This window comes from Hemicordylus capensis, chromosome 3, assembly GCF_027244095.1.
Source record: "Hemicordylus capensis ecotype Gifberg chromosome 3, rHemCap1.1.pri, whole genome shotgun sequence".
Lineage (NCBI taxonomy): Eukaryota > Metazoa > Chordata > Lepidosauria > Squamata > Cordylidae > Hemicordylus > Hemicordylus capensis.
The window spans coordinates 309,129,363-309,190,310 of NC_069659.1; the positions used below are offsets into that span (position 1 = coordinate 309,129,363).

A 60,948-nucleotide genomic window follows, 5' to 3' on the forward strand; every position below is an offset into this window, starting at 1 on the left:
TGTCCATTTATTTTTACAACTTGTGTAATAGTGATGCTACAAAGCATAGTAGAGAATTAGACAGGCACTTCTGTTTAGTTTTCCAAGTACACCTCCACATAGTATTTGGGTATTTCATGAGCCCCAGCATACTGAAATTTGTAGTTTTCCAGCATTTTTAGGTCTGGCTACGTCCACTGCTAAATAGTTTTTGAAATATTAACATATTAATGAGCTTGAGTTGTATTTTTCAGCTGATATTATGGTAAAGTTATCTGAAAGATGGGTGTCAGATGTTTGGAGAGTGGGCGCAATATCAGTGCTTGCCCTAGGCGCTATTTTCCCTAGATACGCCTCTGACCGCCGGTGCTCTTTTCCTGATGAAAATTACCCTGTCCCAGCTGCTATATGTCCTCTTTGGGAGCTTACAGGTAAAAATAAATTTTCCTGAATGTAGCAAAAAGTACCTAGGGGCATGGTCCCTCCACTTTTTTCCATCTCTGTACGGAATGAGTTTTGTTCTGGGTGGCAGTATCAAAGCAGTGTGTGTGCGCACCTGCATTCAGAATGGGGCCTTCCTGATTCTACTTGAGCAGGATCTAAAATGAACTGAGCAGACATCCAAAAACTTGTGAGTGTGCACATGTGTGCATGCCTTAGAGCAGGGATCCTCAACGTTAGGCCCCCAGATGTTATTGGACTTCAACTCCCATAATCCCCAACCAAAGGCCACTGGGGCTTGGGATTATGGAAGTTGAAGTCCACTAACATCTGGGGGCCCAACGTTGAGGAATCCTGCCTTAGAGGGAACAGTCCCTGGGGGAGTCTTATTATAATCAAGAAGATAACTTCAGGAATGTCCCTTTCTCCTAGGACTGAACATAACTTCAGGAAAGGCCACCTTCCCCAGCACTGAAGATAAGAACATAAGAACAGCTCTGCTGGATCAAGCCCAAGGCCCATCTAGTCCAGCATCCTGTTTCACACAATGGCCCACCAGATGCCTCTGGAAGCCACAGGCAGGAGTTGAGGGCATGCCCTCTCTCCTGCTGTTACTCCCCTGCAACTGGTACTTAGAGGCATCCTGCCCTTAAGGCTGGAGGTGGCCCACAGCCCTCCGATTAGTAGCCGTTGATAGTCCTCTCCTCCATGAAGTTATCCAAACCCTTCTTAAAGCCAGGTTGTTGGTTGTCACCACATCTTGTGGCAGAGAATTCCACAAGTGGATTATTCATTGTGTGAAAAAGTACTTATGTTTGTTGGTCCTAGATTTCCCGGCAATCAGTTTCATGGGATGACCCCTGGTTGGTTCTAGTGTTATGTGAGAGGGAGAAGAATTTCTCTCTATCCACTTTCTCCACAGAATGCATGATTTTATAGACCTCTATCATGTCTCCCCGGTCGTCTTTTTTCTAAACTAAATAGCCCCAGGTGTTGTAGCCTTGCCTCATAAGAAAGGTGCTCTAGGCCCCTGATAATCTTGGATGCCCTCTTCTGCACCTTTTCCAGTTCTACAATGTCCTTTTTTAGTTGCAGTGGCAAGAATTGTACACAGTACTCCAGGTGTGACCGCACCGTAGTTTTGTATAAGGGCATTATAATATTAGCAGATTTATTTTCAATCCCCTTCCTAATGATCCCTAGCATGGAACTGGCCTTTTTCACAGCTGCTGCACATTGAATTGGCACTTTCAACAAGCTGTCCACCACAATCCCAAGATCCCTCTCCTGGTCAGTCACAGACAGCTCAGATCCCATCAGCGTATACTTGAAGTTGAGGTTTTCCATCCCAGTGTGCATCATTTTAGACTTGCCAACATTGAAGCACATTTGCCATTTTGTCACCCACTCACCTAGCCTGAAAAGATCCTTTTGGAGCTCCTCACAATCCATTTTGGATTTCACTACCCAAAAGAGTTTGGTATCATCTACAAATTTGGCCACCTTGCTGCTTACCCCTACTTCTAGATCATTTATGAATAAATTTAAAAGCACTGGTCCCAGTACAGATCCCTGGGGGACCCCACTTCTTACTTCTCTCCATTGTGAAAACTCTCCATTTATCCCTACCCTCTGTTTCCTGTCTTTCAACCAGTTAGCAATCCACACATGTGCTTGTCCCCTTATCCCATGACTTCTAGGTTTTCTCAGGAGTCTTTGATGAGGAACTTTGTCGAAAGCTTTTTGGAAGTCCAGGTATACTATATCAACTGGATCACCTTGATCCACACACTTGTTGACACTCTCAAATAACTCCAAAAGGTTTGTGAGGCAAGATTTCCCTTTGCAGAAGCCATGCTGGTTCTCCCCCAGCAGGGCCTGTTCTTCTATGTGCTTTACAATTTTATCCTTGAGGATGCTTTCCATCAATTTGCCTGGAACAGACATTAAGCTAACTGGCCTGCAATTTCCCAGATCGCCCCGGATCCCTTTTTGAAAATGGGTGTTACATTGGCTACTTTCCAGTTCTCCAGTATAGAGCCTGATTGCAGGGATAAATTGTATATTTTAGCAAGGAAGTTGGCAATTTCACAATTGAGTTCTTTGAGGACTCTTGGATGGATGCCATCCAGTCCTGGCGATTTCTTTCTTTCTTTCTTTCTTTCTTTCTTTCTTTCTTTCTTTCTTTCTTTCTTTCTTTCTTTCTTTCAGTTTTTCCAGACAGTTTAGAACATCGATTTCTTTCTTTCTTTCTTTCTTTCTTTCAGTTTTTCCAGACAGTTTAGAACATCAATTTCTTTCTTTCTTTCTTTCTTTCTTTCTTTCTTTCTTTCTTTCTTTCTTTCTTTCTTTCTTTCAGTTTTTCAAGACAGTTTAGAACATAATCTCTTGTCACTTCTACCTGACTCCATTCTTTAGCCTCCATCCCCAAAAAGCCTAGTTCAGGAACAGGTATATGCTCAGTATCCTCTGCCGTGAAGATGGATGCACAGAACTCATTTTGCTTCTCTGCAACCTGCATATCCCCCTTAATCATCCCTTTCACTCCCTCATTGTCTAATGGTCCAACCGCCTCCCTGGCAGGTTTCCTGCTTCTGATCTATATAAAGAAGTTTTTGTTATTCCCCTAGATATGCTGGCATCTTCCTGGACTTAGTGGTACCTTTCCTCCTTTGGGGTATACAATCTAACTGGGCTTCTAGTATGGAGGTTGTGAGTAAACTCCATGCATTCTGGAGAGAAGTGACTCTCCTGATTTTCATTTTCAGCTTCTTTTCACCATACTCCTCATTTTGGAGAAGTTTCCTCTTCTGAAATTCAAAGTGTCTGTGTTAGACTTGCTTGCTTATTCTCTCCCCATATGTATGCTGCAATCTCACATCTGAATCCCTACTCCATGGTTGCCTTTTGCAAAGTGTAAAACAAACAAACAAGCATATAAGATGAGTGATCCAGTGACATGGCAATTTCCATTTTGTATTGGTCCTGCTAATGGAACAAAGACTTATCTTTTAAAGGGGTGAGCAGGGGGAGAGCAACTGTCCCTACCCACCCCAGCACAGCATCCCTCCAGTGGTTGTTCCTGATGTCTACCTTGTGGGGTTTTTTGGCGGGGAGGTAGGTTAATTGTGAGTCCTTTGGGGACAGGAAACCACCCATCTTATTTGTTTTCCATGTAAACATCTCTGAGAACGTTTTTGTTCAAAAGCAGTGAGTAAGTAAATAAGTAGCTAGCATCTCCACTGTCTTGTCTAGTTTGACCGTCCATCAGCACTTCTTTCTTTGGCAAAACAGGAAACTATTAAGAAGAAACTCTCTGTCACCCCAGTCCAACAAGAGCAATCTAGTCCTCCATGTGTGATTATGCCTGCTGGATTGGTATGCATTTGTATAATTTTTGGATCCACTCATTTAGTGGCTGCCCATAGTGATTTGTGTCCAGGACTGGGCCCTAACAGATGGTTAGCACAGCCATCTTTACCACCATAGATCTTCCTCTTTGAGGAAGCAGAGCTGAATTCAGGCTTCCCTTTTTCCTGCTAACTCAAACAGGTGATCAGTGCTGTCAGTACTGACTCCACCAACTATTTCTTCAATGGCCAGGTATACATACAGAAGAATGTATCTCCAGAGCACATGCACAGTGGAAGAAGAGAGCGGTAAGGGGCACTGTTTTTACCCCTCCTGTTGCACACACATTAAACTCACCACTTGCTCCCTTCTCACTGTTCATACTGAAGTGCAATCTTATTACAGCTTTGCAGCTGTTTCCATGGATTCTCTGGGTTCATAAGCATAGACACCATGATAAGACAAGATATCATGCAAGGAGAAAGAAGTGTTACCTGAGACGCCTATGCTGCATAATGGCAATGAGGAGCACTACTGCAGCAAAACTGGAAGCAAGTGCTATAGGAATCACCAGTACAACCCCTGCTTACTGAGCAAGGAGGCACCTTTTAAAGTGGTGATTCTCTTATATTTAGTAGGGAGAGAACAACTGTCCTGATCCAAGCCAAGCACAGCATCCCTCCAGTGGCCAGTATTTATTAATTTGTCTAAGCTGTGTTGAGCACTTTTGTTGAAAAGTGGTATATAACTATTTGTAGTAGTTTAGAGAGTAATATGAAAACCACAACATTGGTGGTTGAATCCTCTCATCCAACCCTCCAGGATCAGGCTGGAGTCTCCAGAAACTGGAAGAAATTTCCAGGGAGTCTCCAGAAACTGGAAGAAATCTCCAGGGAGCTATTCGCACATGGCTTCCTGCTGCAGGGTAAATATTGAGTGAAGCCACTTTGAATTACACTCATGGCATTGAGGGAAGCAGCCCCTCCCCTCTGCTCTTGGTTTTTGTTTTTGCAAGCTCACATCACATGCCTCCGTGTTTTACTTCTAGCCAATGGCGGGGGGGGGGAGTGTTTTCTAAAGAGCTATATCTGCATTTCTAAAGAGAGTAGTCTTTTGTCATTCTAATGATTTACGTCAGTGCCTCTCTCTATTTGCTCCGGTGTTTTCAGAAAAAGTAGCTTAAAACCAATATTTTAAAAACCCGGAAATACATCAAGATAAGCTAGAATTCTCAAGACAACACCCAATTTGTGTGTGGAGTGCTTCCAAGGATCCCAAAAGGACTTTGGGGTAATTTTGGCTGGTGTGTGAATGCACACACTCTCTTCTGAAGAAAATTCGGGGTAGAAGCCCTGTCTGTAAAGCCTCCAGGTGACTATTGAGGGCAATCTGAGAGAATGTAATAGTTTGATATTGTGAAAAAATATTGAGGAAAAAACATCCCCAGGTTTGGCCTTAGACAGAAATGGCAGCAATGTACTGCCTTGAGATACATTATGAAAGGCGGTATAAAAATTTAACAATAAATAAATAAATTTGTCCCCTTTTCAGCAGGAGAGGTCCAGTGAGCAACCACAATGAAACACATGAGCAGAGAAATAGGAGAGCACATCTTTCCCTGCTCCCTAATCCCTACCCAAAAGCTGTGCAGGTAGCTTGGCATGGAGCCCCTCAGAGAATGATAACGTGGCTGAGTTCATGTGATCCTGCATGCAGTCACTGACGTAAAGCTGAATAGTTTAAAGAATGATTTCAGCAAGATAATGTGCTCAGCAGGTTTATAAAGTCCTCCTGGGGATGTAAAGAAGAAAGTCAATACTGTAGCAAATGCATCTGATGCCTGGCCCACAGTTCTATGGATTTTGTCGGGATAAGCACTGAGACCACCACCACTGTTCCATTGAGAGCACAGTGTGTGGTCCACTGAATAGGAAGTCAAGGCAATATCTTTTTGCACGTGCAACTGGAGTACATTTTCTTTCAAAATGAATAAATCACATGGATCATGGCACACACCTCACAGCTTCTATACACATTTTTCAAAACAGAAGCTTATTCTTAATCTCTTCCAGGCAGGAATCATGTCTCACTACATATTTTGGTCACGACCAAACCCGTAGCCATGCTAGCAGTTTCTCGTATTTCTTTTCAGATCCAAATGCCACCATCTGCTTGGTTGCTGGTGTTAAAATACCACTTCATCCTACAACTGGCCTTTTAAGGCAAAGAAAGCCTTAGGTTTCAGAATTGATTCATTTGGCAATGTTTACAATTGCAGAACCAATCCTAGTGACCTATTAGAAAATTAGAAGGCTTAAACTGACCACAATTGTCTCACATTGATGAAGGAAATAATTGATGAAGGAGATTGTTCACAGCCTAAAAAGGTTTGTAGAGATCTCTCCTTATTGTCCTTAACAGCCATCAGTGTCTTTGAAGAATTCCTTATAGATGCCTTTCTTTCAGATTTCTTGGTACAGATTTCTCTTTAGTATTAATTCTAACGGTATCTTTATGGCTATCCTTTAAATGGTTAAAAGTTCAGGGTACAATCAGGTAGTTTAAAAACCCACTGAAGACAATCAGGTTTGGTGCATATCTAACTAAATCCCATTGATATTCATGGGGCAGAAATTCCCTTACAAATTGTTTTAATATTAACAGTCACAGTGCTAAAAATAAGTGAATTCTGACTATCCCATGAGTTTTAATGCACTGCCAAAAAAAAAAAAAAAAGCCCAACTGCAGCAACCTGTATAAATAATGCAAAATAACTTAAGCTGTCTAAAAGCACTTGTTTTGTATAATATTTTGTTCTTTTGGAATGTCATTGAAAAAGCTATGTGGAGGCTCTATCCTGATTTAGGGTGTGCAAATCCATTTGACTCAAATCTGGCTGATTTGAATTCAAATCAAATCACCCCTTAAAAGGGTAATTCGATTCAAGTTGACCAGATTCCAATTTGAATACATTCAATGATAGTTTAGGGACATTTTGGCACCTTTTGAAAACCATTCAGGTGCCCTGATTGGTCAAAAAAAGGCACCAAAATAGGTCAATTTGATTCAGATTTGAATCAAATTGGCCTATTTTGAGCCAATTCGATTTGGATTCGAATCTAATCAGCCAGTTTTGATTCAAATTCAACTCAAATCTGAACATTCCATTTGTGCACATCCCTACCCTGATCATTGGATATTCTATTAAGCTCCTCCTCCTCCTCCTCCTCCTCTTCCTCCCTCTTTCTCTCTCTCTCTCTCTCTCCTTTCACCAGGCATTGTCCATACATTCAAATTTGTTCTCTAGACTAGAACATTAGACCATAATCCAGCTACAGAAACACGCGATACTTATGCACAATAACTGGTGGTCCCAAATAGAAATGATGTTCATGTGTATCCACATTGGTGGTAGTCACTGAAGGCTGTTTCCACATGCAGACTGACTTTGCTGGATTGGGGTACAGCTTTTTTTTTTTTTTTTTAAAGAAAAAGAAAATCGGGGGAGGGGGGTTACTTATTTAAAAGCAAGAATGCCCAGTACTAATTCTTGTACTTGCCCTTTTTTGTCTCTGTGAGATAGTATAACGAAGGCAAACATGGAACTAACAAATGTTTTCTGGGTTTTGGTCCATATACACAAGTGGCACAAGTCACTAAGCATGTAATAAATTCTAAACATTTTGTACTGAGTTTGCAGCCATTAATACTGGCTGGCCACTTCTTTTTTTAAGATTTTAAGACGATTCCAACTTCATGTTTCTCAAGTGGTTTCCTGATGGTTCTCATCCTGATGGAGGAAGCCATGAAGCCATCACTACAACTGATACTAATATTGCTATTTATATCCATGGATTGACTGGAAATGTGACTGCAATGGAAGAGCATGTGTTTTGCATGCAGAGGTTTTCGACATGAGCCCCAACACCCATTGAGATCATCTGGAGAGGTCTGTCTGCATTTGCCACCAGCTCATCTGGAGGCTACACAGGGACTGTTGCTGCCCCGAGACTCTGAAATGTGCTTCCTTCTGAAATAAGAGCCCCCCCCCCCCCATCTCTGACAACTTTTTTAAAATCTCTAAAGTCTCTTTTCACCAAGCTTTTTAACTGGACTGTGATTTTAAATTGTTTTAAGGTCTTCATTTTTAATCTGTTTGATGTTGTTGTAAACTGCCAGAGATGGAAGTTTGGGGTGGTCTACAAATTTGAAAAATGAATAAAATAAAATAAGAAGATCCCAGACTCAGTTCCTGGTAGGGCTAGGAAAAGGTTCCCAACAAGAGGTATGGCGGTACTTTGAAGAATCCCAGGGGCTCAGGTATAGGCTGGATTGCGTTCCCTGCTCCTGACCACTGCCCCCGTACCTCCTCCAGAGTCCTCTACTGACCCCACATCTCCTCCTGAGTCCCCCTCCACCTCCACGTCTGTTTCTGAGTCTTCCTGACAAAGTTCAGCCCATTACAAGCTCTGTCAGCAGCACATGCAGCCAGATTGCTATCAGTTGCTTGGCAGGGGGTGAGCTGGCTGGCTGGCTGACTCAGAGGCAGAGCAGCCTGAAGTGTATGTGTATGTGTGTGTTTGCTGCCACCATTTTCTTCAAGGCTCCTTGCTCTTCCTTGTCCCTGTGTCATCCCCAGCCAGCCTCCTACCTCCTTGTCTCCTCTCCCGTATGTGCCTGCTTGCCGCCGCCACTCCTTTTGAAGGCACTTCATCTCTTTAAGACTTCCTCATTCCTGCATCCTCTGCCAGCTTCTTCCTTGTCTCCCTTCACTTCTGTTGAAAAGCAGTATGTAAATACTCATAAAATTAGTCATCTTTGGTTGTAATCTTGGTTAGGGGTGCCTTTAGTAACTCCCCTGTTACAAACAGATAATTATATTAACATAAGAACATAAGAACAGCCCTGATGGATCAGGCATAAGGCCCATCTAGTCCAGCATCTTGTTTCACACAGTGGCCAACCAGATGCCTCTGGGGAGCCCACAGGCAAGATGTACAGTATGTGCATGCCCACTCTCCTGATGTTGCTCCCCTGCAACTGGTATCGAGAGGCGTAGTGCCTCTGAAGCTGGAGATGGCCCATAACTACCAGACTAGTAGCCATTGATAGACCTGTCCAGGATGAATCTGTCTAAGCTATTTTCCATTCTCTCTTCAGTTGGGGCCAGGCAATCACAGGAGAAGGAGCTCTCCCCTCCCTCCCTCCCCGGTACAGAGCGGGTCTAGCGACTGGCCACCTGAAGGGGCCGAGTAGGAATTTTTTGCTCCCAACGCATTGGCCACTGTGGGGTTTTTTTTCGCCTACTCCGTTCTGTGTCCTGGGTGCGTAGTTAGAGTTAGGTCAGCCACAATGGCAGGAACAGTGCAGGCGGGGTGGTAATTTGAGGGTTAGAACATCGGTGAGCACCCTTGGATATGTAAAAGGGGTGATTGGTTAATCGCTCCTTTGTAGCCTGTGCGGCACGGGGAGAATGATTGCCATGAACCCTGCTTCAGGACTTCCCCAACCTTTGGGCTGTGCAGTCCGGGGTGGACGAATGCCTAGAAGTATCCAGATCCTCTCTTATAGAAGGGGGGGGGTCGGCTTTGAAGGAATTGGGTGGGGTGTACCTGCCCATTCCCGAGCCAGGGTGTGTCGCCCAGTAGGGTGCTGGGTAGGATTTCAGAGTTCTGACCTGCTTCTATTGGCCCGCACTGTTCTCTAAGGGTGATTAATCACCTGGTGTTCCAGTCTGCCATGCCTTGTGTAATAGTTAACAAAGTTGTGGCCCTTTTCTTCCATACTAAGTCTACGTGTCTTCTTGAGCTGGGATCTGGGGACAATGTTTAATTTTTGTTTTAAAATGTTTTTAAATTGTTAGTTGTTGTGTTATTGTTTTTAATTTGTTTTAGCTTTTCATTGTTTTATAAGTTTGTTTTAATTGTAAACCGCCCTGAGCCATTTTGGAAGGGTGGTATATAAATCAAATAAATAAATAAATAAATAAATAAATAAATAAGCCCCTTTTAAAGCCCTCCAAGCTGGGGGCCATCACCACGCCCCATGGCAAAGAATTCCATAGATTAATTATGTGTTGTGTGAAAAAGTACCTCCTCTTGCTGGTCCTAAATTTCCTGACCTTCAGTTTCATGGGGTGACCCCCGGTTCTAGTGTTATGAGAGAGGGAGAAAAAATTCTCTCTGTCCACCCTCTCCATCTATTGATCTTGGATGTGTTCTTTTCTTTGGGTGGAAGGTGAAGAGTGGTTGTCGCTCTAACTAACATTTAAATTTTTGTTTGTGAGCATGCACACACAAAATTTCCCTGGCGGTACCTGAGCTGAAGGTCCACAGCAAAAATGGTAAACTTGTTTTAAATGTTTGGAAACCCCAGGTGTACTGGGCTAGATGGATCAGTGTTTGGACTCACCTCTCATATGGCTATGTGGATTTGGACTAATGTTACCTTATGCTGAAAGCTGTCTTTGTTCGAACAAGCTTGTATCCAATGTATGAAATGAGGGGTTTTGATGAGACCAGCTTTTATAAAATCCAAGTTATGTAACTTGTTTTGCATAGATCTGCCATTTGTGTCCAGAAGCTATTTATAATGGTGCAAAGAGAGTTCTCTGAAAACTCCCTTTCCAGATTCAGCTTTGCACCTAAATCAAATGAGTCTTGTAATGAAAATAGAAATTTAATTACTTCTTGACACAAGTGTCTCCCTTGAGCCTTCTCCTAGCTTTTTGTGAATGACTAACAGAGCAGATGCTGCAAACAAAGCTGGCAGCAGCCTCTGCTTCCTGCCCTGTTAAGAGCAGTGACTCATCAGAACATGACGTCAAACTTCTGAAAAGAAAGTTTAGAATGTATAAAACAAAACATCACAACCTAAGAACCTCCACTTCCTCTAAAGCAACCATGAAACCTTGGCCAGTGCTGACTTCTCAGCTGGTTAGAAAATTGATTGGTGATGGAAACTTTCGTCACCAGAAGACTTTAATCATAACTGAGGAGGGCTTCAGCTGTTATAGGAAGTGACAGCAATCAGATACTTGAGTGACTCACACATCTGTTTTTCAGACTTTTACTGTAACATCTGAAGGGTGAATACAGGGGATATTAACTTACTTGGTACCATTTATGAAACCTTCCTGAAAAGAGGCCCATCTAGATCAGTATTGTCTACACTGACTGGCAGTGGCTTCGCATGATTGTATGCAGGAGTCTCTCCCAGCCCTACCTGGAGATGCCTGGGAGTGTACTTGAGACCTTCTGCATGCAAGGATGCAGATGCTGTTCCAATGAGTCATCCCCCAAGGGGCATCTCTTATTGCACTCACATGTCGTCTCCCATCCAAAAAACCGAGGCCCAATTTAAGCTGATCCTGGGTTGACTATAATTAATCTCCCATTCTACAAATCAGGTTTAACATCTAAATCTGAGCTGTGGCTATGTCATATGTTATGTTTAAATGTTTGCTTGGTGTTCACTGAGGCCACAAATCCATGGAGTCTAAAAGTTTCATGCACAGCGGTTGAGAAATGAAATGCACTAATGAGCAATGTTAGAATGGCTTTAAATCAACCAGGGGATGGATTCATGGCTCAGTGTTAGAGCATTTGCTTTGCATGCAGAAGGTCCTAGGTTCAATTCCTGGCAACTCCTGGAAAGACTCCTGCCTGAAACTTCACAAATTGCAAAGCAACCATGCTTTGCAAATTGTACAATCCATGCTTGGTTTGGCAAATGTCTGTAGGCCCATTGACACATTATGTTCAACACTTGTTCAACAAGTGTACAGTGTACACAGGTACAGCCATTCACATGTTATGCTGAATGCAGGTACTGAAGTGCACCTCCTACCTGAACATGCATTTGAAGGGCCTATATCAAAGTTCACTTTTAAAATAAACACAGGTGCAGTCATTCACACAGACACATGTACAAATATACAGACATCTATACACTCATACAGCATAATGTCTGAACTGGGCTTTTGTCAGCTGTGTGGTGATCAGGGGCATAGCAAGGTTGGAGTGAGCCCAGAGACAAGATTTTAAAATGGGCCCTCCCTCACTGAAGCTCAGCTCATGAAGTAAAGAAATCTTAAATGAGGCTGAATAGTGGTAACAAAAAGCATAGTAAAAATTAGATAGATAAATAAATAGATAGATAGATAGATAGATAGATAGATAGATAGATAGATAGATAGACAGATAGAACCTAGATGCCACAATAGAATATCATCCTAAATAATTTTTGTTCAAGGTTTTGTAAATTGTGGACGATGGAAGACATGCTGTTCTGGTAGCTCCAGGTCTTAACACTCACATCAATTTCGGAGGATAATTACAACTGAAGGAAGCCTGGGCGGGTGCGCAACTGGGGGAGTCAGTCATGTGATGCCTCTGCCCCCCCCCAAGGCAGTGGGGCCCCAGAAAACTGCCTCCCCTTGCCCTATTATAGTTACACCCCTGGTGGTGATAGCCAAATACCAGCAACAGATAGAGAAAGGGAGAAAGATTGAGATTATCAGGCACACCTTTGCTCAGATTAAAATCTGAATTGGGGAAGTATTTCTTATACTTTTCTCACGTTGGAGGAGAGCATGACGAAACTGCCAGATTAGATTTCTGAACTGCACTCGGGTAAAAGTCATCAGCAACATCCTTGATAACTTGTTAATTGGTTAAAACAGCTTGATAGCTAATTACTGAGAGCCAAGTCCACCTAGTAAAGTCATCCATGCTGCTACCTGGAATAGAACGATCTCTTGGATAAAATATAGCAGCACATTGAGCAGTGAAATAGATTGACTAAATACTTAGTTAAATTGTTCCAGCTCCTTAGGATACCTAGGAGGCTTGCATTATATTCATCATTTATCAAACTTGCGTACTCCTGAAGATCACAATGTGCAGTTCAAACCCCTGTTCAGATTGCTTCCATTAGGTATCTCCTTCACAAACCCACTCTGTCAATAAACAAACAATACATATACTTGAGAGGCTAATAATACACAATAACTGAACACAGAGCTAACCTACCTTTCTTAATAGGTTTTTCAAGTACACATCTTACAGTCCTGAGTGCTTGTTTCCCCAAGCAAAAGCTAATACAGAGATGGAGCCTGAGAGAGGTCAGGCTGGGAAGAAGGCAGCAATGGATATTGGAGTGAAAGGAGAAATAACCCGCCCAGGCTGCTCTGAGGTCCCTGCGAAATAGTTCAGATCAACAGGAGAGTCTGCCTCGTAGACTGAGACCCTGAGTAGACGCAGGAAACTGCCATAGTCAGACCATTGGTCTATCTAGCTCAGTATTGTCTTCACAGACTGGCAGTGGCTTCTCCAAGGTTGCAGGCAGGAATCTCTCTCGGCCCTATCTTGGAGAAGCCAAACCTTCTGCTCTTCCCAGAGCGGCTTCATCCCCTGAGGGGAATATTTTGTAGTGCTCACACTTTTAGTCTCCCTTTCATATGCAACCAGGGCAGACCCTGCTTAGCTATGGGGACAAGTCATGCTTGCTACCACAAGAGCAGCTCTCCTCTCCTAGACCACATGATCTCACATAGAAGAGGGCAAAGGCTTGCTCTTTGCTGCCCTGAAGGGCAGGCCAATGGGCTTAAGTAGATTTCAGTTGAATATTCAGACCCACGGTAAAAGCAGTTTGACAATTAACTAGTGGGTGGTAAATCTCCCTAGAGGTCTTCAAAAGAGACTGGAAAGCCATCTGTTGAGGGTGCTCTAGCTCTGGACTTCTCACATCAAGCACAAGGTTGGACTAGATGGCCTACGATGTTAGAGAGTTCAGGAGGGAAGATTTCTGCATCTATCCCAGCTACAGCTGAAGTGCACAGGTAAGGGAGCACTGCTAATTGATATTGTCTGGAGATATGGAGTGTCTTTAAAGTTCCAAATAAAGTAGTTTATTTAGGAAAACAGGGAGATTGATTAAGACCTACATGCCTCATTGCTAGCTATATACAGGAAGAGGGAAGAGGGAAGCCTCTCTCTCCAGGTGAGAGAATGAAACCTGAGACTATGAGACTAACAAAAGGGAAGTAGAGTAGAGAAAGCATAGTCAGGGAATGCCCTTACTGGCCGTCTCCACCCCTAATGCCGCTAGTGGTCAACAGGGTTGCTGGTGCTAAGAGTCGATGCCATGCAAGAGCTGCATCTTCAACACTATGATTCTCTGCTTTTCTGCTGTTTTGTGAAATCAAGAGTATCTCTGCTCTCTCCAAGCCCCATTCTTATTTTCTGTGAAGTAATAAAGCTTAGGCCGCAGTTCCCTAAGGCAGCGCTTCACAAGTGGACAGCTTTCTCCTTTCTTCTTCCAGAGCTATAACACAGCATAATACTGGAGGAGGGAAAAGAGAGTTGGCTATAAACGCAACCTTGCTGGGTGCCAGGTTCATCAAAACTGCTGTGCTAAAAGCAAAATTTACTAGCACCATTCTCTCCACAGGACAAGGCCAAATGGCTGCTGATGGATCGGAAAGGGCAGAGCACCACGCAAAAGTTAAGCACAAACTTAAGTGTAGCAAAGCTCCCATCACTGCTCTGCTAATAGAGGCTGCCAGTTTGTAAACAGCCAAATCCAGGGCAAAACTATTTAATATTTGGACATATGGAGAGATAGCCTGCAGATAGAAAACAACAGACGTGTTGCACTAACAGGCTCGCCAGCTTCTCTTTTAAGTAGTTCATGGTATTTTGTTGTAGAGCTAGGCCAGGGAAGAACTACTGAGTCACCTGCCAGCAAGAGAGAATCAGTCTTGAACTTAAATATTGAAGGGTGTGTGTATAGTTTGGACCCAAACTAAAGTTCCAGAGCAGAATGATGTAATCAGAACCCTGATGCTACTTTTTCAAATGGCTACTCTGTGTTGGCTTTCCTTCACTGTAATGTGCAGTTCACATTTCCTCATCTCCTGTTGTCACTATAAGCACAAGGAACACCCTAATGCTCCACACCACTAGGTGCTGCTGTTGGGGACAGGGAAATGCTCAGTGTAGTGATGCCATGACCTTTGGTAAGCTGAACTATACATTTCAAAGGGAGAGATGTTTAAATGTTCAGAGCAGGGGTGGCCAACCCGAGGCCCTGTTCAGCTGTTCTTGAACTACAATTCCCATCACCCCTAGCCACAGTTTATTAATATTATGACTGGGGATGAAGGGAGTTGTAGTCCAACTGCTGGAGAACCTCAGGTTGGCTACCGCTGTACTAATAATACTCTATCAAATGGTAATAGTTCTGCGGACAAGGATTTGTGTCCATGAACCCTTCAGTGCTTACAAGTTTGTATAGTACTCTAGGACATTCTTGACTATATACATTCCCAAGACGTAATCCATATCCTAGGGCATATTGGTACAATCCTATGGTTCTCACTTCAACATTAATCTTTTGAATCAGGAGTGAGAGAAATCAGGATGCTTTGAGCAGGAACCTGATAACTGAACAGCTGCTGTGTGTGTCCAGGGCAGATCAACACTGGGCAGGCATGGGACTTGCTGCAGACCAGAAGCGCATCAGAGCATATCCAGTGCAAATACACACACACAAACACACACACACACCAACCTTGACAGGAACTGGTAGCAGTGTGCAATTCAGTTTGACCTAAAATCATTTCGGGTAGAATCAGGGGCAATTTGGTGATTCAACCTCAAATCAAACCATTTTGTGGCCCATTTTTCCAGGGAGAGTTGGGAAAACAGGCTTCAAAATGGAGCTTTTTCCCAGGGAAAGCTGGTCTACCAATTGGGGTTGGTGGTTAGACCAGCCCTCCACTCTGGACTTGGTGTATCAGCCCAGTCCTACGAGGTGGGCAGATGCACTAAGTCCAGAGTGGAAGGCGGGTCTACCCACCAACCCCAATTGGTAGACCAGCTCTCCCTAGAAAAAAAGCTCCATTTTGAGGCCTGTTTTTCCAGCTCTCCCTGGAAAAATGGGCCTCAAGATGGCGATCAAATTGTGGAGGCCATTTGCTGGCCATGCAAATGGCCTCCGCCAGCTGAGTGGCAGAGCCGATTCTCTGCCATAGCGGGTTCTGGGTGGCACACCGCTGTTTCGAACAGCTTTCAGGTGCAGCTGGAGGAGCGGTAAGCACCTACTAATTTACAGTGAAAAGGTGGCTCCTGCCATCACCACCCCAGTATCTGCACCAGCCACCTCCAGACCACAGTTCTCCAGCCAACTGCATTTTTAAAAGAGATTCTTAAAATAATTAAAGCATTTTCCACATTCCATCTCTTTCTTTAATTTTAAGTGCCCTTCAAACAATCTCATCAGTGCTTCTTCTTAAGTTATGAAATGAAAGATATATTCCAGTGCTCTTGCATGTCTAAGACAAATATTCACAGAGCTGTTCCTCTTCAAAATGATTCTGCAGAACAAATGCTCTCTCTGCAATGGGGCCTATGCTGATCCATCTATTTAAAATACGACACTCAAGATACTTGCGGGGTAAGATTTTTAACATTCACTTCATCAATTTCGACATGAAAAATGGGTCCAGTTGGCAGGATGGAGGGAAGTTGCCGAGTGCCCTAGGCAGAAGCTTTTCCAGAAAGCATCAAGGAAGACAGAACCAGACTGAAAAAAACCTGCCTCATTCCAATAAATGATACATTCCTTCATTAGACGAAAATGCTGCCTAGATGAAAGGGAGCAGAAAACTTGACCCTAGACATTTCGGCTGCTGCAGTGAGAGGTGGTTCCTTTAAAGGGAACTGTTCTCCCACCCACATGGGGATTAATTGGCTGCCTTCCCATCTGATGACTGGCTAAAACTGGCAAGAAGTCAAGCCTGCAGTTTCAGGAGAAAGAAGCAAAGCAGGGAAAGATTCTTGCTGCTTGTTACAAGCAGGTGCAACCTAAGATGAGGAATTTACTACTTGTAGCCAAGCTGAAGAATCATAGCCTGCTCTAGACTTCGGTCTGTTAGTTGACATGTTGCTCCCACAGAGAAGAAGCACACGTGAGAGGGTATTTTTGACAAAGGGTTCTTTTCAAAACACTGGACCCCAACTTTCAAACTACACAAAGCATTTCTTCAGACTTCTTCAGAGCAAACATTGTGTATGTTGAGTTCGACCCCTCCCAAAACAAAGTCCTGTCTGGGAGTGTTGGCAGAAGTGCAGCTAGGTAATTTTGGAGCCTGGACCTAAAGGCTTTGGAGCATCCCCATCCCACAAGTTAAGCATTATTTTTAATGTGTAGATTCTTAAGGGCACAAACCACACCACCCAGAACAGATTAAAGAAGATTTGGGGGACCCCAGGGAGCATGGAGGCTCAGGACCTTGGCCCCAAAGACCAGGGGTAAGAGCTCCTCTGAGTGTTGGACAGGTCCTCAATAACACTGGCAGACCATCTTCCTTTTAACCTGAGCTCCTGTGGATAACTGAATTTTGCTATGCAAAAAGCAACTCCACCGCAAAAGCAAATGTCATTTTGCGAGATGTCATTTTGTTCTGAGGGCCTCAAAACTAGGGATGTACACAGATCAGTTTTTTATTTGATTTGTGCCCAAATCAAATCACCCCTGATTTGTTTGTGTCCAAATCTACCCCCACCCCCCAAATCAACCCCAGATTTGATTTGTGTTTGATTTAATTTGATTCTGATTTGGATTGATTCAGACCACTTAACAAGGTCATAGGGACACCAAATTTGGGTAGTGGGTAGGTCCCCATGGGTGCCACCTGCCAACCAAATTTCAAGGTGGTGGGGCACTTGGTTGATATTTAATGATTTTTAAAGTTTTTACTCATTTTCTATATATCCACCATAGGAAATAATGGGGATTCAAAGTTGCCCTATCCTTACCCCAACTTGGATCCCCAGCTTTCTTTAAAAAAAAAAAAAAAAAAAGCTAAGCTCTAGCCCTTGTAGAAGTGGAGTTATGAAGTAAAATGTGCAGTCATTATTTTTCAAGTGTTCGGATCCTTTGGTGTATAATAACTTTTCCTCATAAAAAAAATCCCTATGAGGATTCATTGCACACCTTCATTTCTTCTGTTCATTTTGACTGTCATTGGACAGGGCCAACTGTCAACTGCCATGTGCCAACTACACACACCACACCTGCAAGGCAGTGAGGTACTCATTTTATTTTTTAGGAATATTGAAGTGTTTAGTGTCTAATAACCTTTCCTCATAATGAATCCCTATGAGGATTCATTATACGCCTTCATTTCTTTTGTTCATTTTGACTGTCATTGGACAGTGCCAGCTGTCAACTGCCATGTGTCAAGTACACCCCCCCCACACACACACACACTGAGGTACTCACTTTATTTTTTAGGAATTTCTGAAGTGTTTAGATTCTTTGGTGTCTCATTACACACCTTCATTTCTTCTGTTCATTTATACTCCACTGCTTTGCAGGTGGGGGTGGGGAATTAGTGGCATCCAATTTTCCAACTACCCCCCAACCCACTGGGTACTCAGTTTATATTTGAGGAATTTTTGAGTTGTTTAGATTCTTTGATGTGTAATGAATCCTCATAGGGATTCATTATGAGGAAAGGTTATTAGACACCAAAGAGCCTAAACACTAAAAAAAATTCCTAGAACATAAACTGAGTAGTACCCCACTGCCTTGCAGGTGGGAGGGGGGTGTAATTGGCACATGGCAGTTGACAGCTGGCACTGTCGAAAAGACAGTGGAAGTAAATAGAAGAAATGAAGGTGTGTAATGAATTCTCATAGGGATTCATTGAGGAAAAGTTATTATACACCAAAGAACGCAAACATTTGGAAAATAGTGGACACACATTTTCTCCATAACTCCACTGCTACAAGGGCTAGAGCTTAGCTTTTCTTCTTCTTCTTCTTCTTCTTCTTCTTTTTTAATGAAAGCTGGGAATCTTGGGGAATTAATGGGAGGGATCTGAATCTTGAATTGATTTGAATCGAATCAGGCACGATTTGATTTGTACCTGAATCTAGCCAATAGACCTCAGGGATGATTTGTTTTGTCTCCAAATCAGCTAGATTTGGGTACAAATCGATTTGTATCCTAATCAATTTGCACATCCCTAAAACTAAATTCTACACATCAGTGTCATACCATTTAAACCACTGGCTTTAGTTAGAATTGAATCAATCTATCCACACCTTCAAAATTAAGGTTGCCACATTCTGGCTTTCCAAATCCAGGTGCCTAATCTGCATATTATGTAAATTGGCTTGAAAATAATTTTTGAGCAGAATAGTGGCTGCATATTTTGCTCCATAACTCTGCTTCTACAAGGGCTAGAGCTTAGCTTTTTAAAAAAATTTCTTTTTAATGCAAGCTGAAATCCGGGCGAATCTGGGTAGGCTAAGCAATCTGGATGAGATGCTGAAAATCCGGGTGAAAACAGAAATTCCAGGAGGCATGGCAACTCTTCAAATTACACTCACTGAATTGGGGGGAGGAATCAGAATCAGGCCCACTGTCCCACCCCCATCTCCATGCATTCAACTGAAGCATTTTTACTATCTGTCGATTTATGTAATCTCTTTCTTATGGGCAGGACCACATTTAATCAAATTACAGAAAAAAACCCAAACCCACACAGGGCTTTTTGCTCAATGGATCTAATAGTCACTGCACTCAGCTCTGACCATGCCAGCTGTTGGGGGCAATTACTTATACTAGCTGAACCCGCACAGATCATCTGTGCGTGAGTACACTTACCCTTTGGGCTTTAGTTGGGAGTCTACGATTGGTCGTTTTGTTTTTTCCCTTGTTGTGTCTCTGATATAGTTCTGCAGTCCTTTCTGCACAATAGAGCACTGTGCCCATGTTTTCTTCATTCATATTTTTTGTCTGGTGCATCAAGTCTCTGCACAATGTTTTTTGTGTCATTGCTGTTCTGTTGAAGTTGGTGTTTCTGTCTTGTAGTCAATTTAGGCTGGGATTTATTTGTGTCAGTTTGTTAGTGTCTGTTCAGACTTTGACTGGCTCTTGTTTTGCTGCTATGTGTGCGGTGTTTTTTCACAGTCTATTCTGCATAGCAGAGCACAGTGTCTTGGGGCAACAGCTTGTAAATGATAAGCATGGAGATTCATGTAAGGTTAAACTAATCTACTTTATTCAGAAGTACATGATGATAGGAAAAGACCTATATCTAACTCCTGGCTACGAGTTGATCAGAGACCTTTAGAAGCATGGTACTCAGAGAGCTAGAAGCATTCTGGGAAGAAGCAGAAGGAAGTCACTCCCAGAAAGCCCCTGAGTACATACTATCCCTAGAGGGATCACGGGGCAGAGATTAACAGGAAAGAGGATACTCTATCTATCTCTACTCCCAATGCCCCTAGTGGTCATTAGGATTACTGGTACAAAAGGTCATTGCCATCTGGAGCTGGATCTCCAACACCAACAACCCAACCATGCAATATCTGCATTCACTTTTGATTCCTTTACCCGATAACCTAGTCCTGTGTGGTGGTTCAGTGAACAATCACTTCCTCTTGGTTTATGCTTCATTCTCCTGATCAGGAGTAATAAGAACAGAGGTATGACTAATTTAAGTACCCTGCCCAAGCAACACTAAAAGAGATTGGATCAAGTAAAACATACTCTTTAAACATTTGACAGATGCACCCGTAGCAACCTGAACTGTGTGGTCAGAATTGTATACTCATAAGAACAGCCCTGCTGGATCAGGCCCAAGGCCTATCTAGTCCAGCAACCTGTTTCACACTGTGGCCCATCAGATGCCTCTGGGAAGCTCACAGACAAGAGCTGAGGGCATGCCCTTCTCTTGCTGTTGCTCCCCTGCGACTGGTGTTAAGAGGCATCATGCCTCTGAAGCTGGAGGTGGCCTATAGTCATTTATTTTTAGGGAAATTGACCAACACGTTTGTTTTGTTCTGTATATAGCCCTGCATGTATATTCTTGTTGCCATTTATTCTATTCACACTATATTTGATGTACAAGGCCTGCAATTTCCTGACTTGTCTGCCCTAATTATAAAAGTTTCTAATCTTGCTAGCTTGAAAGGCTTGCAAGACGTTGGAAGTTTCCATCTGTCACACTGGTCTACTGCCTGTTACAGTCAAAGATTATTTTAGTTGAAGATACTTCAGAAATTATCTAGTTGTCCTTTCAGAAGCCATTGTTCTTAAGAAAGCAAAAAGCTTTGCTAAGGTCATGCACTGGTCAAAGGTTTGGGAAAGACAACATCAAACAGGCCTATTTCCTTAAAGTTCTTATTTGAGTTAGTTAAATAGTTGAGACTTTATCTTTTCTGCTTCTTCATGTCAGTACTTTAGGATGCTGGTCAACAGAAGGCACGGTTGTCCCCCACATACCAATGTATTTAGGATTGCAAAGCAGAACAGCAACATACGAATTAAAAGTGAAATGAAATATATCACTTTTAAGATACAACTTTAACGCTGATTTGTGATAATGTGAAATATATATTTATGTAAGAAATGGCTGCTTCATTTTCCTATTCTCCAGCTGAAGACAACGATGCTTGATTTATAATATTTAGAATCTCCAACCAACATGCACAGATTAACACTGTACTGATGCAACAGAGGTTTTTGTCACATGTAGAGGGGATGATTTTTGGCAGTTCTCCCTTCCTTCTGTGCCTCCTGAAAATATGTCTCTAATGAACATGTTTTCATTATATGTTCAGGAACCTATTTTTGGGAAACACAGAGGGAAGTGGAGCCTCCAATAATCATGACTCCTCCCTGCATATGTGTCAGAAAGGTGTTGCATCAGAGTGGCATTAGCCTGCATGTCAGCCTCTGTGTTTTTCTGCATGTGAACACTTCCAAATGAAGTAACCCGTGGCTGAGGGCCCCAGATTGTAAGAGAATATACTCCATTTGCAACATCAGATTCTGCACAAAAACAAGGCATTGCAACTAAAAGAGGCTTTCCCCCCTTCCCATACCACTTGCCTGTCTTTTTCCAAAATGAATATTGGATCACCGGAATTAAAAGAAAGGTTTTCCTTGAAAAGAAAAGGCAATAGTCAGTTATTAATTGAACTGCTACCCCTGTGCCAATATTTTGGAGGTTGTGTGTGTGTGCTTTTTTATGTGTTCTTAAAAACAATAGGTTTTCCTCATCCCAAAAAATTAGTTCTGGTGGTTATTTAAAATATTAGGCTGGTGGATGATGACATAAAAGCACACCGTTTCTGCTAGCAGACAGGTTTAAAGTATTGGCTAAAAAATAATAGATTTTTTTCACTGGAACACTGAGGAAAATTATGTGCAACTGTGTAAGCAATTTTGTGAGAAACCTCTTGTAAGCAACTTTGGTGCTGAGAAACAGCTGCACTTCTGGGGCCGCAAAGTCACATCCAATCACAAGCACGGGAGTGCCTCCTCTTGCAGCTCCAGAGGAACCTCTGCCTTCACTTCCACCCACAGTCTCCACATACAAAGGGAGTTCCTGGGGAGGGAAGCCTGCTGCTTCCACTTTCCTGGTAGGAGCCCCCAAGCAGAGTTTCCAACCTCTTGTACGGTGAGGTGGAAAATCTGGCAGCCAGAGCAATTCCTTTCTCAAATCACCAGAGTCCTTCCCACTCCCTTCCTGGCTTCCTTGTTGGCATCAGGTGGCTGTTTCTTACAGCAAGACAGCAGAAAGGGGGCCCCACCAATGGAATCACATTGTCAGGGATGGTGCTGCTGTCGGGAAGGGTGTGTGTGTGTGTGTGTGTGTGTTGAAATCCCAGCCCCAAATTTTATTCTATTATCTATGCAAGTACAGAATAAACATGCATATTTATGTAATATTGTTGCAAAATCTGAGCCATCTATTTGCAAATTGGGGGAAGATTTAACACAAAATGGGTTAGACTTTGAACACTGTGAACAAGACATCTGTATTTCGGGGGGGCGGGTTGCATTATTCATAATCGAATAATAAATAACAAACATGTATCTGTCATTATTTATACACTGCCAGTTTCATCTAAGGCTTGTTCAGCAACAGGCACATTTTTCAATTCGCCTGTACCTTGCTAGTCATTCTGCATTTCCACAGGTTTCCATGACAGCAAGCAAAAGGAATGAAGTAGAATCAAGTTGTTCTACTGTTAGGAAATTTCACCCTTTCTGTTGACTGTGAACTCATTCTTGCATTGATATTTTCTAGATGACCTTCTGGCCTTATCAAAACAGTTATATTGTTTGCTCATACATTATAGAACAAATGAATGGGTGGTTGAATGGATGGATAGATGAGAAGATAATTTTTACTTTAAACAGTGTAGCCTCTGCTGTATGCCATGAAATTTGCTGAAGTTCTCTGCAGCTTTTCACCTTGCAAACCTTCAGGGAAGAAGTTATTTTTTAAATAATACAAAGCTTAGCTTCTTTAAGGGATGTTAAGTAAGGAGAACTTATTGGGGAGACCTTGTGGAGTACCAAGGACAATGAAATCTCTGCCTTAGAACAAAGTAGATTAATCAGAATTGAGTTTAGTTAGCTACAGAATCAGGGGGAAATGACAATTTGAGCCAGAGCAAATACATGGCTATCCATGTGGCAATAATATTTGCTTCCTTTAAAATGTATTCTATGTTTGTGGCAATTCAGTTTCTAAATTCAATTGTTTTTGCAAACTCAGGTTAGTATTTGTTCCATTCTCTCTTCTGATGCATGGCTTCCCCAGATTCTTGGTTCCCCAGATGTTGCTGGACTACAAACTCCATCATCCCTGGCCGTCTGGGGACCCAAGGTTAGGAGCCTCTGCTCTAATGAACTGTGTGATATTTTACCACAGCTTTTAAAAAGGAACTACAAAACCAAATACATGTCATATACATGACTAGGGCCCGTGGAAGGGCTTTCTCTTTTGCTGCCACTTCACTTTGAAATTCTCTTCCTCACCCCCACCCCCACCCCAATTCAGTCTGCCTCCTCCCTTTCAGCCTTTAAAACCTTACTGATGACATGTCTTTTCCTCCAGGTGTTTGCCCTTTACTTTTTTTTAAAAAAAATTCTCCGATGCTGTTCTTGATTTGTACACTACCCTGAGTCTGTGGATTGGGCAGTATATTAAACCTTTTAATTAAATTAATTAATTATAATTAATTAATTAATTAATTAATTAATTAAAATAAAGTAGAATAAATTAAAATGAAATGAAATGAAGTTTTTGACAAAGTGCAACAAGGAGTAACTTTCTAGACCATCCATATGAGTGTAACTTACAAAACCAAATTCTAGAATAGTCATGATATTCGACATCCCATCCTGGGAATGTGATGGAAGACGTATAAAATATAAAGCTGGAACATACTGAACACATATAAAATATAAAGCTGGAACATTTATAAATGAGGTGGAAATCCAATGACACAATGCTGTCTGGCTTTAACTTAGCTGTCAGATAGAATGATAGAGCCGTGATCATTGTATCAGCACTGTATTTACCTTTGTGTCACTGCAGAATTGGAGAATCTGATATCGATGTTAGCTTCCTGAAATTTCTCCTCTCTATCGTGCATTTTTGTTGCAATGAGGGAGAATATTAAATGCTAATGTCCCACACACCTTCCAGTGTGTGTGCCTAGTCGTCCATGATGGGGTCGGGCCCTCAATTGCAAAGGTACTCTAGTATTGCTGAAAGGGTTTGGAAAGCACCCAAGCTCCTCATACTCCTAATGCATCTCTGTGGCTAGCACATACACACACTAGTAGATTGAGGGTGGTGATGAGGGAAAATGTCAGGTAGGTAAATCTGGCAGGGCCTGGGTCACCCATTACCCCATCCACTAAAGCCTTGCCCAATTGTACTATCACAGAAAAGCAAAGCATCTTGTGGTACCTTAAATACCAATTTATTGAAGTGTGTTTTTTTTAAGGTGCCACAAGATTATTTCATGAAGCTGCAGCACACTAACAGCTACCCTTTTGGAAGTTGTTGCTTCTGTACAGTTGTAGATGTGCACATACAATGAAGATATTCAACTGAATGCGTGAAGAGCTTTTCAGAATGTACACAGGTCAAGACTGACCCTAAAAAATGACATTAAAATCAAGTTGAAAATATGGAGGTCTTGTAATTTTGTTCCTTCCTGACAGCATGGGAAACAAAACAAACAATCACTTCCATACCAGATGCTCACTGAAACAGGCAATTTTCTTTGCTCTTGAAGTACTGTGTTTCGAGATTATTCTCATGTGTTATAACTTTCAGGTCACATACACGTATTGCAGACTCAGTCTTACCTTGATGGATGCCTTTCTGTTCTTTTCAGCCATTAAGGCTAAAATAGTGATGCTGGTGAAAATGTCCCATCATGCCCAAGAACGATGCTTGAGGCTATGACCTCTTCTAACTAGTTCTACAAGGATTTGGGTGCCATGCCTAACCATTAGACAGAGACATTTAATTGACCTCAAACCAACAAAATGAGTACAAAGTCTAAAAAGAACTAAAATCTTCCTTTGTCATGAAATGATAAGCAACTTGGGCACTTGGCTATTTTTTTTAAAATGTAGATTTGCATTCTCATTTGGTTTAGGGAGAACTGGTGCTTGCAAATTAATCCTTGAGTAGAGTATGGTGGGGAAAAGTGAACGAAGCTAGCCTAAACTCATGCTTTGTAGGCATTCATCTAAAGTTCTCACAACATATCTAGAGTGATTATGGGAGAAAAGGATCATAATGGAAGACCCCTACCCACACAGTCTATATGCATTATGGCTGTGTGGTGTGTACACATACAGCTGTATAGGGCGAACTCTGCAAAACCAGATTCCAAATCACAGCAAGATAATTGAGAGCCAGCATGGTGTAGTGGTTAGAGTGCTGGACTAGGACCGGGGAGACCCAAGTTCAAATCCCCATTCAGCCATGATACTAGCTGGGTGACTCTGAGCCAGTCACTTCTCTCTCAGCCTAGCCTACTTCACAGGGTTGTTGTGAAAGAGAAAATTAAGTATGTAGTACACCACTCTGGGCTCCTTGGAGGAAGAGCGGGATATAAATATCATCATTATCATCATCATCCTGTGTAGTTGTAGACATGCACATACTTTGTAGAAATTCAACTGAAGCCATGTAGATCATCCTTCAGAACCATTCATTCACCCTAGATATGTCAGAAGAACAAGCCTTAAGACAGTTAAGAAATCTGTCTGACATAGGATGCTGTCACTTTAGAACCAAAGGGACAAGTCTTTGCAAGTTTTCTCTTGGGGAAGAGAGCATGAGTTGTCCCCCTTTCTTAAACAGAGTCCACCCTTGGTTTGCATTTGGAAGGGTGACTACATGTGAGCACTAGAAGATATCCCCCTATGGGGATGGGGCCATAGCTCAGTAGAAGAGCATCTACATCAGACCTGCTCAACTTAGGCCTCCCAGCATTTTTTGGACTACAACTCCCATAATCTCCAGCCATAGTGGCCAATAGCCATGGATTTTGGGAGTTGTAGACCAACATCTGTAGGAGGACCGAAGTTGAGCAGCCCTGATCTACCTGCTTGCATGCAGATGGCCCCAGGTTCACCCCCAGGCATCTCCAGGTAAGACTGGGAGAGACTTCTGCCTGAAACCCTGGAGAAGCCACTGCCAGCCAGTGTGGACAGTACTGTAGTAGACAGACCAATGGTGTGACTCATATAAGGCAGCAATGTTTCTATGAGTGGTACTATGACAGGGGCAACTATGTTCTTGGAGATCAGGACAGCAGCAGATTTAGCATTTCCAGTGCCAGCAGCTCAGAATGGAAATGTGTTCCAGCCCACACTTTATAGATCTGGGGGGAGCGGGGGGATAGCCATAAGACAGATCAATATGTTGCCACCAAAAATATCTACTGCACTTTCCTGAATCACTCTTCAAGCGTCAGTGACTTCCAGCTTCCATTTTTAACTTAACACATGGGCTGCACTTCCAAGTCATGAACAAGCACCTACGCAGTTTAACATACCAAATGGTAATCTGAAGCCATTTAGAAACTACTCCATACATTACTGGAGTGCATTACTATTTTTCCTCCCAAAGCTTTGGAAGCATCGCTTTAACATCAATACAGCAAGCACAGATGGAAGAATTTTTAAGAATTAAAAAGTGAGCAGTGTTGTGCTAAAAGCACATACCAGGTTTCCCTAAGAATTTAGATAACTGTGGCAAGACAGGAGACAGTCTGTGTGACGACTGCGCACTGCACAGGACAATCCAGATGTATTCACTGCAGGCTACTTGATTATGTAACTGCATTGCTATTCATTTTCTAAAAAGAGAGATCTCGCTTTTCTTTAAGGAATCCCGGGTGGCTAGCTAATAGTAAAAAAAGAGCACCCAATAAAACAAAAAGCAATAGCTAGCAGAGGAAAAAGCAGTGAAAACAAACGGCTGACAATGAGCACAGAAAAAAGGCAGCTGCCTTACACTGTGTCAGACCACTGGTTCATCTAGCTCAGTATTGTCTTCACTGACTGGCAGCAACTTCTCCAAGATTTCAGGCAGGAGTCTTTCCCAGCTGTACCTGGAGATGCCTGGGATTGAACCTGGCACCTTCTGCATGCACAGCAGATGCTCTGCCCCGAGCTATGACCCCATCCCTCAAAGGTGGCATACACGGGTCCCCCGTCCAGGCACTGAGCACACCAAGATCTGCTTAGCTTCAGCAAGATAGCTGTATCATGTGCCCTGGCTTAGACCATGCTTTGAGAGCCTGTCCTACATTGGCCTCTAGAACAGCCATGCCTTAAATGCAGAACATTTCTGAATGGGGCCAGGTGATCTTCCCTGGGGAAGGTTTTCTGCAATGTCAGTACCACAACTGAAAAGGCTCTGCCCTTTATACCCACCTGCAGCACTTCAGTTACTGGATGGACAAAGAAGAAGACCTCTAATGTTGGTTAATCTTTTAAAAAAAATTAAAACCACAGTCCAGTTAAAAAGCTTGGGGGGGGGGGGACGTCTTTAGAGACTTTTTAATAGTTGCCAGAGATGGGGAGATTCTTGAAGGCAAGAATCTGCTTCTTGAATTGAACCTGGAAACAAATAGGTAACCGATGAAGATCAGCCACGAATGAGCTTTGACTAACCAGTCCTAAACAACAGCCTGGCAGTGGTATTTTGAACTAATTGAAGTTTCAAAACACTTTTAATGGGTACCCCATGCAAAAGCATGCTTTAAAAGTCCAGTCAGCAGATCAAAGCATAGTCATGCATATTATAATAAAGAGATGAAAACAAAAGAAAAGGAAGTAATCTGGCTCTTATTAAAGTCATAGGAAAGTTAGAAAAGGTGAAAACAGGACCTGGACAATCTGGGGGAAATGAGTGCAACTTAGTTAGTACTTTTAGTAGGTAGTTAGTTAGTAGAAATGAGTACAACTTAGACTGGGAAGAAAAGAACACACACGCTTATCACCAAGAAGGGGGGAAAGTCACACTACAAGTCATGCCAGTGGAGAAGGCTGCAGTAGATAGCAAACCTGACTGTAAGCTGTTTATAGCGATAAAAGCACTTAAGTTAAAAGACAGGCTTTGGTTAAATCTGTTCAAATGCAACAGAACACAACATGCTACCAGCAATGAGATGTGAAAGAAAAGTTTGATTTGATTCAAAGAATGGTGGTGAAGAAGAGAAGTTGCTGCGGAGAGATACGGAGACAGACAGAGAATACCCGAGAGTCCCTGAAGAGTGACAGCTGCAACATTCTGGAAAATGATTGTGAAGAGTAGATACAATCCTTAATGGTTTAGAACCAGAAATAGTTGGTGTTTTTCATAAAGTATGAGCAAGCTAGGTTAAGGGCCAAGTTTATACATTAAATGTGCAAGTTTGGGTGTGTGTTTAAAACAAAACAAAGCCATAAACACACCTTAAATAGCAGCCATGAAGGACCTGATCAGAATCCTCTACCCTCATACTGTGCTCCCAACAAAAACGCCCCCTAATGCTGCTATTTTCTTGGGAGAGATGCACCACTGAGAGCTTGGGTGGATTTAGTGATATACATTCTATAGGTTGCAATTATTCAGATTCAATATGAAAATGTGCAGGAAAAAATCATTGTGGCCTTCACCCATTTCATCATCAACAATGTCCTTGTTTGTGTTGTGATCCTTGTTTGTGTTGTTTATTCTTTCCTTGAAATCATGTCCCTGTTGTCATGAAATGTGTCAATTTCTTTTGTTCTTTCATTCCCATTTATTTGAACCAGGGAATCATTCACTTTTCCCATTTCTATGTTTTCTAGCCAAATGCAATAAAAAGGCTGGAAATCATTACCCCTCTGTCCCCAAAGACACACAGTCATCATCTGAATATCATAATGGAAGAACAAGGAATAAATGGGATGGGGTGATTGATCAGTACTGAAAGGAATATCAAATGAACTGCTCCTGCTAAATAGGGATGTGCAGAGACGTGACGTGCGCACGCGCAAAAGGCTTTCTGAAGCCTTTTGCTGATGACCGGCAGAAAGGGAAGCAGGAAGATACCCTGCCACCCCAAATGCTTACTAAAATATGAGCACCAGTGGGGGGAAAGTGGCGGGAGGGGTAAGTACACCCACCCCCAGCCCTTAAAGGAAACGCCAACCCAGTGTCCGGACCGGACTGGAGGCCTTTAGAATGGCCTCTGGAACAGTCCGTGCACATCACTACTGCTAAAGCGAAGGCCAATCCCCCTAAAAGCACTCAAAAACATCATAAGCGATGCATCATTATGCTATAGTGATCTGTAAACTGGACTACTGTAACATGTGCTACATGGAATATCTTTCAGAAGCACTTGGAAACATCAATTTGTCCAAACGCCAAATGAAATTTCTCATTTGGTGGGAGGTTTCTCAAAGAAGCCCAAACAGATTCTTGGACTTTGGGTAAAATGTATCTGAATTCAAGACTGAAGAGTGGATGCTGCCCATTTCTCCCCTATACTCTCTCCCTTCTTCTCCCAGCTGCAGTGGCTAGCTAAGAGGAAAGAAATGGTGATCTGAACTAGATGAATAGATTATAGGGATGTGCAGAATGTTTCAGCTTGAAACGGGCCATTTTGAGGGTTTTGAGCTCAAAACAAAACATCATCTTTTAAAACGGCCTGTTTTGAGCTCGGAGCAAAACAACTCTATTTTGATCGAAACATTTCAAGGGCTATTTTGGGAGCCTGTTTCCCCCTTGCAATTGGTTTTCTAGTACTGGCTTCCAATTAGCTTGCGATCTCCTTGTTTCTTGGTTGGCTTGTTATCATACAAATAAAGTGTTGTCATGGGCAACTGTGCCCCCATTGGCTGGGGGGAGGGAACACAAATGGAGGGAATGTCAAAATGTATTGAAACGGACTGAGAGGCAGAAAGAGTCCTTACACTATGCCTTAAGAGGACACATCAGGAGAGGAGGAAGGAAGGTTTGATTCTGTGATTTTGTTTTCTCAGCACGGAGTATAATATGCTGTGTTATTGCTACTATAACTATCCGGTTTTGCTGGATCCCAAATTGACAAAGGCAGAACTTGGGTGCCTCCCTTCCTTGAGTTGTGGTTTGTTTTGTTTGTGAGATAGTGTTGTGGCAAGAAATGGACAATAGAAGCTCTCTGCAGCACTCTCTCTCTCCCCCACCCCCATAGTTCTTGGTGATTGCTATGATGAGCTCCATGTCTTGCCTTGAAACCAACTTGTGCTTCACTTCCTGCTCTGGTCTGCTTAGCAATTTGTATTGCAAGGTGTAGTCAGTCAAAATGTGGCTGAGGTTGCTCTAGTTGAGCTTATGACTATGTTTGCTGATAAGTAGGGTGCTGCTGTGGCAGCTGCTGCAGTGCTAGGAAGAAGTCATAATTGTCATAATTATGTCATAAGTTATAGTCATAAGTCATAACACATAATTGTGTGTTCGAGAGCTACTTGTATCAATGTTATTATTGAAGCATAGGCACTGTGGCTGGCAGTGTATTCTTTGATTTGATGAAAAATTCTTTTTTGGCCATTTTTGGACTGTGTTTGAAATGTATGTTCTGTGTTGGGAGGGACAGATTCCCTTTTACTGTGTGCTTCTGCAGTGTTGTTCAAGGCAAGGTTGCAAAACTTGTGGGTGCACTCTGAGTGCAGCTTGTTCTGGCCATAGATAACAATGCAGAAACTTGATACATCCCCATTGTTCCCATGGGTAGCTCCTAGGGACACCAAAGTGGGTTGGTTGGTAGGGCATGATGGGTGCTCCCTACTGCCCAACCCAGAAAATAAATGGGCAAGTGGGTGATTTAAAAAAAAGTTCTAAACCTTTCCCCAAACCCCCAAAAGATCCTATGGGAGTTGGAGGGGGGAGGAGTTTTTTTTTTTTTAACTTTTTTAAAAAAATCACCCACTTGCCCATTTCTTTTGTGGCTTGAGTGGTAGGTAGCATCTATCATGTCCTACCACACAATTCACTTTGGTGTCCCTAGGAGATACCCATGGGGAACAATGGGGTTGTTTTGAGTTTCCACATTGTTCCCTATGGCTAAAACACTTGAAACGTTTTGAGTTTGTTTCATTGTAACAGCCATTTCAATGAAACATTTTGGCCATTTTGTGCTATGTTTCAAGCTTGAATAAAAAAATGCAAACTCTGTTTCATGCACATCCTTAATAGATTGTTGCTCATTCAGGACTTGTTTCTGTATAATGGGTTTGGTTCATCATGAATGCTGAGCTGAACAAAAAGCATCCAATTCATCCCATTTATCCTAAGCAAAATACATATCTTTAGTTCAAATTTACTTGTGCAAAACAGATGTGTTAACAGCTGTAGTCCATTAGCATTCTCCATAGGAAAATCGAAATTTACAAACCAGTGAAGTCAGAATACTTACAGTACTAGCCTGCCTTCAGAGCAACACATACACACACACACACACACACACACAATTCAACATCACCTGAAGTTTTTGGAAAATCATCATCATTATTAATCCAGAAAACTGATCACATTCAAAATAAATGGCTTTTTTTTTTACAAAATTATACTGAATTGGTCAGAAATTGACCCAAAGTCATATAAATATATCCTTCAAGTGTTCTAGTATCAATTTGTTGGAATGCAGTAGTTGATGGCGAAGACTTGCTCTAGAAACAAAGCATTTGTTAGATTAAGCTACAAGAAACTTTATCTAGGTATAATACAGGTATGTTGTTACATATGTGCCACTGTAGCTGACCTTTATCTTGACTGTTACATGGACATATTCCTTTGGGGGTTTTATGGAGGGTTTGTGTGTTTCTCAAAGAATCTGTCACCTAGAAAAAGGCAAATTTTACATATACATGGTGGGCAGCGTCTTCCGTTTATGCAGGTCCTAGTTAAAAGGCAGGCTTGCTCATGTATTCTTCCATAGTCTGCAATGAAGAACAATCAGAGTATTAACTCAGTTATAACAAACACAAGATTCTCTAGAACTGAGCAGGCAATTGGTTCAGCATTTACATTTTCATTTATATCCTACTCTTCCTCCAAGGAGCCCAGAGCCGTATACATGGTTGTGTTCATCCTCACAACAATCTGGTGAGGTAGGTTAGACTGAGAGATAAGTAAGCTGAACAATGATTTGAGTCTTGGGTCTCCCGAGTCCTACCCCAACACCCTAACTACTACACCATGCTGGCTCTCAGGGGGACCACAAAGCCCTACGAATGAGGCTTTAAGAGGAAGTTAAGTTGACAATACCAATCCAGAGGCTGTAGCCAACTGGAGATCATTAACAGAATGTGCATCAATGCAGTAGAGCAGGCTTCCCCAACCTGTGGCCCTCCAGATGTTGCTGAACTACAACTCCCAGCATCCCTAGCCACAATTTATTGCAGTAGAGTAATCGCCATTTTACTAGCTTAGTTTTTAAGCCTAGTGGGGTATCCAAGATGCCCAGTAACACTAACCCCAAACAACCTTCCCCCAGGTTGCTTGCTACACTCACCATGGCAACTTTTGTGCCTGCATTAGGCTAGTATGACCAAGTTCTAGCTTTCTCCTAACCTTGGAGCAGGAGACGTGGGCAGGCATCATCCCAACATCCTTTCCCTGGAAGTTTTTCACACCTGGCTTTTCATTCGCATCTCCTCCGGAATGGAGGTGTGCATTCACATATTGGCTCCAATGGCCTTTAGGTCCAGGCTTCAAAATTACCTAGGTGCACCTCTGCTTAGAGTGCCTTGGCCATGCAGGGCCAGAAAAGCAAACCCGGTGACCTTCTTTCCTGCTTGTCCACAGGAAAAGGAGGCATGGGAGCTGCTTGGCTCCTGCTCAATCACAGGGCTCTTGAGTGCCTCAGCCGAGCAGCAACCAAATGGATCCTTTCCCCAAGTTAAGAGCAGGAGTGGAAGACATGGACACACTCGTGACTGTTGCTCAGTTGCAGAGTTCTGAAGCACCTCAGCTGAGCAGCTCAGTGGCCCCCACTGCCTTCCTTTCCTCATCAAGAGCACGTGGCCACACTCACAGTCTTACAGAGCACTTTAGCCAAGCAGTGGCCAAATGGACCTCCCCTCCATTTCCCTTTCCTATTCTTGAGCAGAGACAGGAAGCTGAGGGCAAGATTCCTTGGAGGGCGACTACAACTTTGGCTTGGTGACAAAAACCAAGCCCAAATTGTGGACCTCTGGATTTTAAAAAGAAGTTTTGAAATCACCAGATTGCAGGGGAGGTTCTGGATGTGGAGGTTTGATTTATCTTCTGAATTCAGAGCCTTTCAGACCCACCCAACTTCATTTTTTTTTCTAGGTTTATGTCAACAGTCATGAAGGCTAAGAAGTTTTGTTTTGTTTTTTCAAAGGCAACATTGAGATTCTCAAGATATTGACTAGTTACATGATGCAAAAAAAAAAAAAAAAAAAGACCATCAGAGGGTCCCACAATTGTGAACTGCTCATGCCTTTTGCAGGAGTCAGATCAGGTTTCCAATTTTTCAGAAGTTTCTATTGACATCTTCAATGCAACAATTTTCTATTCAAGACAAAAAAAATCCATATCTCAGTTCATAAAAATTCTAGCAATCTTTGAGCAAAATCCTTAGAACTTAAGAGTGCAATCCCATAGAACTCAGTAGAACTTCCTTTTTGAGAAGAAATGCATAGGATTATGCTGCATGTGTGCCTAGGCCCCAGTGAGATAACTTTACAGTGTTCTGCTCATACTGACTTTCCATGAGACTTAAGTTTGGTTTACCCAATTTACTTCATGTCTCCACAAGTCACCCCCAAACTTGTATTTATTTAAATGTAAATAAAAGGCTGCCTTTCACCATTAGCATCAAGACAACTAACAAAAATAAACATGCAAAGTAAAAAATCAACAGCATCTAAAAATGCTGTTGTGATGCAATTACAACCAGGCCTATTCTCTGAAGACTAGGGTCTTAGGAGAATAGAGTCTTCAGAGTCTTCTCTGAAGACTCTGAAGACCAAACACACACACACACACACACACACACACACACACACACACACACACAGTCTTCAACAATCAGCAAAAGGCTGGGAACATGGGAAGAGCATGTATATTCCTTGATACAGCATTCTATATCCTGGGTGCAATCACTAAGAAGGCCCTGTCCCATTTGCATAACAACTGAGCATCAGAGAACACTGTCACACAGAGCAGTCCCCCCCACCCCCACTATCTAGCAGGGCTTCATGACCTTAGATCAGATTGCTGCCAGAACCTAAGGGGTATACTTGTGGGTCAATTGGGCCGTAACCCAGAATTTGGCTTTTAAAAAGCCAAATCTAAGCATATTAGTCAGCAAAGGAAAAGAAACTAGCCAGGATTTCCCCCTCAGTAGCCGAGAAGAAACAGTTGTAATGTATTTGGGGTATTCAATAACAATTGCTGGGTTTTTTCCATTGAGAAGTCCTTATGTGATAAAGTGATCAAATAATGAGATAATGTAACCATATGATATATATGAAGTATGATTATCTATCTATCTATCTATCCATCCATCCATCCATCCACACACACACCCCAAAGTCCTTGTAGGGCAGGTAGGATGTGCACGGAATGGCAGTGGGGAGGCTTGAAGGCAGCAGGGGTGCTGTGGCACATGCACAGGCATGCGCAGGTGCATTGGAGACTTCTGGTCATATCCGGAAAATGGGGGCAACAGGGTGGCAGGGAGATATGCTGCCACCCTGATGGACTTTTTAAAAAATGGATGCTGGTGGGGGGAAAGCGGCAGGAGGGGTAAGTGCACCCTCCCTCAAAGCTAGACACCCCCCGCCAAACCAGTTCGGAGGCCCATAAAGGGCCCATAAAGGGCCTCCAAACCAGTTCCGTGCACATCCCAAAGGGCAGGTAGATTCAGCTGGGAACTGATAGTCCTTCAGATAGCTAAGACCCAAGCCATCCAGGGCTTTAATCAGTAGCACCTTGAATTGGACCTTGAAGCAGACTGGCAGCCAGTGCAGCTCTTTCAAAATCAGAATATTATCCTTCTGTGTGGCAGCCTTCTTCAGATACATGTTCACATGGATAAATGCAACACAGCCCAAGAAGTCACAGATATGGCAAGTCACTTGTTCAAAAGAAATGCCACAAACAAAGAAATCACTGCTGGCCAGATTGAGGATTGCCCATTTGGATCAATCATCACTTTTATTCATGCAAGCACACACCAGGGAAGGCCAGGTACTTGTGTGGACAAGAAATGCATGGATTAAAGAGGCCCTTGGGCACATGCAATGTTTTATGGACTATGCTTTTCATACATAATCACCCATTTGCACTTGCCATGTACAGCTGCAATTTCCACACCTGCCCAGAGATGGCTTGGTAGGGTGCTTAATGCAGTGAAGCATTGATTACTGTGGGTGTAACTGCATCATTTGTCCCTAACCAGCTTTACCAGTCTTGATCAGCAGAACAAGAATGCCCAGAGCAACACCAGTTCTTAGAGTGTATTTGCTCATGCCGCTTTCCATTTATGTCCTAGCTATTTTATAGCTTAAGGAGGTGGAAATCAAACAGGCTTCTGAATAAAGGACACATTCTCTTTCAAATGGAAGTTTCTGCAGGGTCTGCTACTGGGCAGAAATTGAGGTTGCCAGTACAGCCATCAGTACAGGATGGCTTTAAAGCCACCAAACAGGTCATTTATGTTCCCCCTTTATTGCACAAAACAAATTGACAAAAGTAACCACTTTTTAATATACACTTAGAAGACCAAATGGAACACTCCATCCAGCATTCAGCAAATGGTTTAACTGATGCCTGTTCCTCCCCCCACCCCCCCAAGGACATAGAACTTTTGCTACTAAATAGTTCAGGCCAAGCTTTTCACAATGCCAAAGACTAATATGAAAAGAAATTTCACAGAAACAGTTGGCTCTTTGGCCATCAGCTGGCAAATTTAGAACTTCTAATCATCAAGCTGCTAAGACAATACGACTCCTAGGCAGCAAGCCTTGGTTGTCAGCAAGTCCCATCAAATTCATTGGGACTTATTTCTGAGTAAACATGCATAGAAGTGGGCAGAGGCTGCCCAAGGCATTGTGGTGCCTGAGGTGAGCTGTCAAATGTAGCTGTGTCCCCTTTCCAAACCAACCCTTGCAAGCTTTGAAAATGGTATGGGTGGGGGTGCCAGCAGCCTCCCCGTCTCTTCTCAAGCTTTGCAAGGAATACGAGGAGTACTTCCTGCAAAGCTTGCAAGGGTCAGATTGGCCACAAAGAGTTGCTCCAATTGGGACATCTTGCCATCCTACTGCCCCCCCCGCCATTATCTGCTGCCTGAGACAACTGCCTCACCTTGCCTCATGAAAGGACCACCCCTGGGATTTGGTTGAAAGACACAGAAGAACATCAGTCTCCCACTCTAACATGTGGCTTAGCAGAAAATAAAGTTTGTATTGGCAAATGAATGCATGCATGTCATGGGAAAAAATCATTTGTATAGCCAGCAGAGAAAGCAACACAACATGATGTTACTATTCATGTTGTAGGTTGTTTTAAAGATGTATTTTTTTAAAGTACCCACTTTCATTTGTTTTGTATACAGATGTGTAACCTTTTGTGATTTGCCATCTTCTGTTCTATATACCAGATCTTGTATTCTTTATTTCGCTATGGTATATGGTAAAAACAATAAACTATTAGCTGAACTGGGTGTCAGGAGTAAATATGAGATTTCCTTCTAGCTTCTTGTTTCCTCTTCTGAACTTACCTCCTGTAACATGTCAGCATCTTCTATGGCTTTCACTGCAGATTTTTTGGAAGTTTCTTGAATTTCTCCTCCCATTAGAAACTCATCAAGAATAAAGTAGGCCTTTTCAAAGTTGAAGATAATATCTAGCTCACACACCTGGCAAAGATTATAGAAAAAGACAAACATATACAGGCATGATTTTATAGCACTAAGTGCAGTAATGACTGTCAGAAACCTGTTCTGTGTGTGCACCCTTGTGGCAGAGAGTGGACAAGGCAGAGAATGTATGGGAATCAGGGAATATGAAAATATGTTAAGGTTCAGCAACATCCCAAGATCATGCTGTGGTTCTTCAGTAATAATGATTAAGTTCTACACACTTAGACTGGCTTATCTCTAAAGTCTCACTTAAAGGTCTTTTACTTCATGGCAAAGTAAACAAAAAGGGAATGATGAAACAGCATGCTTGAATTAATGAAGAACAGGAAGGAAGTTAATTATTTGGCAAAGAGAAGATTATAGGAATACTACTAGAACAAAGAGGTCCTTCAAAGCCCCATACTTCCATTGCATACCATACAGATGCCTTGTAGGAGACAGAATTACATTACGTGGCAATTCACACCGTTTGAGTGTGTAATACAATACAACCCAATTGGGTTGAAACCACTACAGATTGTAGATGAGAGAGATTCTATGTCTGAATGTGACACCTTGTTTTAAAAACACACACAAACACCTGCACATAGAAACATAGTACATCAAGGGAATAGATAGAACTACTCTCCTGATGTGCTGGATTTCTAAGTGCATGAAGTTTTACACACAGAGTATGCAAGTGTGAAACCCACTAGCTCAGTCTGAAGTGCTACAGTCCCTTGTGTTTTAGGGCACAGCTCAAGAGCTAGACCCAGAACAATGTTATAGAGATTTAAGAATTACCAGAATTACAGTAGCTGAAGTGCCCAAGAAGGACAATGATTCAGAAGCATTCTCAACCTGCCCAGTGGATTTATTCCATGAGAATCACTTAACAAAGCTGAATCTACTGGACTTCCATGTTGTATTTTAAATTCTGCCCCCAATGAAGTTTCAAAATGTGACATACAAGCTGCAGACAAACACATTATATGTACACTAGAAAGCAAGTTCACACCATACTCAGAAGGTTCTTAACCTCTTCTCTTAGATATTTATAAAAACAATTAGGATATTGGGTGGAGGAAGCTGGTGCAAAAAAATAAAAATAAATCTAACCAGACCACTAGAAGGGTCATACAGACAGAGGTACAGAACACTTCTGAATCATGGCTATCCCGTACTGAGTTGCTGGGCATGAAAAGCAGATCATTTTACTCAAAATATTCCTGGCACATATGTGCCTAAGTTTGTTTTTGTGGTTATTGTCATTGTCATCAGCAGTGTGTTTTTTCCTGACTTCCCTCTATCCTTGCAGCACTGTATCTTTTAATGGATTATTATATTTCTAAGTTGTTTTCATATTCATAATACATCATTTTCCCCTTCAAATTCAAGAACATGTCTAACACTGCCCCCATTTAAGAGGCAGCTGGCTCAACATGAATGTTGGTTCGACATATCATTTACCTCCAACTATGCCTACCAGAGTTCGGCTCTCACTTTCTGGCCTAAGGGACAACACTGGAACTCTGACTGGAACTCCCTTCCAACATAGTCTTCTTTTAAAAGCATCCTCCATATTAGTCACAGGGGGAGTGGCTATCCCATGTGTGGAGGGACAGTCTAACCCTTCTCCCACTGGGGCCCTAATCCACATCCTGCTCATCCAAAGCTGCTATTAGGGTAGAGTTGGAAGACCTATGGGTACAGAATTGCAGCCATACTTTTCCTCTTCCATAGCTAGTGGTAACTTCAGGGCAACAATTTCAGTAAGGGAATCAGTATGTGGTAGGGAGAAGTTTAAGCCCCGTCCCGCATCGGCAGCACTGTACCAACCCAAAACAGAGTCAATTATGGCTGCTTTTTACAAGGATTATATTTGTTTGTTTGTTTAACATATTTTATACCGCCCAAAACTTACATCCCATGTTGCACTGGGATTTCCAGTCATGGGTCTTGTTCACACAGTCATTTGAATCTAGGTTTAATGTGGGCAGCTAACATTGAAGTGATTGTGTGAACCCACACCAAGGTGGTTTGTGACTCAAGATTCCCACTTTGGCATGTATACACACAATCACCTCAGTTGGTAACCTATATTAAACCTAGACTCAAATGGATTGTGTGAACAAGGAATTCATTGCATATAAAAGGGAGACTAGAAGTGTGAGCACTACAAGATATTTCCCTCAGGGGATGGAGCCACTCTGGGAAGAGCAGGAGGTTCCAAGTTCCTTCCCTGGCTTCTCCAAGATAGGGCCGCGAGAGATTCCTGCCTGCAAACTTGGAGAAGCCACTGCCAGTCTGTGAAGACAATACTGAGCTAGATAGATCAATGGTCTGACTCAGTATATGCCAGCTTCCTATGTTCCTAAGGTCATGGAGTTCCAACTTAATATGTTAACATGCTGGCCCTTTTATAAACAGCTTTACTTTACTTGGAAGGAAGGACCAGAGGAATGAAGCCTACATGTTAATAGGACAGGAAAGAGAACTAAGAGCTGTGGCAGCAGCTTCACAATACTATAATGTCCGTGTATGATGCTCCCCAACTATAAAGAGAAGCTACAGGCATGATAGAGACATGGTATGAGTTAGGGTATCTCATTGTAATGAGCTATAACCTCTCAGGGCCAAACTAGATAGCGATCTGGATGTGTTCCTCTATGGGGTAAATAGTAGCAGCTTCAAAAGGAAAAGACAGCTATGAGTAGGAAAATGTCACAGGGAATCCTGACCTGATTTGCCTCTCTCTCGTTGGTTGCTTTTACTTTGGCAGGGGAGGGGTGTGTGTGAAAATCAAGAGATGCAGTCATGGATCTCCCAATGTCATAGCTAGCTTAGCCCTCAGTCCTCCATGCTTGAAATGTAACATGACCAGCATGCCAAGCAGGCAAAGAAGGGAACTCCAAAGCTACAAATCTGCTAACAATTTAACAATGGGTTCCCCAAATGGTTTCTGACCATAGTAAAGGCCTAAGGTGAAGACAGGAACCCAGACACTACCAAAACATGAGCATGGTTACTTCAGACCCACACAAAAGATTGCACACCCCATTGTTTAGGCAAATATTTTTCCCCAGTTAGAACAATGATCCACATCTTCTGCAGTGCTACAAGGTTGGAAGTGAGAGAAGCCTCTCATTTTGATAGAAGCCTTGCTTTGCATATCAGTGTGGATAGAGGGAGAAGCAATTTTCTCTTCTCTCCCCTCCCTCCAAAAGTCCTTTTCACTGCCAGGAATATTTCCCTGAGGGACACACAACTCTCAGGGACAGCAAAAAAAAAAAAAAAAAAAAAAAGGCCTTTGGAAGATGGACAGAGAAGAGAAAAATGCTTCCCGCACCCCACTCTGCCCATGCTGTGTTGTGGAGCAAGGCTTCAATGAGCTAGGCTAGGCTCCTGCTGCTCTGAAAGGGTGGAGCCCTTCTGCTGCCTTTGTAGCACTGTGGAAGATGTCAGACAATGTTTTTCAGGAAAATGCCAAACAGTTCTGCTTTTTGCAAACTTGCTATCATAAAGAAAAACTCTCCAGAGTATGCAGCAAAATTATGTGGACTGGTGAAACAGAAACTTGACAGATATCTGGTCAGAAAACAGCAAATGCTGGTATTTGAAGGGAGGGGTGGGAGGGGGAACCACTCACATTTCCAAAATATCTGTCCAAAAGCTCTACGTAACGATGGACAATCTCTAGCGTCAAGAGCTCATTATCCTCTTCCTCTACTGCACAGCAGAAATATAAACTAGCATACCTAAAGTATAAAAATAAATGATGTGTGACTATCAGGACAATATCGAGGTTGTTGATAGACACACAGAGCTTGATTACATAATCAGTTATCCTGAAAGAAGCTTTTTTTGTTGTTCAGTTGTTATACGTAATGAGCTAATCTTAAAATGATGGCAGATAAGAGTCTGATAAATTAGAACTTCCATATAAGTGCTTCCGACCTCCAGATAGATGGCAATGTAAACAACAGGATGATTGTTGTCTCAGATAAGCAGAGGCAGGCAGTGTTGATAATTTAGTGCAATAATCAGAGATATGATCATGAAGCATACTTAATACTACATAAATCTCTGGTCTGAATGTGTTCCCTTAGCACAGGAGAGGTACTAGGCCTGTCGGTTTAAAACTGGATACAGAGAATAGCTTTTTACAAACCACAAGATTATGGCTGGGTTTCAGAACACATGCTAAACCATGTTTTAATGTTACTAGCTCAAGCCTTGCGCTTGCACACTCCCTTGTCCTCACTTTGCACATAAAAAAGGAGGAAGTCTGTGGTTGCTGCTCCTAGGTTAAAACAAGTATATGATATTCTGGCTTGTTCACAAATTATGATTATAGGCAGCTGGGATTGGCCAGGTTCAGACACAATGACAAACTGTGACTTGTTTCAGAAGAAAAGAAGCAGCAGCACTTTCTCAGAGCCATCCCCATACATGAAGGAAAGCTGGAGATGTGCTAACTAGGCAAAGAGGCAGTTCTCAAAGTGGCAATTCTCTTATATTTAGCAGAGGGGGAAGCAACTGACCCTATTCAAACCCAGTACAGCATCCCTCCAGTGGCTGTTGCTGGTGTCTACCTTGTGCTCTTTTTAGATCCTTTGAGGACAATTTTTTTATTTTTCTGTATAAACAGCTTTGAGAATGTTTTGCTGAAAAGCAATCTATAAATAATGCTGTTATATTTAAGATGTCACCTATTTATGTAATAAGAAATGTTTTAATGGATATGTTTTAATGTTGTAATATACCTTTTCTCAGCCATGTTCAATATTTTATTTTATTTTATTTATTTATTTATTGTTAAACGTATATACCGCCTTTCATTAAAAACAATCACAAGGCAGTTCACATAGAAAAACATTAAAATAATAATCTTAATTATTTATTAAAATTACCAATAAGCGAGGTAAAAATCCATCAGAATAAAGAAAACACTCAATTCTCTCTAGATAATAGCAATAGCAATAGCACTTACATTTATATACCGCTCTATAGCCAGAGCTCTCTAAGCAGTTTACAATGATTTAGCATATTGCCCCCAACATTCTGGGTACTCATTTTACCGACCTCGGAAGGATGGAAGGCTGAGTCAACCTTGAGCCCCTGGTCAGGATTGAACTTGTAACCTTCTGGTTACAGGGCAGCAGTTTTACCACTGCGCCACCAATGTAGGGGAATGTAGATGCTGAAACTGTGGATACCAAGGCATTGACTCTATGGGATGGGGAGTTTAGGTTCCTGTAAGCTGGAAAAGGGCCCCAAGAAGGTGCAAAATGGGTGGGGGGAAGTCCCCTACCCTGCTCTGTGGGCATCCAGGTGTCCACCCAGCCGTGGGTGTTCACCCAGCTGTGGGTGTCCAGCTGTCCAGGAATGCACCTCCCCAGGCCCAAATTCCCCTGGGGGGTTTTCAGTGAAAAATATTTTTTAAAAGAAATGAGCCACAAAATGGCTTCTCCCAACAAAATGGTAGCCGGAAATGACCTCCACAGCTACTTCCAGCTGTCTAACAACTTTGGATATGTGATTTTTAACCCTTTTGTATCTGTTGATAATGACGTAGACACCCACGAATATGTGAAACCACAGATATAGAGTCTGTGTATAAAGAAGTTTGCCTGTACATCATTTGCAATGCACTCCTGTCTGCTCAGAAGTAAGTTTCAGTGAGGCTTACTCCCTGGTAACTTTGCAAAGACTTGTAACCTTTTTTGAGATTGGGGCTTGTAATAAGTATGAACAATTTATATAATAAATAATACAATATGTAATATTGTATGTACAGTAGCTGTTCTCTGTGAGCATAGACTTCTTCCAATAGATAGCTGTAGCCACTTTAATTCAGTGGGGGAGACATTTCTGAATGGAACCAAGCTTATCTCAATTGTCAGTTCATCCAGCAAGGCAAACAAGCTACACTAATTTGTGATTAAATCATCTTGTACCAACAAGATTTAAAAATATATATATATTTAGGCATATAATCTTTCCCCCCTTTGTGCTATACCCCTCAAATCTAACTGTGGGGAAAGCTGACTTATAAAAGTACTCACACCTTTTGTAAACAAGCTTGAGGTCTTTCCAGTCAACAAAACTGCTCATTTTCTGATTGCGAGCCAGAATAACCTGCACAATTTCCCGGGTTATCTTTTTCTTCTCTTTTTCAGGCAGCGTAATAAACCACTTTTGAAGTCTTAATTTCCCTTGTCGGCTGAAAAGCAGTATAAAGTGTATCTGGAACAAAACAAAACCATTTGGTAATATGAAGACAAAGACACAGATAACTGCATTTCTGTTAAACTGTGTTTCATCTAAAATTTGCTTATTACTAAGCTCAATGGTTAGTATCCAAGACCATGCTCTTTGGGCGGCAAAGCAACAGCATTACAGTATTGGACAGGGGTCCCAAGGGAATCTCGGATTACATTCATTCACTCATTATGCATTTGTTGAAACAAAATGCAAATTTCTCTCACAGCGCAGAATGCCATTTCCTACTAAGCATATACTAAAAAGACACATCTAGGATTCCAGTCCAAACTATCCTTCTCCAGTTTGTTATTCAATAAGCGAGTGCATATATGTGGACTTCTTGATGCTGCCCCATTTATTTATTTCCTACCTTTTGAATTCTGTTCTTCCTCCAAGGAAGGTTCAGAGCAGCATACATTTTATTTTTATGTTTTTATTCCATACACTCTAACCACTACACTATGCTGGCTTCTCCTAGCTGTCCTCACAACAACCGTGCTCTTGAATGAGTAGGGATTTAAACCTGGGCATTCCAATCAAAGTACAACACTCTGACCACTACACCATGCTGGCTCTCATGTATTATGGAGACACACAGCTCTGAGTTCAAACTGCTACATATCTCACCTGCCTCTATTCTGGCACACAGAAACAATCATAGCAAGGCTTGAAGACTAAATTCTGCTGGGTAAACCTCCCCATTGGGCCCTATCCTTGGCAAGCTTACTGGACAATGGCAACAGCAGCAGCAGCATCAATTTTATTACAGCCATTGGCCAGCAGAAATAGAAACAACAAACATATCCAATACAACAATACAAAACACAATAAAACAAAATACAGTCATTCATAAAAAAAATTAGTTTAAAAGGCATAAACAGCTCCCACAGTTAAGCACTTAATTGAGACCTTAACCTAATGGCAATATAAAAAAATTTTGCTACAGTTTTTGTAATCTCAGAGCTTACATCCACGAGACAGTAATATGTATAAAAACTCTCGCACCACCCAGGAAATTTGAGTAGCAAAGGGGAAATAAGTTCTTCTCTAGCATCCCGATACAAAGAACAATATAGCAGAACATGGGAGACAGTTTCCAGGAGGCCAGCACCACAAGGGCAAAAAACCGTAGCAGACTGGTCTTTAGCAAACCTACGTTCCAAAAGAGAAGAGGGCAACACGTTTAACCAAGCCCAAGCAAATGAGACCCGGAATTTAGAAAAGTGCAATGTTGTTAAGTAATTGGCACCTCTATCTCCCCTAGGTGGCAAAATCCCAAAATGCAGAGGGGAACAAGTCCTGTTAGCCAAAGACATTAGTTCCTGACGTTCAATGTCATGCAACCGGAGACATAGTATTTCCTTCACCTTACTGCATTCCCGAGTGAGAAGTTCAAAAGGAGAAAGGCCCAGTTGCATTATTTTGTTATTTACATATGTTAGCCAAGAGTTGGGATAGGAATCCACCCATAAGTATTGAAAAAAAGAGAATTCCTGAATCTCTGAGCAGAGTTTACACCATCTGGCAAAGGTAAGCTCCCAGGCTTTACAAGCTATAGAGAAAGACCCAGATTCCAAGCATAGAACAGAGTATGACACACACCTAGGCACTGCGAGGATTGCTCTTAAAAAAATAGACTGTACTCTCTCCAGTTCCGCTGATGCTCCCTGGATCCATAGCGGGACTCCAAAGAGTAATTGGGCCACAATCTTAGCACGGAATACCTGAAGAGCCATGGGAACAAACTGACACCCTTTAGAATAATAAAAACACAAAAAGGCACTGAGAGTATTACGGGCTATATGAATTGAAGACAGCCTATGGGCGTTCCAATTAAGATTATATTGAAATATTATACCTAGATATTTATAGCTGTAAACCTGCTCAATGCGATTCTGATTTATTACCCATTTGTATAATTTCCTGGATTTTGAAAAAACCAGGACCTTTGTTTTTTTTGTAATTAACTGTTAGTTTGTTATCATTACAGTAGCCGGCAAAAGCGCGCAACAGTCTTTGCAGACCTAATCTGGACTGAGATAGCACAGCTGTGTCATCCGCATAGAGTAAAATGGGCACACGTATATTAGCCAGCTTTGGAGCATGGAAATCCACCTTCTCCAGAAATGGTGCCAAATCATTAATAAAGAGATTAAACAGAGTTGGGGCCAAGACACAGCCCTGTCTGACCCCTTGAGTAGAGGGAATTGGATCAGTTAGGGCCCCATTGGTAGCATATCTGAACCGCAACGAGGAATTAGAATAAAGCTGCATCATCAAAAATAGCAATCTCTTATCTACTGTTGTCTTTGCAAGTTTGGACTACAATAGATATCTGGAGATAGAATCAAACACAGATTTTAAGTCAATAAAGGCCACAAAAAAATTGCAATTGGGGCCGCTAGAGTATTTCTTTGCTAGATGGTACAAGATCATGCAGTGATCGAGGGTAGAGCGACCTGCTCTAAAGCCTGCTTGTTCAATCCCGAGAATTTGATTTTCTGAAATCCATGCCTCGAGCTTATCCAAAAGGTACAATGCATATAATTTGCCAACCACTGACAGTAAACTCATGGGTCGATAATTAGATGGATCTAAATGAGAGCCATTTTTGAATATAAGAACAACTATTGCTGTTTTCCATTGTTCTGGTACAACTCCTGTACTATTAATAGATGTAAATAAATTGGCTAGAACTAAGGCCTACCATTCTATATTAGCCTTTAATAGTTCAGGGAGAAGAAGGTCAGGACCAGGGGCTTTTCTGATTTTAAGACGACCAACTAGGTCCATTATTTCTGCAGGGGTAACTGGAAGCCAATGGGGCAACTCCTCAATCAAGGTGGAACAAAGACTTGGCTAGGCTGTACATCATTATAGACCGCAAAGAAGTGGGTTTCCCACGAGCTAGCCGGAATTCTGCAAGCCATGGAAACCCGGCCCGTTGCCAAAACCATTCTCCAGAAAGAATGGCTATCTTTATTAATGGTAGCCATAATAAGCTTATTCCAGACATTACATAATGCTTGCTGTTTAGCAAATTTGAGACTGCTTTTGTATGCCTTTTTAATCTGATAGTAAATTGGTGGAACTATTTGTTCTGTGCCCAATCTATATTCTCTGTAGTTACTCAGCAGTTGCTTGTGTAGGGCCCTGCAACACAGATCAAACCAATTATTAGCTGCTCTTTTACGGTAGGCCTGTAAAGAGTGCAGCTTACTACAGTATAAAAACTTTTTCATAAGAGCAGTTTCTAATTTTTCATAGGCCACAATTATATGTGGTCCTAGATGTGCTTGCACAATGGAATTAAATAAGACTCTACCTTCGGGAGAATCATAAAACCTGGATATCTCATTTTCTACCATCCTTGACCATTTTATTTTACAGCATGGATTGGAAGAACTGTCCTCAAAATCACAGGGGAACAGATTACCCCTTCTTTCCTGAGGAAGATCTAAATAGATGTTGACAGGAAGGTGATCGCTAAAAATTTGAAGATATCATTATCCTTCAGCATGTGGTTCCATTTTGATTCCCAAGGTGCCCCACTGCTGTGCACTCCCGTATGGCACCCAATGATGTAAAGTCTAACCAGGTGATGGAGGTACTCCCCCTTCAGCACCTTCAGCAGAGCGGCAGCATTAAAGAAACACATCCATCACACAGTTAGTCTTCCTGGTAGAGGGTTTCGTGGTCAGAGGCTTTTACCCCTGGACCTTGGGGCCCCAGTCTGTGGGCTCCAAGGTCGGGGGGGCTCCAAATGGCCAGGGAGGCCACCTGAAGCCACCTCACACCCACCCTGCCATGCCGAACTTTCATTTTTTTTCTTCTTCAAAATTTCAGCCGCCATGTGAAGTGCATGGCTGAGAGGTGGTGTCCAAGGGATGAGCCAAGCAGGCCTCCCTGCCATGGCCACGGCAGTGGTGGAAGCCACCGTGATTGGGCTTGCGATGATCTATTTCAACTGTGCAGGCGCGCTGCAGCGCCTCACAGTTATCAAGAGCCACTGGGCCAAATGCACAGGCCCAACGGTCACTCTGGCCTCCACCAATGGGGGGGAGGCCTGCTTGGCTCACCCCCTGGCCGCCACCCGCAGGCCATGTGCTGCACATGGCAGCTGAAATTTTTTGGGGGGAATGAAAGTTTAGAACAACAGGGTGGGCATGAGTGGCTGCAAGAGGCACCCCAAAGTAGGTTTCGTGGGGGCCTTGCAGCAGGGGGACTTCATGGCGGGAGCAGTCAGTGCACAAAATTTACCTAGGTGTTCCCCTGGCCATCGTGGGGCATCAGGAGCCTAGTGGCATGTCTAGCATGTTTTCTGGTGCCTGCTTTACCTCAGCAGTGCCCAGCACTTGGGTAAGCATCAGAATCCATTGGAGGAGGGAGCAGTGTATGCCTTATGGGTCCCGTGCAATGTTCCCTTTAAGGCATGTCCATATGTATGTGCACACATGGTTTTTTTTATGTCCGCTCAGTTAATTTTAGATCCTACTCAGATTGAATCAGGAAGGCCCCACTCTGAATGCAGGTGTGCACACACTGCTTTGATACTGCCACCCAGAACAAAACTCATTCCGCACACAGATGAAGAAAAATTAGAGAGAATACTGGCTATGCATCATTAAAGGGGCAAGCACAGTACTTATGCCCAATGACCCATCATCACCTGGCACTAGTGCCAGTACAAGTATTGCAAAACATTTCTACAACCACCAAAAAATTTAGACACTGTGTTTCATTAAAAAAAAAAAATCAATTATAACAGTGTCTTTCTTTTTACTGCTGCTTAGGATGCATAATGGGAGCTGAACTGCCAGACAAGAAAAAAACCCCAAGGAGGAATGCCTTTTGATGTTGTGACAATACACAAAGTGAAGATACACAGTAAATACAGAGCAGCTACAGTTAAATTAAACACACACACAAAATCCAGAATGTAAGGTTTAATTATGTACAAAATGCATTCCATGTTTAGCCTGTAAACTATATTAGGTATTTGTGAGCTTTACTATCTGTTCAGAAAGAACATTTGAACAAGCAGTATGGTAGTGCAGTCATGGTAATGGCTTGTGCAAGTTTGGATATATTTGGTTGCTTCTGGATTGGGCCATGAAAGAAGCCCTTCAAAAGACCTTTGCCTTACTACTTGTGCATGCTTTTTTTTCTTGGTACATATTGAAGATGGAGAACACATTCACCTTCAACCCATATCAGGGTGGGGTGTTGTTTTTTGTCAATTTCATGCCTGAAATATCCAAACACCACCATAAAAGAATATTTTTTAAAAGAAAAAGAAAAAAGACTGCAGACCACCCACCTTCACCAGCTGATGTGCCCAACTGCATCTAATACCAACACTGCAATTGTCAACAAGTTGTTCTAGCAAGAACTAACCTGCCTACTATCCTTTCACTATCCCTACAACTGGACTAAATTTGGTTCAGATCGGTAAAGTGGTCCACAAGTTAGACCTCTTGAGTCTCAAATGTTCACATGCCCACCATCTTGGATTGGGGTGGATGACATCATCACAAACTAAGCCATTGGGGCATCCCTATGTGTCCCTACAGCTGTAGCAAATTTGGTTCAAATCGGTTACACAGTTCACAAGTTAGCCCACTTGTGCCTCAAAAGTTTGCGCATCCACCATCTCGAATTGGGGATGATGATATCATCACAAACTACACCATCGAGGTGTCCCTACAACTGTACCCAATTTGGTTCATATTGGTCCAAGTTGTGAAGTTGATGGGGGACACACACACGGACGGACACATACACAGAATGTTGGGTGATCTCATAAGCCTACTGGAAAGTAGGCTAAAAATTTCCAGCCGATTTACATCTGCTATTCAGAACAGAGTGGCCCTACCATGGCAGACCACCTCAAACCACATATTTGGGGATTGCATTAAAGAGCAGCAAATTGTCATGACCTGGGTAAACTAGTGTCACAGGTAATAAAGGCACATGAAGAAAATAACTTGCTAAGTTGTTATGATTACACATGCTGCAGCTACATAGTTACTACAGCCACTCCCTCCAGCTCCCCTCTTCCCTAACAGTCTAGGAAAGGGAGAAGCAATTATGAAAAACAAGATTACATTAGCAAACAAATATCCAGGGCTTCCCTCACCCGCTTCCTTTCCTAAAGTCACCACTATTATGGCCCTCCATTTGTTATTCTGGACAAAGACTTAGTCCAGATAACAAAGCTCACTGAATTCTAATCCATTTTGTGCATATGATGCTTTTGAATTCTATCCTGATTCATTTAACACTTAAGGGTATAACTTTTTAAAGGTACTATAACATAATAACAGCAACTCAGTGGTGAAGCCTTGATGAGCTTGTTCTTGCATCATGGGACAAAACTCCTCAGATTCCAAGCAAAGGTGTATTGTGGCTTCAGGGATGTGAGTCACTTCAGTGTGCTCACCAGTTTCTATGGCACCTCACCTAGCTGATAATACCTCTCAGCTTGGACAATGAATACCTGATCAAGAGGAAAGTTCAAAGCTGTAAGCAAGGGAACAGATTGTGCTTTTCTGTTCCTTCCTCATTCTGCATATCACAGTGACACAACTTTTAAAAAGAGATACAAGCAGATTAATTAAGAAGCCACCTTCCAGGTTCAATTGGGCTCTTGCACTTCATTCTAATTGCCCATTCATCTGCTGCAGCCCTTTGCCTTATAGCACTAAAGCAGAAGCAGAGCTATCTGTCCAGGCATATTGAAAACCTGGCAGTGGGAAGGATGAGAGAGCAGCCTATAGAAGCTCTTGTTGCCATGGGATACGTGTACTATCTATTTAGAGGGAAACTACAAAGACTGCAAGGGGGGAAATTAACATTGTTGGTTTGTTTTTTAAGTCACATTTTTACATGTAAAATCTTGATTTGTACAGCAATACATATCTCATATTACAGAACTACACAAACACTTCTGGAGGGTTTACTCATGTTTAATCTGTTGCAGGGGGGAAAAACACCCCAAAGAAACATGTGCCACCTTTGATACTAACAAATTTATTGTAGCATAGTTGTGGTAGACAAAAGCCCACTTTATCAAATGCATGAAGCATTATCCTAGGAGATGTCTTATCTATGTATTTACTATATATTTGTGCATGTGTATGTATACAAACAAGGAAGTAGTGGTGCCAGATGGCCATGAGAGGCAAAAGGAATATTATGTGACAATGTTGTGTAAAGCTTAAATGTATATAAGACAAGAACCCTATTCAAACATTATACTGTACAGGTGGAATATAGGAAGCTGCCATATACTGAGTCAGACCATTGGTCTATCTAGCTCAGTACTGTCTTCACAGACTGGCAGCAGCTTCTCCAAGGTTGCAGGCAGGAATATCTCTCAGCCAAAAAGACAAGAGTATCTCTTCTAAACAGCAATGGGACAAATTGTGGAAATGGACGTCGGACGTAACCCCCCCCCCCCCCGATTACCTGATGTGCCTTGTAATCCCCCACCCCCGAGTTACAGTACTACCTGCATATACTTCATAACTTGTGTGTTTCCAAATTCTTGTGTGTAAATTTTTGTAGATATATGATGTACAAACAACCACTTTGTATATAATTGTGCTTTGGCAACATACTGTATGCTTTGGTAGTTTGTTGGTTCAATTAAAAAATCTTGTCCTATTAACAAAAAATAAATCTTGTCCTATCTTGGAGATGCCAGGGAGGGAACTTGAAACCTTTGGCTCTCTTCCCAGAATGGCTCCATCCCCTGAGGGGAATATCTTACAGAGCTCACACATCAAGTCTCCCATTCATATGCAACCAGGGCAGACCCTGCTTAGCTAAGGGGACAAGTCATGCTTGCTACCAAAAGACCAGCTTTCCTCTTTTAGGTGCATAAACACATATAGATGTTGTTTGATTGTACATGTGTTCACTTTTAAAAGTACAACGCAGGATACAGATAGCAAGTGTGCTACTGTACAAGCATTGAACATGTGTGAATAACTAAGTGCTTACAGATCTGAACGTACATACACTGCACAGACTGTACATGTACTGAACATAATATATGAGTAGGGCTAAGCAAAGTGACCATCCATAACAGTAGTAATGGTTGGTAACAAAATTAAAGTGTCTTGCAGACAAAGAATGCTAGGTGCACCAGCATGTGGAGTATGTCAAGGCAGAGAGAGCAGATAGAGAGCGAAGCTAAGCAAAGAAGTGCTTATGTTTTGTTAGTTAAAAGGAATTCAAGGAAATAGTTAGGAATCCCAATAGTGAGAACTACTGGGAGGTATGTAAGCAAAATCTAAGGGAGATAGTGTGGCACTGAGTAGAGATGTACACGGATCCGTCTGGCCCAGTTCGGTTTGAGGCCGGAACAGCCTCGAATGGAACCGAGCCAGTTCGGTCCGGCCCCCATCGAACCCCCCCACCTCCGGTCCAGTCTCGGTCTGTGAATTTTTTTAAATACCTATAGCCCCTTCGGGGGGCTTGCTGTAGCCATGGGGAGGGGGGTCTGCGCTGGTTCCCTCTCCCCCTGCCGACCTTCCTCATCACTGCCGCGGCGAGGTAAGTGAAGCATTTTTGGACCTTTCGGGCCTTCATAAAAGCAAGCAGCCACCATTTTGGCGGCCGCTGTGCATGTGCAAATGCCCTCTGCAAGGCCGTGGCCTCAGTGGTGATGAGGAAGGCTGGCAGGGCGAGAGAGAACTCATGCAGCCCACCCTCGTGGCTACAGCAAACCCCCCGAAAGGGCTACAGGTACTTGCTTTTACGTTTAATTTTTTTTTTTTAAGTCTGTGGACCTGCCAGACCGAAGCATCGGAGCGGTTCCGCACATCCCTAGCACTGAGGCAATATATTGGACATTTAATTTATGTGGGAGCAAACTTGGCTTTGGGAGTTATTGCTGCTTTGGTGTGCTGTTTTCCCAGGAGAAAATTCTGCTTCCACACAGTACATTAAAAATATGCTAAAAATTAGATTTTGCCTCTCAGGAAGATTTCCTCCCAGTCCCACCCCTCAGAGCTTCTCACTTCACTGGCTGACCTGCTATAACTGGAACATTCTCAAGGAAAGGGAGGGGCAATGCTCAGTAATATAACATTAAACACTGCAGTGCTCGTCGAAATCCAGTTTGGTGAGGAAAAAACCTTGCTCAGGTTCTTGTAATGGGAGGGGTGTTATGCTGATGGCAGGCCTTCAAGGGTAAAAGAAAAGTAAGAACAGGCAAATGACCATAGGTTTCAATATAAATGAGGGGTTTGTGTTTTTCCCCCTCCCAGGAAGGTTCTCATGTAGAGAACACAGCCAGCAAATTCATATAATAACTCATTTCAGATAACTGAGGAGATATAAGGCCAGTTCACAGTCACAGGTAAAACTTGGTTCTACATTATGTCTCCAAGGCTCAGGGGCATGTGATCCCTCTTCCCTGCCTGCATTGGCCTTGGAAGAATTCTACTTCCAATCTAGAAAAAAACCAAACCAGTCATCTAAACTTCAGATTATTCTATCCCATTTGCTTGAAATGAACCTAGTTGTGAACTCAAGGTCTGAAGTGGGTTTCATATCTCAGTTTACTTTAGGGAATAAACCAAGATTGGTCAATTCAGATGTCACAATCTATCTTGGTTTGTTTCTGATCTAAATTAGAAGCAGAATTCTTTCAAGGCTCATGTGGTGGGGGGCAGGGCGCTCTCAAGGCAGACAACGTCATGTGGAACCAGACCTTATCCATGGTTCTGTGTGACATCAAAATTAGCCCGTAAGGTTGTACCCAAAGAAAGCAAATCCTGACTGAGCACACTGAAATCAATGAAGCTTAATTTAGTCAGGACTAACTTGTCTCATTGATTTCAATGGTGCTTAATCATGATTCACTTTCTTTGGAAACAACCCAGAACATATACATATTAAAATTGCTATTGCTATATCACACCACTTAGCAGCAAGTGCTCATTACTATGTTGACCATCCTCTCTTTTCCTAGCCTGGCATGTAACTATTCTGTTATCTCTCCTGTGGAGAGTGCATGTTCCCTTAAGCTAAGGAACTTATCTTCATGTCAGTCTAAATTCAAAGGATAGGCTTCTGATACAGAAGAGAGCAAATAACTAATTAGATTGCCTAATACAGCTATAAATAATAAAACAGCCTGATAAGAAATTTCCCCCTCAGCCTAGATTACATTTATGAGGCCTACACAGAAGAGAAAACCTCCATGATCAGCAGCATTATACCTCCAATTATCAGATGAACAAATGGCAGGGGCAGACCAGGCCTGCACAACATAAGGCCCTTGGGCCGGATTCGGCCCACAGCGATTTTTTTATTGGCCCCCAGGTATCCTGCAGCAACACAGGAGCTGAAAACTGCCTTATAGCATCATCCTGTGCATGCTTTCTCAGAAATATGTTCCATGGTGTGCCCAGTGAGGCTTACTCCCATGTAAGCATGCCTAGGATTGCAGCCTGAAACTAGCAACAACAATTTAGGAAGAGGAGAGGACGTGGCATTTGTTTGGGGCTGGCATGCACTCCAGGGAGCCCACTGATTGAGCAGGGACAAGATCTTTTCTCTGGTCACTATCCTTGGTTGAAACTATGGGTCGGTTGTCAGGGGGGATAGATCCACAAGTAACTAATAATATTTTTAATTTTAATGTAATCATGTGCTAAAAATTGACCTCAGCCCCTGTATGCCAAGTTGTAGATGGTTCGGGCCCTCCAGGGCATTTGAATTGTGCAGCCCTGGATTAGACCATTGAAATCAGTGAGTCTATCAAGCAAGCTATGGCCTGATTGAAATCACTTCTTATATTAGAGGAAAAAATGATAATGTGAACAATAAAAACCATGGCTGACCAACAGCCTGATATTATACAAGCTTCCTTGGAAGTAAGTCGCACCAAATTCAATAGAGCTTGCTCCCAAAGTAGTGCAGATCCAATTACTTAAAATTAAGCTCAAGATGGTGATCAGCAATTTAGGAACAAAGACACAGGGCTGGTTCAGACAAGATAAGGAGCCATGGTTAAATTTTTGGTACCATACAACATCTCTAAGCCTCACGATCCAAGCTTGTTCCATTAGTAGGACAAATTGCAATTAGAAACAAACCAAAAATGGTTGCAACGTCCACACCAACCCATTCATTTATTCTAACCAGCTTCTTTGAAATAAACAGATATCTGATTCCAAGGTTTGAAGCAGGTTTCAGATCTTGGTTTATTTCAAGGAAGCTGGTTAGAATAAACCAATATTAGTCTGTCTGGTCACCAGAACTGATGTTTGGTTTTGTGGTGTCTGGTTCGGACACCACAGTTGGAAGTAGAATTCTTCTGAGGCTTGCAGGGGGAAGGAGGAAGTGCTGATTCCTGAGGCTTGGGGACATTGCATGAAACTAAAATTTCACCATGATTCTGTGTGTGGTGAGAGAACTGGCTGACAGTTAAATAATAACTCTTCTTCCAACCAGGGAAACAAAAAGATAAGTTAAGCCTCCCATCCACATGCAGCTTTAGCTGCAGCCCCTGCAAAATCAAGGAAGACCCTGAACACTTCTGGAAGATGCCTTTTGAACTAACCCCTGCTAACTTGGCAAAGAGGCACCTTTTAATGTGGTGATTATTTAGCAGGGGGAGAGTAACTGGCCCTATACACCCCCAGCACAGTACCTCCAGTGACTGTTGCTGGTGTTTGTCTTATGTTTCTTTTTAGAATGTGAGCCCTTTGGGGACAGGGGTCCATCTTATTTATTTATTATTTCTCTGTGTAAACCATCCTGAGCCATTTTTGGAAGGGCGGTATAGAAATCAAATAAATAAATAAATATAATATTGTGCAAGACATATGTGAAGATGCTTATGTAAGTCTGTAACCAGATATAAGGCATAAGAAACAAAAGCCTGCATAATTTAGAAGATGATAACTGGGTCCAGGTGTTTCACTAAGCCAGGGCTTGACAAATCCCAGGCACCAGGGAGCCATGGTGCCTCAGAATTTAACTGAGGTGCCTAAACTAGGATGTTCAGAGATAGAATTATTTAATAAAATAGTTATTTGTCCCAGGCAGCCCTGTTTCTGTTCTAAGTATGTTATTTGCAAAGTAAACAGAGAGACCATTCACACAGTCAAAATCTGTGTTCAACCTGGGTTTGGGAGCTGTGTGTGCTCCCAATTTTTGGTTCTGTGGAAACAAGGTTAGAGGAAAACCTGGGTAGAAGTAATTGTGTGGAAGCAAGGTAGGATGTCTTCCTCCTACCTTGTTTCTACACAACCAAAAGATGGGAGCACTCACAGTTCCATAACCCAGGTTGAACACAGTTTTTGATTGTGTGAATGGCCTCAGAGAGAAGCCCACAATGTCCATCATTAATTGTATGTTTCATTCTATTGTTGTTTATTGTGAGTTGCCCAGGGAACAATTTGTTATTGGATGGCTAACAAATAAGGCTGTTATTAAGTCTGGTAATTTTGCCAAATGTTCATTGACTGGTGCCTAAATTTCTGGTCTAGTTCCTGGATCCCAAGAAAATTTGTCAAGGCCTGAATTAAACCATGGTTCAATGCTATGTCCAGACAGCATCAGATTGTGCCTTTCCCCTCCCCAACGTCACATCACTGGCTCCTGCTGGATGGATCTGGGAAATTCACAGGAGGAAGAGGAGGATGAATAGGACAAGAAACAATCTTATAAGAAATAGCCTTTCAGGAGGTTGAGCCTGGAGAAGAGAACACTAAGGGAGACATGACAGCCATCTTCAAACATCTGAAGGGCTGCCACAGAAAGGGAGAAGTGGACATGTTCTTTGTTGCTCCTGTGAACAGGACTAGGACCAATGGGTTAAAATGGCAAGAAAGCAGGACTTAGGCTAGATATTAGGAAGAATCTGCCAACTGCAAAACCTGTTTGACACTGGAACAGTCTGCTCATGCAGTGATCGCCTCTCCTTTGCTGGAGGTTTTCAAACCAAGTGTGGACAGCCATTTGTTAGGACTCCACAAGTTTAGGCTTAGCTCACTAGCCAGCCATGATTTGTGGTCACCACCAACCCCGGCTTTTCCTTCAGATCTTTTCCTGGCACACAGGCAAAGCGTTTAGGAGAGGAGTAGGTCTTCTGTCATTTCCACTGGGATAGGGAGATGTTAAGAAACAGTGGGAGTGCTCTTGAACTACTCAGACGAGACTCTAGCTGTTTCTTACCTCCTCAAAAATGGCAGTGGAAATGAGACCCCGGGGAGGAGATCTGTGTTGTGTTGGGCGACCTGCTCGCCAGAGGGCTGAGTGAGAGCACTGGCCACTGGCAAGCAGATTTGTAGATGCATGCCTATAGCAATTTCCTGAAATGAGAAGATGACCTCCAAGGTCCTTTGTGAATTATTTTTGAATACATGTCTCCCCTGTTCCCTGAAGACCTTTCTCTAGTCCCTGAAGACCAATGTCTGAACACATTGGAACTATCAGCTAGTCCCCCCCACCCCACCAAAAAAGTCATCCCCTGCACACAGAAAGATTCTAAATTTTCTGTTCTGTGGTGTTCTGTTCCCTTCACCTTTTTTTTTTTTTTTTTGCCATTTTTGTCATATTTCAATAGTCCACCTGCCCCCACTCAGTCTTTAACCTATCAACTAAAGGCAGGCTGACACTTCAGTCTCTTGGTCACACTAAACTCCCAGAAGAGCTGAATTGCCACCATAAGTTTCATGTGGCAGGAAGCAGCTGAGTCAGCCAGGCCTGGAGGAGGAAAATTCTCTTTTTCCCCCTCCATCACTCATTGACTAAGTGAGCCACCATCACTATTACAAGTCACAAGCAGCAGCAAAGATTGCACAGGGGAAGTAATATGAGGTGGTAGTGGGAGAAACTGTCTCACCATCAGGCCTTCCCAGCACTTGCTGCTATAATCACAAACTGGTGTGAGTATGAACCAGCGAGGCCAAATCATTTCAGAAGTAGGCAAAGAAGACTGGAAAGGGGAGGGCATTCCCCACAGGGTGCTTGACCCCCACCCACTATCATGGGCACATCCCTAGTAATCATAAGTTAAAGGCAATGTCCTAGCTTCCATCATTGGCTACACCCTCTTACCACAGGTCTTGACAAAGAAAATTGGATCTAGGAGCCAGCCCAAAAATTTAGAAGCCAGATAATGAACACTTGATTAAATTATTGGACTTCGTGATGGATATTGTGGATGAGAAGGATAAATGGATTTCTCCTTCTCCACTTTACAAGTAACATAATTCGAACAGAAAATTGGACTGCCTAGAAAATATAAAAGTTTTATTAATATAAATATCTGAATATCCTAACCTAGCCGCCATGGTTAAATTTTTAGGTGCCATGACTCCTTGGTGGCTGGGATTTATCAAGCCCTGGGATTTATCAAGCCCAAGAAAGGATGTGCACAGTCAGTGGTCATAAGACAGTGACAGGAGACAAACTGCCTCCCTATTCCTCACTGGGCCCATCAGCTCCCAGAGGAAGCTGACGGGATTCTTTCCATTTTGTAACTATGAGAAAATGTATGCTCTGATAAAGCATATGAATTAACTCTCTTTGCAAGTGTTAATTCACTCTGGAAAAATAAATATTAAAACGGTTCACAAGCACCACTAACTGAATCGACTATTTGAACTCTGTAAAGCAAAGTCCAAACAGAGCAGGGAATTGAAAACCTTTACAATAGTAAACATGAAAATCAAGGGTCAAAATCCACCTTATACCAATTCCTGCCCATCAGCCTCCAAAATGATAAGCACCATGCACAGCTCAGATGGGTGGACAGGCCAAACACTCAATAGATCAACCAAGATTTGCTCGATTTGAGCTCAGGAATGTAGTCAGGCACCTAATCACTAGGCCACTTCATACATTGCTCAACACACCTGCTCTTTTATTTTGTCTGGCTGCCCTTGAACATTTTCACAGTGAGTAATACTAATACATTTCTCCCTTTCCTATTCTCTATGTATCTAGGCCAAATGCATTTTAAGGTCCACAAATAAACCAGAGAATCATAATGGTGGAACTCCAAACTCCAGAAAAACTCTCTCCTTAAATAAGCTCAAACTTTTTCTGAATTTCTATCAAATAAATAAGTTCTCAAACACCTGGGGACCCAAGCTTGAGCAGTGTGCCACAAGCAGAAACTCAGAGTGAACAGAGAGCACCACATCAAGAAATGTGCAAATGGAGTAGGTACATATGTCTCAAAAAAAGGAGACAAGCAACACACCAACACAGTCATAAAGGTCACTCATCAGTTCCACCTGCAAGAAGATTCCTACCTTTATCTCTGATGATTAGATAGCTTCTCTTTTTCACAGTTATCAACCAAAGCCCTCATCCTCTTGCCAGAAAGTTTTGCTTTGTTTACAAGGCTATGGCCCACCTGCACTCCACCCCACCAATCCTGTTTCTGGCTAGTGCTGCATGTGGTTAGGAAGGAAGTTAAAGGCAAATAATCAATCAGTGTCTCAGCTGGAATCCAGCAAGGCAGGAATGCAGGTTTAGAGTTCCTGACAGAGGATCTGCAACTTTCCAGCTGTATGAGCATCAGAAAATCAACAGGTGCAGTTTTGCCCTCCACTCCATCTTCCTGCTGCAGGAAAACTGCTCCTTTAGCATCTTTGCCTGCAATGAAACTGTTAAGACACAAAGAAGAAAACTGGCAGCCATTCCTGACCCTTCCCTCCCCCTTCTAAGTTCTTGATTGTTTGTATTAGTTCAGGGCAAAGCAGTTCAAATGGGGCCGCAGATTGGGAATCAATATAATTTAAGACAGTATTTTATTTTTAACACAGACTACTGCTATAGTAGATTTATTCCCAATACCCCAGGGATGGATTTCCCATGGAGCGGAAAGCTATCAATTTTAAGACAAGTACTACTGGGTGAGGTCCCAGCAACTCCTGCACGAGTCTCCCTCCCTCGCCTGGCACTCCGCTAACAACAGGTAGAGAAAGGCACTACTCAGATAAGCGGCGTCCACAGAAAGCGGGAAGTCAATTCCCTCTCTCTGCCCTCTTGGTTCCCATTACAGAGCAAGGAGTCTTATTCTTGGCGGGAGGGGCGCAAAGTGAAGGGGAGGCGACCTCGTTTAACAGGTACTAGCCACTAAAGCGAAGAAAAGCCCCAGAAGGGCCCCCTTCCCGTCCCCGACACAGAAAGCGCACGCAAACTCCACATCCTGCAGCGTCGTTCTTGCACAGCAGGTGCAGCAGCTGCGTCAAGGGCGAGCCGCGTCGGGCTGCTCCACCTGGATTCGACAGGTAAGCAGGGAGAGCCCCGAGGCTGTGGGTCCTGTGCGGGCTCCCTCCCCTCCAAGGCGCACCGCCACTTACCATAGCTGCCACGGCCTCGCTTCCAGTCCCCGACCCGGGCGCCTCGAAGCCCCTGCCCTGCGCCGGCTCCCCCCGCCCCCCCGCCGCCACAGGTGAACTCCCAGCCGCTGCTCGCCCTGCTTTCCCATAATGCCCTAAACTGAAAGTTCCTAACTCCGCCCCACCCCCGCCCGTGTCACTCGGGCAACAGCCCCCGGGGCGGCTTGGAGAGCTGGTCTGCCCCAGTGGAGGAGGACGCCCCGCTCCCGGAATCCGACCCCTCCTCTCCCTGGTGCGGGACTGAGGGAGGGGATCGAAGCCGAGGTCCCTCAGAGCCTCGCCTCGCAAGCGCTGGAGTTCCCTCAGGGGTTACCTGCTCCTGATGGGGGATGTGGTGGTGATTTATGGCGCCATCCTCCGTGCTCTTGGTGCTTTAGCAAAGAAAATAAGCAAAACATAGATCCCAGCCACAAGGAAAGGATCATCTTAGATCGGAGAAAGGAAGGGAAGGAAGACTTGGTTGAAATTACAAGGAAGCAGATTTAGGCTGGACATGAGCAAGACCGTCCTAACCGAAAGAGCTATTTGACAGTGGATTTAGATTTTTCCTAAGTTCTGGCCTCCCACAACAAGTACTTCCATCTTGTTTGGATTCAACTTCAGTTTGTTCTCCTTCATCCAGCCCATTACTGATTCCAAGCAAGCATTTAGAGAGAGGTTAAGCCATCTCCTGACAAAATTGATAAGGAGAAATAGATCTGGGTGACATCCACATATTGATAGCACCCTGCACCAAATCTCCTGTCCTGATGATCTCTCCCAGCAGTTTCATGTAGATGTTAAATGTAGATGTGTAGATTATACTTGCAAAGAATTCACTACTCCAGATGTCCTATCAGAAGTGCAAAATCTGTTTGCATATACTCTTTTCAATACTTCCTCTAACATGCAAAATCACTCAGAGCTACTTGGATAAGTTTGACTTATATTTGTTTGCTGACACTTTTCTTCCTAGTTGCTGCTTACAGCACTAAATGGGATAGACATCCATCCCACATACTCAGGACTGGAAACTGTGCTTTATCTGACAACTTTGTTACAAGTGTTGTATTTTGAAAGTGGTAAAGTGTTGGGGAGATTATGCAATGTTTAAAATGTACCAACTCATGATATCCTTGTGGGGAATGTTATGTAGAATTAGCACATTTTAACATTGCACAATCTCTCACTCACAACATTTTAGCACTCCACATGACAACAAAGTGGTCAGATTGACTTTTTCAGTAAAGAAGTTGTCTGCTGCCAACATGGGTGATAGGCAAACCCACTGTGGAAGCCTGAGCCTCTGGGAG

General features: G+C 42.7%; 1 protein-coding gene across 1 annotated transcript; it reads right to left on the bottom strand.

Annotated features, from left to right (window-relative positions):
* Positions 1 to 31,617: 31,617 nt before the first annotated feature.
* AP1S3 (adaptor related protein complex 1 subunit sigma 3) lies at positions 31,618 to 59,739 on the bottom strand. Its single transcript, XM_053305084.1, has 5 exons — positions 59,618 to 59,739; positions 43,078 to 43,256; positions 40,657 to 40,765; positions 36,888 to 37,025; positions 31,618 to 32,073 (listed from the first exon to the last, which is right to left on the bottom strand). Exons 1-5 carry the CDS (start codon positions 59,618 to 59,620, stop codon positions 32,038 to 32,040), a joined length of 465 nt encoding a protein of 154 aa, XP_053161059.1. The 5' UTR covers positions 59,621 to 59,739; the 3' UTR covers positions 31,618 to 32,037.
* Positions 59,740 to 60,948: the final 1,209 nt, after the last annotated feature.

Coding starts and splice junctions, on each gene's coding strand:
- AP1S3 (XM_053305084.1), bottom strand. Junction 40,766..43,077: donor CTCAAGCTTGTTTACAAAAG/GTGTGAGTACTT, acceptor TTTATACTTTAG/GTATGCTAGTTTATATTTCT. Junction 37,026..40,656: donor TGGACAGATATTTTGGAAAT/GTGAGTGGTTCC, acceptor AATCTTTGCCAG/GTGTGTGAGCTAGATATTAT.